Here is a 72089-nt window from a genome sequence, read left to right as displayed (position 1 = left end):
AAGGTCCTAATTTTTATAATGCATTTATTTTACAGTTGTAAAAATTCTAGCGCATGCAGTAACAAACCATATAAGGATCTAGTGTAATAGTACACATATTCTCCAGGCACTCAAATATGCCGTGTTGGCAGCTAAAAAGAACAAAACAACTCCACTCCAACTGCTGCTGCATTAATCTTTGAGTTGGTGTGATACATTATATATTTAGAAGGAGAGACAGAGGATGAATGCACCCAGGGCCTATGCATTCAGTAAAACTTCACAACTTCCATTTTTTTAATGCACAGCTTTAAAATAAAAAAAAGGCCAGTACCACAATTTGTTAGCTTTGATGGTGTAAGCCAGGGAGTAATAAGGAGGTGCAAGATCAGAATGTTGTGCAACAGTTGCAACTTTATCACTATTATTTCAAGGGGTAGGAAAAAGATTCAAGCTAGCCATACATTGATCAATTATGACCCAATATGCCAAGCCAATCAACCCCTGTCTGATTGGAATTTCAACATATTTCAGAAGAAATCTATCGAGAATTGGCTGATCTTCTGGCTTTTTACTGCTTGATGCAGTGCAATGCTATGGACCATCGATTGCCCACTGCTCATGCCCCACCCCCCTTAACGCAGAGTCCTCCCATCATGTCTAATTAGACTTCCCATTTATAAAGAGATCAAAATCAATGAAAAGTGAACAAATCAGAAGCTGAATGCAATAGATGATTGGGAGATTTGGCCAAATGGATCAAATCAGTCAGAAATCAATCAGAAAAATGAATCCATGTATCTCCAGATTTAGTAATTGATTTGGGGTAGTGTTAGGCAGACAAAGATGGTAAATTCAGAGTTGACTGTAGGCTACTAGCAAAGTGTAAGGGTAATGAGAGTCAGTGGTCAGGTCAAGCTAGGTTTTGGGTCAATATTTTGGGTATTGGGGCAACATGTAACCATTGTTGCTATAATTAAATAGAGATGGCTCGAACCTCCGATTTTTGGTTCGCGAACTACGAATGTGAACTTCCGCAAAAAGTTTGGTTTGTGCGAACTTTTCAAACCACAATAGACTTCAATGGGGAGGCGAACTTTGAAAACTACAAACATTTATGCTGGTCACAAAAGTGATGGAAAAGATGTTTCAAGGGGTCTAACATCTGAGTTTTGCATGGCAGAGTGGGATACACGCCAAAAGTCCCTGGGAAAAATCCTGATTTGATGCACAGCAGTATTTTAAGGGCAGAAATCACATTGCATGCTAAATTGGAGGCCTAAAGTGCTTTAAAACATCTTGCATGTGTACACATCACTCAGGTAGTATAATTAATTTGTCTGCTTCACACTGACAGACCAAACTCACTGTGTAACGCACCACAAACAGCTGTTTGTGTAGTGACGGCCGTGCTGGACAGGTGCGCACCATGGCCAGAGTGCAGGCGATAGCGGTTTTCAAGCCCATATGGTCGCCAAGCTGAGGTAGCTCAATGACAGAACAACAGTGACAGTCCAGCTGATCGAATTTGGACTGTCCACAATGAAGCAACGACCTTATTATGTTGGGTGTGCTCCCCCCCCCCCCCCCCCGAGACACTCATATAGCCGGATGTCATTGCTTCATTGTGATAAGCAAGCCCCTTCACCGTGGTAAGGTAACGATCACGAAGGGGAATTGACACATGTACATGCCTTTTGTTTTGGGCAGGCATGTACACGCACCAGAAAAATTATTATAGCGGCCACTGCTTCGCCTGGATTCCTGGACCCTGTTGGTGGTGGCCGAGAAGGCAGAGATGCTGTGTGGGGATGCTATGTAGGGAGCGACTTAGTCTTGGGGCAGGCAGTCACACGGCATGCAGACAGAGATGCTGTGTGTGGGGACTGACTTAGTCCTCGGCGGGCAGTAGCCCTCCGGGATCCATGCCTCATTCATTTTGATAAAGGTGAGTGTAACGATCGGTGTCAGCTCGCAGAGAGAATATGATTATTGGTGATCTGCAGTATCACCAAGAATACAGATCTATACCTGATTATGGATGATCTGCAGAATCACCAATAATACAGATATAGTGCTAACCTCTGGACACCTCTAAATATATATATATTGAGTGTTTGGTGTAACAGTATGACTGAGTAACCCACCTAAAGAGAAGGTGGCCCTAGGCAGTACAGGAAGTACTGCTATGGAGGGTATAGAAACCTTCCAGCAGCCTGAGACTCTCCAAGGGGTGGAGTCAGGCTGAAGGTAGGAAGGACCAGAAAGTGAGTGACACCTGAAGGTGGATGTCACTGACTGATCTTGGAGACTATCTCTTAAGTGGAGAGAGATAGCTCTCGAGGTCGGGCAAGCCAGGTCGGCAACACACAGACAGATAAAGTACTAAGACAGAAGACTGATTCGGTATCCAAGTCAGGCAGGGTTTGGCAACGAGATAACAGATATGCGTGGTACCGAATCAGAAAGCAGAGGGATAGTCAGGAAAGCAACAGGTCATAACAAATAACAAACAATGCCTAGTCTTGGGTGTGAGGTCCGTGGTCTCTACACCCTGGAACTAGTCTGAAGTATAACTGAATGATAATGCAAGTTCCCTAGTCTTGGGTGTGAGGTCCGTGGTCTCTACACTAGTGTTGGGCGAACATCCAGAAGTTCGGGTTCGGGGTGGTTCGGCCGAACATGCCCCCGATACTCTGCATGTTCGGGCCGAACCCCGAACCCAACCCGAACATGTCCCTTTGGGGCCCCCTATAGGGTCCCAGCATAAAGGGAGAGCATGCCCTGAGCGCGGGGGGGTTGGGGTCGGAAATGCCCCCCACCCCTCCCCGCTAAGCTCTCCCTTCTGCTGGACCCTATAAAATTAAATCTAAGTCCCCCGAAGGTACCTTGCAGGCTGGCAGGAGGAGGGCAGGAAGCGGGCAGCCGGAGAGCATAGGCGCTAGTACCATCTGATACTTCCGCCCTCTCTCTGACGCACTTCCTGTTTACATTTGTAAGTCACGTCAAGAGAGAGCAGAAGTACCGCGATGACGCGTACGAGGGTACGCGTCATCTACATGATGACACGTACCCTCGTACGCGTCATCGCGGTACTTCTGCTCTCTCATGAGAGTGTGAACTAACAGGCTCAGCCACACTAGCTGCACGCTGCTGCGTGCAAACCGCCGCGCTGGCCGCGGAAACAGCCGGCAGCCGCCTTGCTGTCGTTACATGCGGCGGCTTTTCCGCGTTCTGCCATGTCACTAGATGCACGCTTCCGTGCGCAGACCGCCGCGTTGGACGTGGAATCAGCCGCCTTGCTGTCAGTACACGTGGCGGCTTTTCTGCGTTTTCTCACAGTACCCCCCCCCCCTGAGGAGTGGACTCCGAACATCTCCTACCCGGCTTCCCAGGATGTAAGTTATGGAATTCCTTTTTCAACTCCTATGCGTGCATACGACAGTCTGGCACCCAAGTTCTTTCCTCTATGCCATACCCCTTCCAGTGAACCAAATACTGCACGGAGTTCTGCACAAGCCGTGGGTCCAGAATCTTCTCAATTTCATACTCAGGTTGGTCATCAATCAACACAGGGAGGGGGTAGCGGAATCCACGTGCACTGCCGGCTTGAGCAAGGACACATGAAATGATCTCACACCTCGCATGCTGGTAGGGAGATCAATGGCATAAGTGACAGTATTGATTTTCCTGGTTACTGGAAAAGGACCCACAAATCTAGGACCTAACTTGGGTGACAGTTGCTTTAGAGCCAAATGTCGAGTGGACATCCAGATCAAGTCTCCTGGAAAAAATTCCCATTCAATGGAATGTCTCTTGTCAGCCTGTTTTTTCTGGTTCTGAAAAGCCCTCCTCAGATTTCTTTCAACCATTCCCCAAATCTGTTTTAAAGACTTCTGCCAGCTCTCCAGTGCTGGAAACGGGGTAGAAGCCACTGGCAATGGGGTGAACTTAGGTAACCTTCCCGTCACCACCTGAAATGGGTAAAATCCTGAGGAGGAACTCTTCAGATTGTTGTGTGCAAATTCTGAAAACGGCAAAAATTTTACCCAGTCGGTTTGTGCATCTGCAACATAACACCTCAGAAATTGTTCCAGAGACTGGTTCGTTCTTTCGGTCTGGCCATTGGTCTGTGGGTGGTAGCCTGATGAGAAAGAAAGCTCCATGTCTAACTGATGGCAGAATGCCCTCCAAAACTTAGAAACAAATTGGACTCCCCGATCTGACACTATATTTTCCGGAATGCCATGCAGCCGGAAAACATGCTGGATGAAGAGATCAGCCAATTCCTGGGCCGAGGGGAGTCCTTTCAGGGGGACAAAATGGGCCATCTTACTGAATCGATCGACTACCACCCAAATGACCGTCATGCGCATGCCCTCAGACCTGAGGAGCTCGCCCACAAAATCCATGGACAAGTGGGTCCATGGTTCACTCGGGACTGGCAGAGGCTGCTATGTTCCAACAGGTGCCTGACGGGAGGGTTTGCTCCTAGCACAGACTGCACATTCCCTCACATACTCCTTGCAGTCAGTTGCCAATGACGGCCACCAAGCACATCTAGCAATGAGATCTTGAGTTCTGGTGGCCCCAGGATGCCCAGCATTCTTGTGGGAATGGAACAGCTGCAATATTTGTAAGCGAAAAGGTAATGGCACAAACATGACCCCCTCAGGCTTCCCCTCTGGTACATATTGTTGGAACGGACCCAGCATGACTGACCAGTCTTTCCAGGTCTCAGTGGCTGCCAGAACCATCGTTTGAGGAACAATGGTTTCTGGGTCTGCGGGCTGTGCTGTCTCGGGCTCAAAACATCTGGACAAGGCATCAGCCTTGATGTTCTTACTACCAGGGGTATACGTGATTACAAATCTGAATCTAGAGAAAATTAATGACCACCGAGCCTGTCGGGGGCTAAGTCTCTTAGCGCCTTCAATGTACTCCAAATTCTTGTGGTCAGTGTAAACCGTAATGGTATGTTCTGCCCCTTCTAGCCAATGTCGCCATTCCTCAAAGGCCAATTTGATGGCTAGAAGTTCCCTATTGCCTATATTGTAGTTTTTCTCTGCGGGTGAAAATCTACGGGAGAAATAGGCACAAGGATGCAGTTTTCCCTGCAACCCGGAACGCTGAGACAGCACAGCCCCTACCCCTACCTCTGAGGCATCCACCTCCACGATACAGGGGAATGAGATGTCAACATGTCTCAGTATGGGTGCAGAACAAAACAGTTTCTTCAGGGTGGAGAAAGCAGCATGGGCCTCAGGGGACCAGTGGTGAGTGTCTGCCCCTTTTTTGGTGAGACTGGTGAGAGGTGAAATCACCATAGAGTACCCCTTTATGAACCTCCTATAGTAGTTGGCGAACCCCAGGAATCTCTGGAGAGCTTTCAGCCCTACAGGTTGGGGCCACTCCAAGACAGCTGAAACTTTCCCAGGGTCCATAGAGAGGCCAGAGGTTGAAATTATGTACCCCAGAAAGGCGACAGAGGTCACTTCGAAAATGCACTTCTCCAATTTAGCATACAGTATATTTTGTCTTAATTTTCGCAACACAAAATTAACATGCTTTCTGTGTTCTGAGAGGTTGGACGAGAAAATTAGTATGTCGTCTAAATACACCAAGACGAATTTGCCCAATACCTCTCTGAACACCTCATTAATCAACTCTTGGAAGACGGCCGGGGTGTTACACAACCAGAAGGGCATCACTGGGTACTTGTAATGCCCATCGGGCGTGTTAAAGGCCGTCTTCCATTCATCACCGTCCCTGATACGCACAAGATTGTATGCACCCCTTAAATCCAGTTTCGAGAAAATCTTAGCACTGGTGACCTGGGTAAACAAATCGTCTGTCAAGGGCAGGGGATAACGGTTCTTTACTGTAATTTTATTTAAGCCCCAATAATCAATGCATGGATGGAGGCCTCCATCCTTCTTTTTCACAAAAAAGAACCCGGCCCCTGCTGGAGACCGAGAAGGACAAATAAAACCCTTAGCTAGATTTTCTCGGATGTATTCTTGCATGGCTAATTTCTCTGGCCCAGACAGATTATAGAGATGACCTCTAGGGGGCATACAACCAGACCTGAGATCAATGGGGCAATCAAAAGGACGGTGGGGAGGAAGTTTGTCGGCTGACTTAGGACAAAACACGTCCGCAAATTCTGAATACTGATCTGGCAATCGCTCCATGTGAATCTTGGTTTCACCCAAGGTTACCTTCTCTAGACAATGATGATAACAATGGGTAGACCAGCTCGTTAGCTGACCTGTAGCCCAAATGATCTGAGGCGAGTGAAGTTGTAACCATGGCATACCAAGAATGATCGTGGTTGCAAATTCTCTTTATGTAACACCCCTACCGTAACCCTTAACTCAGGGGTTTGAGAAAGAGGGTAGTTATTCTGCAGGGGGGGATCGTCCACTGCAGTGACCAAAATCGGTTGCTTCAATGGGGAAATTGGAATTCCCAATTTCTTAGCAAATTCATAATCCATAAAGTTGGCTGCTGAGCCAGAGTCAATGAAGGCTTCAGTGGTTTCTGTCTTATCTTCCAAGATATTGTACAAGGGAGGAGCAAACGTTTATCATCTAGAGGAAACGACTGCGCGCCTAGGGTATTACCTCCGACTACACCTAGGCGGCAGCGTTTCCCGACTTCTTGGGACAATTCTGCACTTTATGACCCCCCTCTGCACAGTATAGACAGAGCTGCTCTGTTTCTCTGCGCCTCCGTTCCACCCGAGACAATCTCGACCGACCAATCTGCATTGGTTCTGGTGGAGGCGAAGCGGGTGGAGACGAAACAGATGGAGGTGCAACGTAGGACACATATCTCACATTGTTCCTACCCCGAGTCTGCCTTTGGTAACGTAAGCGACGATCAACCCTGATGGCCAAAGATATGGCCCATCGACAGATTTCGGCTCAGGATGACTTAGCATTAGTTCTGAGACCGCATCCGACAGTCCGGATAGAAAACAGTCTAGGAGCGCAAATGAGCCCCATCTAGCTGAAACTGCCCATTTTCTAAACTCAGCTGCGTAAACTTCCACCGGATCCCTGCCCTGCCGCAAAGTCTTGAGCTTCCGCTCAGCGGTAGAGGCAATGTTCGGATCATCATAAATTATAGCCATGGCTTTAAAAAATGCCTCAACCGAGGCTAGAGCCTCATTCCCTGGCTGGAGATTATATGCCCAGGTCTGGGAATCCCCTGACAATAGAGTCTTAATAAACGTAATTCTTTGTGCTACCGTTCCTGAAGAATTAGGCCTTAACTCAAAGTATGACAACACTCTATTTCTGAAGTTCTGAAAGTCAGATTTATGGCCAGAAAACCTTTCAGGTACAGACATGCGTATGTCTGTGCTAAGAGGAGATCGCACTGTATCCACAGCTGTCTGTAAGGTTTGTGCAGACCCAGACAAGGCATTGATCTGGATCTGATGATCGTCCAGCACTCGGATGAAATTTTCCACTGAAGAAGTGAGTGCATCCAGATGGCTATTGAGTGCGTCCATTTGGGTTGGGTCTGCCATTCTGTAATGATAGGTGTCAGCTCGCAGAGAGAATCTGATTATTGGTGATCTGCAGTATCACCAAGAATACAGATCTATACCTGATTATGGATGATCTGCAGAATCACCAATAATACAGATATAGTGCTAACCTCCGGACACCACTAAATATATATATATTGAGTGTTTGGTGTAACAGTATGACTTTGAGTAACCCACCTGAAGAGCAGGTGGCCCTAGGCAGTACAGGAAGTACTGCTATGGAGGGTATAGAAACCTTCCAGCAGCCTGAGACTCTCCAAGGGGTGGAGTCAGGCTGAAGGTAGGAAGGACCAGAAAGTGAGTGACACCTGAAGGTGGATGTCACTGACTGATCTTGGAGACTATCTCTTAAGTGGAGAGAGATAGCTCTCGAGGTCGGGCAAGCCAGGTCGGCAACACACAGACAGATAAAGTACAAAGACAGAAGACTGATTCGGTATCCAAGTTAGGCAGGGTTTGGCAACGAGATAACAGATATGCATGGTACCGAATCAGAAAGCAGAGGGATAGTCAGGAAAGCAACAGGTCATAACAAATAACAAACAATGCCTAGTCTTGGGTGTGAGGTCCATGGTCTCTACACCCTGGAACTAGTCTGAAGTATAACAGAATGATAATGCAAGTTCCCTAGTCTTGGGTGTGAGGTCCGTGGTCTCTACACCCTGGAACTAGTCTGAAGTATAACAGAATGATAACACAAGTAATCTGGCTCAGTGTGAATTCCCAGGTCCTCCTGGTTCAAACACACTGTTGGATCTGACTAGTGTTGGGCGAACATCTAGATGTTCGGGTTCGGGCCGAACAGGCCGAACATGGCCGCGATGTTCGGGTGTTCGACCCGAACTCCGAACATAATGGAAGTCAATGGGGACCCGAACTTTTGTGGTTTGTAAAGCCTCCTTACATGCTACATACCCCAAATTTGCAGGGTATGTGCACCTTGGGAGTGGGTACAAGAGGAAAAAAAAATTAGCAAAAAGAGCTTATAGTTTTTGAGAAAATCGATTTTAAAGTTTCAAAGGGAAAACTGTCTTTTAAATGCGGGAAATGTCTGTTTTCTTTGCACAGGTAACATGTTTTTTGTCGGCATGCAGTCATAAATGTAATACATATAAGAGGTTCCAGGAAAAGGGACCGGTAACGCTAACCCAGCAGCAGCACACGTGATGGAACAGGAGGAGGGTGGCGCAGGAGGAGAAGAAGGCCACGCTTTGTGAGACACAACAACCCCGGCCTTGCATGAGGGCAAGAAGCGTGCGGATAGCAGGCTTTGTACCGCCATGCAGTCATAAATGTAATAAAGATAAGTGGTTCAATAAACAGGGACCACGCGGCAACGCTAACCCAGCAGCAGCAGACGTGATGGAACAGGAGCAGGCGCAGGAGGAGAAGGCCACGCTTTGTGAGACACAACAACCCAGGCCTTGCATGAGGGCAAGAAGCGTGCGGATAGCAGGCTTTGTACCGCCATGCAGTCATAAATGTAATAAAGATAAGTGGTTCAATAAACAGGGACCACGCGGCAACGCTAACCCAGCAGCAGCAGACGTGATGGAACAGGAGCAGGCGCAGGAGGAGAAGGCCACGCTTTGTGAGACACAACAACCCAGGCCTTGCATGAGGGCAAGAAGCGTGCGGATAGCAGGCTTTGTACGGCCATGCAGTCATAAATGTAATAAAGATAAGTGGTTCAATAAACAGGGACCACGCGGCAACGCTAACCCAGCAGCAGCAGACGTGATGGAACAGGAGGAGGCGCAGGAGGAGAAGGCCACGCTTTGTGAGACACAACAACCCAGGCCTTGCATGAGGGCAAGAAGCGTGCGGATAGCATGCTTTGTACCGCCATGCAGTCATAAATGTAATAAAGATAAGTGGTTCAATAAACAGGGACCACGCGGCAACGCTAACCCAGCAGCAGCAGACGTGATGGAACAGGAGCAGGCGCAGGAGGAGAAGGCCACGCTTTGTGAGACACAACAACCCAGGCCTTGCATGTGGACAAAAAGCGTGCGGATATAGCAGCAATGCTTTTTGCCGCCATGCAGTCATAAATGTAATACAGATGAGAGGTTCAATAAACAGGGCCCGGAAACGCAACACCATCCCAGATGTTCATTGGTCATGTTACTTGGTTGGGGTCCTGGAGTGTTGCGTAGTCATTTCCAATCCAGGATTGATTCATTTTAATTTGAGTCAGACGGTCTGCATTGTCTGTAGAGAGGCGGATACGCCGATCTGTGACGATGCCTCCGGCAGCACTGAAACAGCGTTCCGACATAACGCTGGCTGCCGGGCAAGCCAGCACCTCTATTGCGTACATTGCCAGTTCGTGCCAGGTGTCTAGCTTCGATACCCAATAGTTGAAGGGTGCAGATGGATGGTTCGACACAGCTACGCCATCTGACATGTAGTCCTTGACCATCTTCTCCAGGCGATCGGTGTTGGAGGTGGATCTGCACGCTTGCTGTTCAGTGGGCTGCGGCTGCATGGGTGTCAGAAAATTTTCCCACTCCAAGGACACTGCCGATACCATTCCCTTTTGGGTACTAGCTGCGGCTTGCGTTGTTTGCTGCCCTCCTGGTCGTCCTGGGTTTGCGGAAGTCAGTCTGTCTGCGTACAACTGGCTAGAGGAGGGGGAGGATGTCAATCTCCTCTCTAAAGTCTCCACAAGGGCCTGCTGGTATTCTTCCATTTTGACCTGTCTGACTCTTTCTTCAAGCAGTTTTGGAACATTGTGTTTGTACCGTGGATCCAGAAGGGTATAAACCCAGTAATTGGTGTTGTCCAGAATGCGCACAATGCGTGGGTCACGTTCAATGCAGTCTAGCATGAATTGAGCCATGTGTGCCAGAGTCCTACCAGAATCCTCATCATCCTCTTGTGAGCGTTGTGATAGTTGTTGTGATGCATCATAGTCGTCACCTTCCTCCTGGTCTGCTTCTGCTGACCATTCGCGTTGAATTGTGGAAGTCCAACGTGCACCGCTCTGGCCCTCATCAGTGGTGGCATGAAATTCCTGCTCCAACTCCAGCTGTTCCTCCTCCTCTTCTTCGTCATAGCTGCTGGGGCCAGCGTTCCCTGAGGCGGATGGCCTGATGTTGGTACCATCACGCTGATCGTTTTCTCCTTCAGATTCCCCCAGTTGCATCATGACAGCTGTTTCCTTGATTTTTAACATCGACCTCTTCAGTAAACACAGCAGTGGTATGGTAATGCTGACTGAAGAGTTGTCACTGCTCACAAGCAACGTGGATTGCTCAAAATTTTGGAGGACTTGGCAGAGGTCCAACATGTTGGCCCAATCGGATCCACAGAAGCTTGGCAGCTGGCCGGATGCGCCTCGGTACTGCGCCGTCATGTACTGGACCACTGCACTCTTCTGCTCGCAAAAGCGGGCTAGCATGTGCAGCGTAGAATTCCAGCGCGTAGGGACATCACACAGCAAGCGATGGTGGGGGAGATTGAAGCGCTCCTGCATCTTGGCGAGTGCCCCCGAAGCAGTACTGGAATTTCTACAATGTTTGGACACTCGACGCACCTTCAACAGCAGATCGGGCACGCCTGGGTATGTCCTCAGGAACCGCTGAACTACTAGGTTCATCACGTGCGCCAGGCAAGGGATGTGTGTCAGCTTAGCCAACCTTAAAGCGCGAATGAGATTACTCCCATTATCACACACAACCATGCCCGGTTTCAGGTCCAGCGGTGCCAGCCACAAATCCGTCTGTTCCTTTATTCCCCTCCAAATTTCCTCCCCTGTGTGCTGCTTATCCCCAAGGCAGATTAGCTTCAGCAACGCTTGCTGACGCATGCCAACAGCTGTGCTGCACTGCTTCCACGATCCTACTGCTGCTGGGTTAGCGTTTCCGGATGAGGTACAGCTTTGAGATGCGTTGGAGGAGAAGGAGTCAGAGAGGTAGGTGCTGCTGTTATCCAGTGGGAGGGACGGCGGTGCAGCTGTTTGTGGCGTGGGCAACACCCGTGCCGTAGCAGGTGAGGAATCGCTGCCAGGCTCCACAAGGTTCACCCAGTGCGCGGTAAGGGAGATGTATCGACCCTGGCCGAACGCACTCGTCCAGGTGTCAGTGGTGAGGTGAACCTTGCAGGCAACGGCATTCTTCAAGCTTCGGGTTATTTTGCTGACCACGTGCTCATGCAACTCAGGCACTGCAGAGCGTGCAAAGTGGTAGCGGCTGGGAACCACGTAACGTGGGATGGCCACTGACATCATGCCCTTGAAGCTGTTTGTCTCCACCAATCGATATGGCAGCATTTCGCAGGCCAGAAGCTTGGCTATGCTGGCTGTTACTGCCACGGCCCGGGGGTCATTTGCTGGCAATTTCCTCTTGCGCTCAAACATCTCCGACACAGACAACTGAACCGTAGCGCTGCACACGGAAGGGCTGTTGGTTGTTGTGTTTGATGAACACTGGGAGACCTCAAGAGCACTACTCCGGAAAGTGACAGTGTCAGCGTCGTCTGATGTTTGTGAATGTTGTGAACCACGCAATGGCTGGGCTACTGCTGCTGCTGAGGCGGGTCTGGTGAACCCAAGGGAGGCAGTGTTGTTTCTGGTACCCTGTCCTGACGCGTTTGCCCAAAGAGTGGGATGTTTGGATAGCATGTGACGGCTCATGCTGGTGGTGGAGAGGTTGTTAATATTTTTCCCCCTGCTCAGGCGGGTCTTGCACACCTTGCAAATCGCCATGGTAACATCCTCAGTGCAGTCTTCAAAGAAAGCCCAGACTTTGGAGCACCTGCCTCCTTGCTGGCGATTTCTGTTTGCTCCTCTTTTGCCTCTCACTTGAACTTCCACGCTTGTGGTGCCTGAAATTGCGCGCCGCCTACCTTGTGGCACAAGGCGAACTCGTGCAGCAGTGTGTTCTTCAACAGACTCATCTGTGCTGCTGCTACGACGGCGATGTTCTCGTTCACAAACAAAATCTGGGTCTCTGTCCACATTGTCCATACCCTCCTCTTCCATCTCCTCAAACTCGTCATATGTCATTGTGGGCCACCGCCGTGGAGTAGAGCTCCCCACAACAACCTCTGCGCAGCACACTCCAACGTCGTCTTCCAGATCTTGTCGGCCGACCTCCTGCAATTGCAACCCCTCCTGCCCAAATTGCTCTGGGATTTGGGTTTCCGAGTCCTCTTCGGACTCGCCTCGTATTTCAGTGCGCGGTACATTTCCCACAGTTAACGGTTGTGAATCCAGGCACAACATTTCTGGCTGTTCCTCCATTGACCTTTCAAAGGTGGAAGTTTGTTGGGCTGGGAATAGCTCCTGCGAATACCCCATTGTGTCCTGAGGTAATTCATCGGACTGGTTATCTGGCAGTTGTGTGCGTGGTGTCGCTGCCGGTTGTGTCAGCTTTGTGCCCACTGGCTCCTTGTAACTGGCTGAGGACTCGGACCTCGTGCGTGATGTGCTGGTGCTGCTTAACCCACTGCTGGACGCTTGAGAGGTCATCCAAGTAATTATCTGGTCCTGTTCTTTTGGATTTGTGAGGGTTGTTGTCCTGGACAACATGGGTGGTATTGAGTGGGTTTTCTTGGGTGCTCCCCTGTGGCCTGTACGTGAACCGTCAGGGGAAACACCTCTTCCCTTGCCCCTCCCTCTTTCACCGGATTTCTTCCTCATTTCACTTATCCTTACAGTACACGCTGACTGGCAGCAGTACAGTGGCAGTACAGAAATGCTATACAGTACCACTATTCCCAGCAGCGACACAGAGCACAATGCTATACAGTGACGGGTGAGCGGTGTACCACTATTCCCAGCAGACACAGAACAGTGAACAGAATGCTATATAGTGTGGCTGAGCGAGCGGTGTACCACTATTCCCAGCAGACACAGAACAGTGAACAGAATGCTATATAGTGTGGCTGAACGAGCGGTGTACTACTGTTCCCAGCAGACACAGAACAGTACACAGAATGCTATATAGTGTGGCTGAACGAGCGGTGTACTACTGTTCCCAGCAGACACAGAACAGTACACAGAATGCTATATAGTGTGGCTGAACGAGCGGTGTACTACTGTTCCCAGCAGACACAGAACAGTGAACAGAATGCTATATAGTGTGGCTGAGCGAGCGGTGTACCACTATTCCCAGCAGACACAGAACAGTGAACAGAATGCTATATAGTGTGGCTGAGCGAGCGGTGTACCACTATTCCCAGCAGACACAGAACAGTAAACAGAATGCTATATAGTGTGGCTGAGCGAGCGGTGTACCACTATTCCCAGCAGACACAGAACAGTGAACAGAATGCTATATAGTGTGGCTGAGCGAGCGGTGTACCACTATTCCCAGCAGACACAGAACAGTGAACAGAATGCTATATAGTGTGGCTGAGCGAGCGGTGTACCACTATTCCCAGCAGACACAGAACAGTGAACAGAATGCTATATAGTGTGGCTGAGCGAGCGGTGTACCACTATTCCCAGCAGACACAGAACAGTGAACAGAATGCTATATAGTGTGGCTGAGCGAGCGGTGTACTACTGTTCCCAGCAGACACAGAACAGTACACAGAATGCTATATAGTGTGGCTGAACGAGCGGTGTACTACTGTTCCCAGCAGACACAGAACAGTACACAGAATGCTATATAGTGTGGCTGAACGAGCGGTGTACCACTATTCCAAGCAGACACAGAACAGTGAACAGAATGCTATATAGTGTGGCTGAGCGAGCGGTGTACCACTATTCCCAGCAGACACAGAGTGGCAGTAAACAGAATGCTATATAGTGTGGCTGAGCGAGGTACACAGAGTGGCAGTAAACAGAATGCTATATAGTGTGGCTGTGCAAGCGGTGTACTACTATTCCCAGCAGACACAGAGTGGCAGTAAACAGAATGCTATATAGTGTGGCTGAGCGAGGTACACAGAGTGGCAGTAAACAGAATGCTGAGCGAGCGGTGTACTACTATTCCCAGCAGCGACACACAATGACTGGGGGGGACCCTGGCTAGCGTGGCTGGAGCGCGAACTACCCTGCCTGCCTACCCAAAGCTAAACCCACAGACAAATGGCGGAGATATGACGTGGTTCGGGTATTTATTTACCCGAACCACGTGACAGTTCGGCCAATCAGAGCGCGTTCGGGTCCGAACCACGTGACCCGTTCGGCCAATCACAGCGCTAGCCGAACGTTCGGGGAACGTTCGGCCATGCGCTCTTAGTTCGGCCATATGGCCGAACGGTTTGGCCGAGCACCGTCAGGTGTTCGGCCGAACTCGAACATCACCCGAACAGGGTGATGTTCTGCAGAACCCGAACAGTGGCGAACACTGTTCGCCCAACACTAGATCTGACTAAGGTCTGAGTGCTTCCACGTAGTGATCGCAACGGCAGACAACTTGAGAGTGGCCAGCAGTAACATACATAGTGTATTGCTCTCTGGCGCCACCCTGAAGTGATCAACCAATGGCTACCAGCTCTGAGGTCAGCTGACCGGCCTGGTCAGCTGATCCCTCCTTGGCCACCATAAAAGTTCTGCCTTTCAGCGCGCACGTATTCCTAAACCTGTGTGAACTAACAGGCTCAGCCACACTAGCTGCACGCTGCTGCGTGCAAACCGCCGCGCTGGACGTGGAACCAGCCGCCTTGCTGTCGTCACATGGCAGCTTTTCCGCGTTCTGCCATGTCACTAGATGCATGCTTCCGCGTGCAGACCGCCGCGTTGGACGCAGAATCCGCCGCCTTGCTGTCAGTACATGCAGCGGCTTTTCCGCGTTTTCTCACAGTGAGGTACTGAACACTTGTGTGACCTAGGCGACTTCTCTTCTCAGGGACAATGCCTCCATCTGCGCTGAAGGTCCTTTCTGACAGGACGCTTGAGGCAAGGCAAGACAGAAGTTGGATGGCAAATTCTGACAGCTCTGGCCACAGGTTAAGCCTGCGCACCCAGTAGTCCAGGGGTTCATCGCTGCTCACAGTGTCTACATCCTCACTTACGGTCAGGTAGTCGGCTACCTGCCGGTCCAGGTGTTGGTGGAGGGTGGATCCGGAAGGGCTAAGTCAAGATGTTGGACTAAAGAATGTCCGCATGTACGACATCACCATGAGATCGCTAGAGCGTTCTGTCCTTGCCTGCGTGGACATGGGAGGAGGAGGATTACTGGCAGTGGCACCTTTATTCCGTTGTGCTGTGACTTCACCCTTAAACGCACTGTAAAGCATAGTTGCCAGCTTGTTCTGCAAGTGCTGCATCCTTTCTGTCTTCTGGTGATTTTGAAACATCTCCGCCACTTTGTTCCTATACCGTGGGATTAGTAGCGGGGCCACCCAGTACAGCTCATTCCCCATGAGTTTTTTTATACGGGGGTCCCTCAACAGGCAGGACAGCATGAAAGACGCCTTCTGCACAAATTTGGATGCAGACGTACTATCCATCTCCTCTTGCTCTTCCTCAGTAATGTCAGGTAAGTTCTCCTCCTCCTCCCAGCCACGACCAATACCACGGGATGGTTGAGCAGCACAAGCCCCTGCGACTCGTGCTGCGGTTGTTCTTCCGTCTCCTCCTCACAAAAAAAACCTTCCTCATCCTCTGACTCCTCTTCCCCACACGACTCTTCCTCCGCCTCCTCCTCCTTCTCCCCCCTCCTCTGTACTGCTGCAGGTGTTGAGGAAACATCAGGTTCTGAGAATTGATCCCACAACTCTTCCTCCTGTTCCTGTTCCTGTTCACGCTCCTCCACAGCTTGATTCGCCACTCTACGCACGGCACACTCCAGGAAGAAAGCATATGGGATCAAGTCGCTGATGGCGCCTTCACTGCGACTCACCAGGTTTGTCACCTTCTCAAACGGCCGCTTGAGCCTGCAGGCTTTTCGCATGAGTGTCCAGTTCTTGGGCCAGAACATCCCCATCTCCCCGAGTGTGTCCTTCTACTGTAGTTGTAGAGATACCAGTTGACAGCTTTCTCCTGTTGTAGCAGGCAGTTAAACATAAGGAGGGTTAAATTCCAGCGAGTCGGGCTATCGCAAATCAAGCGTCTCACCAGCAAGTTCTTTCTCCGCTGAATATCGGCCAAGAGTGTCATGGCCGTGTAAGACCACCTGAAATGCCCACACAACTTCCTGGACTGCTTCAGGATGTCTTGTAAGCCTGGGTACTTACACACAAATATCTGAATTATCAGATTCAGCCCATGTGCCATGCAGATTGCAAATTCAAAGCCGAAATGAGATTGCTGCCGTTGTCACACACCCGTTGCTGATCTCCAGTGGGTACGGGGTCAGCCACTGATCCACCTGTTTGTTAAGAGCAGCCAGGAGAGCTTCTCCAGTGTGACTCTCCGCTTTGAGGCAAGACATGTCTAAGATGGCATGACACCGTCATACCTGGCATGCAGCATAGGCCCTGGGGAGCTAGGGCTGTGTAGCTGGAGAGGAGATCGCAGCACCAGTAGAGTTGCACTGCCACTCAGCCAAGGAGGAGGAGGAGGAGGACGATGACAGCGAACAGGATGTAGCAGGAGGAGTAGGAGGAGAAGGAAAGGAGGTGGCAGCAGGCCTGCCTACAAGCCGTGGAGGTGTCACAACTAGGGCTGCTGCACACCCACGTACTCCCTGCTTGCCAGCGGTCACCAGGTTGACCCAATGGGCTGTGTAAGTAATGTACCTGCCCTGACCATGCTTGGCAGACCAGGCATCTGTGGTCAGATGGATCCTTGACCCAACGCTGTATGCCAGAGATGACACCACTTGCCTTTCAACTTCACGGTACAGTTTGGATATCACCTTTTTTGAGAAATTATTGCGGCCTGGTATTTTCCACTGCCGTGTCCCAATGGCCACAAATTTTCAGAAGGTCTCAGAGTCCACCAGCTGGTATGGTAACAGCTGTTGAGCTAACAGTTCCGCCAAGCCAGCTGTCAGACCCCAGGCAAGGGGGTGACTGGCAGACATTGGCTTCTTCCACTCAAAGATTTCCCTCACGGACACCTGGCTGTTGCTGTGGACAGAGGGGCAGGAACCGCTCAAGGTGAGAGGCAGAGTGGAGAAGGGTGGCTGTGATTGTGAAGGTGACAGGGAGAAAGCGGCTGAAGATGATGCACCTGAAGGAGGAAGAGGAGAAGTAGGGTGGCTTGGTTTTTGTGCTGCTTTTCCTCCATGTGCCTTTATAAGGCAGTTGTCCCTACGTGGGTGTTGGCCTTTCCACAGCTCAATTTTTGTCGGCAGAGAGAACAGATTGCATTGCTCCGATCTGAGGCAGACACACAAAAAAATTTCCACACCGCTGAGCCCAGGGGTGTGGGCACTATGATGGCGTTAGCAGCTGACGTTGAAGGGCATGTTGGCTGGCTGTCCATAGGTGGCGATGCATGGTGCCAGACATTGCCACTAGCTGTATCTGATGACAAGCTCCCCCTGCTTATTTCAGCAACTCGTCTCCTCCTACTCCTCTCTGACTCCCCCTCTGAACTGTCCCCTTGGTCATCTTGTCTATTAGGATCCCACATGGCATCCATGGCAGTATCATCATCATCATCATCATAATCATCCTCCCCAGCTTTGCTTGCATCAGACACCTCCAAAACTGCACCAACAGCAGGTACTTCATCATCCTCCTCCTCACACCTTACGTCCATAGTTTTGCCTAACTCAGACATATGAGGTGGTGTAACTTTCTTAGTTCCCCTTATCTTGATGTAACAATAATGGCTGTGAATCAGTGAATTCATTACAAAATAACTCCTGTGAAGTGTCAAATGCAGCGGATGTGGTGCTTGTAGTAGCACTGGTGGCTGGGGAAGATGAGGTGGTCTGTGTTAAATAGTCAACCACGTCCTGAAAATCTTGGGAGTTGATGAGATGTGCCTTCTTCTGAGCTCTATACTTTTATCCAGGGCCACACGAAATCACGTCAGCACGACCTCAAACACACCTGCCAGGTGGCCTGCCTCTGGGTCTGCCTCTGGCTCTGCCTCTGCCTGTTGTTTTGTCCATATCGGGGGAGATGAAGTGAAAGGTATGCACTGACTTGACTAAAACAATGTGCAGTTACACAGATGCAGTGAAAGGTATGCAGCACCTGGTATTACAATACAATGTGCAGCTGTCACACAGGTGCAGTTAACAGGTATGCATGGACTGGCATATTACACAGCGTGTGGTCACACAGGTACTGTGAACAATTATGCAATGGCTAGTATTACAAATGTGCAGCTGTCACACACACAGGTACCGTGAACAGGTGCAGTGACTGGTGGTATATAACACTGTGTGCGCTCACGTAGGTAGGTGCACTGAACAGGTAGGTATGCAGTGATTTGTATTACAAATGTGCAGCTGTCACACACACAGGTACCGTAAACAGGTGCAGTGACTGGTATATAATATAACACTGCGTGTGCTCGCGTAGGTAGGTGCACTAAACAGGTAGGTATGCAGTGATTGGTATTACAAATGTGCAGCTGTCACACATGCAGGTACCGTGAACAGGTGCAGTGACTGGTATATAATATAACACTGCTTGTGCTCGCGTAGGTAGGTGCACTAAACAGGTAGGTATGCAGTGATTGGTATTACAAATGTGCAGCTGTCACACACACAGGTACCGTGAACAGGTGCAGTGACTGGTATATAATATAACACTACGTGTGCTCGCATAGGTAGGTGCACTGAACAGGTAGGTATGCAGTGATTGGGATTACAAATGTGCAGCTCTCACACACACAGGTACCATGAACAGGTGCAGTGACTGGTATATAATATAACACTGCATGCACTCATGTAGGTAAGTGCACTGAACAGGTGGGTATGCAGTGATTTATATTACAAATGTGCAGCTTTCACACACACAGGTACTATGAACAGGTGCAGAGACTGGTGGTATATAACACTGCGTGCGCTCACGTAGGTAGGTGCACTGAAAAGGTAGGTATGCAGTGATTGGTGTTACAAATGTGCAGCTGTTACACACACAGGTAGTCACTGAATGTGCTGGGCCTGGCAGTGGCACAGTAGGAATTACCAAGGGGCCAGGGGCCAGCTACAACTGACGGACAGGGCTGTATATGCAACACAAGTGTCTGTGGGACACACACACAAAAAAAATAGATCACAAGAACAACATTAGCTCTCAAAAGAGCTGTTGAGGGGTGCTTTTTAGCAATAAGTATCAGCAAGGAGCATGCTAACAAGCCTAACACAAGAGTCTAACTAAGCTTTCCCTATAAGTACAGCAGGTTCTCTCCCTTCTCTAATTACTGCAGCCACATGAGTGAGTGAAAAGGCTGACGCTGCCTGCCTTTTTAAGGGGGGGGGGGGGGGCTCCAGGAGGGAGTGTAGCCTGATTGGCTACCCTGTGTCTGCTGACTGTAATGTAGAGGGTCAAAGTTTACCCTAATGATGTAGTATAGGGGGCTGGTCGACTCGCATATATTTCGCGGTTCACCGCGAAGGCGAACCACCGAAGTTCGCGCAAATCGGTTCGCGGTCGAACCGTTCAGGCAATTTCTATATTTAAAATGAAATTAAAACAGAGGGCCACAGCAGGTTTGCTTTATAGTAGTTTTATTAATACTAGTTAACTCTATTAAACACAATTCTGGTGTGCAGCCTCAATGATTTTAAACAATATTGTGATGTTTGGATTCTAGTGTGCTTGGGGAACATGTTTGTAAACATAATATGTAAGTTCCTACAGGTAGATTTCTGCACAGGCTCAAAAATCTACCTGCATGCCAGGCATCAATAATTCTTCATTATCTTTCAACTTAAAATCTTGTAATTTCCATTCACAATTATAGCTGTTTGGCCCTCAAGAGGGCTCTCAGGCTCATAGCAGCCTGTACAGCAAGCTTGAAATGGGCAGAGATATTACCAGAGTTTAAAAAGCATTTTCTACCTACTGAGAAAATCTAATATACACTTTTTCCAACTATAATATTAAAACACTTAAAGGACAACTGAGGTGACATGTGACATGATGAGATAGACATGTGTATGTACTGTGCCAAGCACACAAATTACTATACTGTAATATTTCTTCTTTCTCTTTCTGAAAAAGTTAAACATCAGGTATGCAAGTGACAGTTTCTGCCTGGGTCGGACTATAGCATAACCCTCACTTATAATTAATAACAGCCATAAAACACTTTCCTGTCAGTAAATGGCTTCTGAGAGCAGGAAAGTGATAAAAAGGGGCAATAGTTCATAGATTTGAGCTCTGACTTCAGTGAAGATATCATTGAGCAGAGACAATGAAACAGAAAAAAACTTAAAAACTAGATTTAAATATAAAATAAAACTGTGGGATATCTAAAAAAAAGTCATTTTAGGAAAAGGAGAATAGATACTATTGTTTATCTCATCATTTTATGTTCAGCTCGGATGTCCTTTAACCACTTGAGGACCCACCCTTTACCCCCCCTTAAGGACCAGCGCTGGTTTGAGTGATCTGTGCTGGGTGGGCTCTGCAGCCCCCAGCACAGATCAGGGTGCAGGCAGGGAGATCAGATTGCCCCCCTTTTTTCCCCCCTATGGGGATGATGTGCTGGGGGGGTCTGATCTCTCCTGCCTGCTGTGGGTGGCGGGGGGGGGCACCTCAAAGCCCCCCTCCGCGGCGAAATCCTCCCCCTCCCTCTCCTACCTGGCCCCCTCCTGGAGATCCGGCTGCACAGGACGCTATCCGTCCTGTGCAGCCAGTGACAGGCTGTCTCCTGTCACATGGCGGCGATCCCCGGCCGCTGATTGGCCGGCTATCACCGATCTGCCTTACGGCGCTGCTGCGCAGCAGCGCCGTACAAATGTAAACAAAGCGGATTGTTTCCGCTTGTGTTTACATCTAGCCTGCGAGCCGCCATCGGCGGCCCGCAGGCTATTCACGGAGCCCCCCGCCGTGATTTGACAGGAAGCAGCCGCTCGTACGAGCGGCTGCTTCCTGATTAATTAGGCTGCAGCTGGCGACGCAGTACTGCGTCGCTGGTCCTGCAGCTGCCACTTTGCCGACGCACGTTATGAGTGTGCGGTCGGCAAGTGGTTAACCAGCACTATGTCACTTTAACCTGGTAAGGTTTCCACAGGATTCCCTTATATTTCACAGTAGAAGCCCTGACATAGGTAACACTAGTGTTGGCTGAAATGGGTAGTTTCATTTCTGTGAATTTTCGCATCGTTTTGTGTAATTTTTGCAAGTTATACAAATTGATGTGTACAGAATCAACTAACTTAAGTTATGCCTAACTTGCAAAAGTACATTAACAGTAATTGTGCAGTGTGTCTACTGAGCAGTGATGAGCAAATATGGGAATTTTCATTTTGCCATAATTTTAGTGAAAATGTCACATTTTTGTACAGATGAGAATGTTTACAAAAATATATAGGTATGAGAAAACACATTTTTTGCCAAATGCACTGAAGTCAATGGGCATGAGAAAACTCATGTTCACGAAAAATCTCATTTTTGCTAAAATGTGAATTAACGAATCATTGCAAAATTATACATCATAACTACAATTACATGCAAAATTAATTTTACAGTGGTTTGGAAGTTTGCATTACAATTTCTATTATGTGAAATGTAAGCTCATGACTACCATAGTGGCTAGATAGTGTACTGGTTCAGTAAGCTGCACCTATTCAGTAAGGAGTTTCTTGGGCAAGACTGCTACTTCCTACTGAGTGAGCTCTAGTGGCTGCCTCCCAAGTACTTTGAGTCTGACAGAAGAAAAGCACTATACAAATATAGCAATAATTACTAGGGACTGCCAAAAAATGCAACAATGATAAATAAATCTTAAAATACTGGTTATCTTCTAAATGCGGGGTTGTTTGAATGTATAGACCTATGAAAGGTTGGTCTTTTTTAATCTACAAATTAATTTCTTAACACATATACAGTTTAATATATTAGCCACATCTTTCATTTTTTTATGTCAATTCTGTATTTTACCTGTTGGTGAAGATCCATGTAAGCATCATGGAATATAATTTTATTTTCAAAGTTTATTCTGTAGCATGCTTGCTGATGATATAAACAGGTCCAAGCCACAATAAATGTTTATTTTATATAGTGAAAGAATCAATCTGCTGAACTTACCAGTGAATGCCTGCTGTGTGCAGGTCTGAAGTTAGTCCTTAAGTCATGTTTTGGAGACAGCTGAATATCTGTTATAAATAATTCAGCATTACCAAATGACATAATTTATGTGTGACATATGCATGTGTTAATTTATGCACATAATTAGGTGCTAAATTATAGCAAAACTTTCCTCCTGAATGTTGAATGTAAATGTATCATTAGGTAATGTGAAGTCAGCAAAAAAAAAAAACACTGAACAGATTTGGTACATCAAGTCGATTATTGCTAGACTATAAATAATAACTTTTAAAATAAAGCTTTACAATGTCACCATTAGAGATTATCAAAACTGGTATTACCTTACTGTAAATAAATACACAAATAAGTAAAAAAATACACTTACATATAAACGTGTAAGTAATGTTGTCAAAGTTAGCAACTGTATTTTTTGACAGAGCTTTAATTTAGTTATCCATAATTGAATCATTTTTTTTAAATGAAAACATAAAAACCATTAAATGTGTATATACATTGAATACTGTACGTTTCCTTACAAACAGAATTATATTACAGGTCAGTTTATGCTGAAACCCCAATCAGCACTCCTTCATGTGGATTTACACAATTTACCAGTTCCCATAAGATTTGTGATTTCACATAAACGGCGCTGCCAGAAACCTTATAGCATCACACTGGGGCATAAATACCCCACCCTCCAACTCACATCTTAGACATACTGTGAAATATAATTTAGCTATGTAGTCTACACTCAAGCCCCTGACAATCCATACTTTGATCCTGCCACACATTCAGAAAGAGTGGCTGGATATAACTTAACTTACTCCTGTCCTAATTTATCATTTGCCCCCGTAGAGCCTCATGCTAGAACCTGAAGTTACCCCATACCTACAGTGTGCATTCCTTGTACCCATGGGTGTGCTTTTTTCCTATTACCGCTACCGTTTAAACCTCCTTACCACTGGCATTGATACATGAGTACGTAGCACCAGACTACCTGGCCAGATTATAGTATTGTTACTAGTTGATTTAGATCCTGATATGATTCAAAGTTAATTTACACTATAAACAAGAAGAAGACTTATGCAATCGTCCTCTGCACCGTGTGGCGACAGCGGGGCAGCGGTGGAGAGTGAAGGTGACAGCGTGGGACTGTCGGCTGCAAGGGGCTGGAGAAAGCTCCAGGTGAGTAAAGCAGATTTTTGTAAAATTGCCTGATGATTGCTTTAAGAAGAAAAGGTTAGTGCATACAATGCAATAAAATACAAAACAACATGTATGGTTATCAATGTTATCAATGTTATGGTTATATGTTATCAATGTTATATTGTTAACTTCTTGCAAAGATTTTTTTTTTATAAATTCAAGTTCGCATAGTTGAGTACCAAGCATTACAATAGTGCATCAATAAATAGCCTGCTGCACATTTTGCAGCCCCAAACACTGCTTCCTCAGAGGCCTGTGATGACAACTGCATTTTCAAGTGAATTTCCATACTTATTTACAACCATCATAGGAATAACAAATCCCTAAAGTGTAGCATTTCAGTCCAGGTTGAGCAGGCAAAATGTGTGTAGTATATCAGAAAGGATTCTACAGATCAGTTAAAGAGGAACGCCAGTGAAAATAACATAATCAGAAAAGTTCTTAATTTTTACAGTAGTATGTATAAATGATTTAGTCAGTGTTTGCCCATTGTAAAATATTTTAAATCCCTGATCTATATTCTGACATTTATCACATGGTGACATTTTTACTGCTGGCAAGTGATGTAGCTGCTGCTTGCCGTTTTGGCAGTTAGAAACAGCTGTAAACAGCTATTTCCCACAATGCAACAGGGTTCACAGACAGGAAACTGCCAAGAGTACATACTCAGAATTTCTTTGTGGGAGGGGTTTCCCCACAAAATCAGCCATACAGCGTCCCCTGATGGTCTGTTTGTGAAAAAGAATATATTTCTCATGTAAAAGGGGGTATCAGCTACTGATTGGTATAAAGTTCACTTCTTGGTCAGAGTTTCTCTTTAAGTTTGAGTATCAGTACTAAAACTTAACTTTTTTTTTTTTTAAAGAATTTTTTATTGGCATGGGTTCAACAAGAATATAACAATATAAAACAAGAATTAATCCAAATCTTGTGACATGGAAACATTAATATACAGTAATAATTGGCATATACAGTAAAGAGTATTTGTATGTAGAACAGAGGAGCCAGCAGGATAAAAGTCAATAAAATTCTTAAAAATTGCTTGGAGGAAGTGGTGGGCTTGCCTCCCAAAAGCAGACACGAGATCCTGTCTTCATATAAATCAATACATTTATTATATGGTACCCCAAAAACAGTGCAATGCGTTTCGCAGGCCCCGCTTCATCAGGCAATAAAAGTGGAGACAAAACAGAATTTTGGCAATAGCAGGTGTAGCGCCTCAGTGTGGTAAGGTCAGTAAATGTATTGATTTATATGAAGACAGGATCTCGTGTCTGCTGATGAGTAACATTCTAATAATACTAGAGTCCACAGTTTAAATATGTGTTGTAATATTTCAACATTTCATATAACAGAGAATAAAAAGGATAAAGTAAAATGCTCCCTATAATTTAATTAGATGCACATATAAATAAAGTACGGTAGTAATTATGGATGAGTTTATGAATGCAAAACACCATTCTGAATGTGTCAGAACAGAAAGAGAGCCTTTATACATGTGGGCTGTGGCAGGGGGGTTAACTCACCCTTGTCGCCACATCTGCCACTGCACTTCATGTTGTGTTTATCTCTCCAATAGGTCCTTCTTCCAGCTGTGAAAGAGAAAGTATTAGAGTTTAGTGATGGCCTAACAACACAATTTTCTGTTTGCAAATGCGAATTTAACCCCAAAAAGTGGCAAACCGAGCTTCGTAGACTTTAATGGGCATATGAACTTCTAAAACTTTTATAGCACCTCTGCAGCCGCTCCTTTCCTCTAGAGCCCGCGATACCATGGACCACACAAGCTGGTATAGCTGAGGGCGCAAAGCCCCACGCGGCCGGGGCTCCACATTTTGGCTATTCCAGCCTGCATGGGGGGCAGGGGGTTAAAGAGGCTCAGAAGGGGGTACCCCACATCATTTTTTTTATTTCCCACACTCTGAACAAAACATTTTTAATTGTCTAAAAATAGGTACATTTGCCAGGGATCCTTATACAGCCATATTGTGTAGCGATCCCTGTCCAAACCATTGTCACATTTCCAGGGGGTTTCTAGGTAACTAGTACTCACTGTGTACTGACCACCTGGAAACCCCGTCATGACATTCACTGCTCTTTCTTTTCATACATGTAAATTTATACTACCGATAGGTTGATACATTATCTGTCATGTAACCACATTAAATATATACTTTTTTCCTAGTAACTGTGGTAGTATTAGTAGTGTAACTATTAATTATTTTAAATTAACCATGCCTACTTAAAATATTTGAGAAAACAAAAGTGAAAAAGTAAATAGATATGAAATTTAAAAAAATATATATAAATCCTAGCTGATATCTTCATGAACAACCTAAAAAGAGTATAAGTATTAGATTCTAATATGTTTAGACATTGTTTTCAAATATTGGAAAACAGCCCAAATCGAGTTCCGTTAGGACATGCATGTAAGCACTAAGCAAGGACTGATAAATACTAGCAGGAAGCAGTGAATGACATATAGAGGAATAAATAACCCATCGGGTTTATAATAAGCAGCTTCTAGGTTCAACTCCGCTGGGAAATCATTAACTAAATATATTGTGGTTGCCTTTCTCCTTAGTAGAAAAGATGAATATTTCAGATTCTAGCAAGGGAATTGATCTTATAAATAATACCATTGGAAGTCAGGAAACTATTACACAAAGCATGTAATACACGTAATTTCAAGGCTAAAGAATTGGCAACTTGACAAGCTTTAGATTTTAATGATAAAGATGATAAAACATAACAAGCAGCATTTATTGGAAAAATAAAAAATGGAGAATACTTTTGGAGCAGGTGTAACGAAATAGAATGACTGCACTTGCTGTAGAAATGAATGGAAAATCTATTATTAATTCTAAATGTTTATATTTATAGTTATGTCTTGTCATCTGACAACCAAGGTAGTAACATTATTCTAAAATGCCCCATAAACTAACCTTGTTCTAATTAGTGGTTTACAAATAAACAGAAGATGATAGTTGGAGATGAGTGACATCATTTTTTGGTGTTACAAAGTACCCAGTGAAGTGAAGTTGGAAAACTAGTTCCATTAGGGTTAGTAGTAAAGAGGAACCAATAGAACTTAAATGACCTCTAATTAAAATGCATCGTAAAACACAATATTTCCTTTCAAACAGGAAATTGGTAAATTTAACACCCACATAAGCAAAACCCATAATGCATACATGCATTTCATGTCACACTATTAGGTTTCTAATTTTTATTGCCAATTGTTTTGGTGTCAATAATATTTCTCTACAGTAAGCACTAGGGATGAGTGTGCAAAATTTGAGCAGTCAGATTCACAGCCATGACTGATTTATCTAAGGGGAATTATTTGTGAATCCTAGTCAAAAATCTGCAATGATGCTCTTTTATTTTGGATGGAGTTGCCTGCTTCTTTTTCTACATTTTTCTCCCTGGTTTTCTCCCAGGAGATAAGTTTCAACTGCTTTTTAAAATAACTTTTCAGCACTCTGAAAAAGTACCAAAGTACCAAAAATCAGGTGAAAAGGTACTATCAAAATTATTTTGAGTAGTTTCTTGTTTGCTGGTGGTTTAACTCCCTAACAACCGCATCACGCCGATGGGTGTGAATGCGGCGGCAATCCCAGGATCACCTAACGCCACTTGGCATGAAGTCCTGATGCCTATGAAAGCCGATTGCTGTAATAGGCTGGCGACGGGAGGGAGGGTTAGAAAATTAATAAAAAATAGGTTTATTTATTTCAAAATAAATACAATAAATATTTATAAAAAAATAAACATCCTGGGAGCAATCATAGCCCACCAACAGAAAGCTCTGTTGGTGGGCAGAAAGGGGGAGATCACTTGTGTGCTGAGTTGTACGGCCCTACAGCAAGACCCTAAAGCTGCAGTGGCCTAATTGCTAAAAAAAAAAAAAATAGCCTGGTCACTAGGGGGGTGTAAGCCTATGGTCCTCAAGTGGTTAAAATGCATTTTAGTGACAAGGTGTGAAAAGATCACTTTGAGAAAGCACAGGAGAAAAAAGGGAATTGCATGTAGACCAGAGATACAAGGGGAGTTGTACTCCATTGAAAAAGCCAGTAAGTGTATAGAGACAGTAGTAGTGATTTGTCACTGCCATTACTGATAAATCACTGTGTATATTTTATTTTTATCTTTTTTGTGTGTGTTTTTTTCTTCTTTATATTGTGCACACTTGAACATATTTCTACATTAGAACTGTTACCTCAAAAGGTAATTGTGTGCACATTTGCACATATTTTTGAGATTGTACTGTTTTTTTAAATGGTAACATTGTGCACATTTGTATGTGACCATGCATTATTCCAGATATTATAAAGTTTAATACTGTACACACCTGATAGTATGTTATTTCAGCTACCCCATTCCTTGCAACACTTTGCAAATGAATAAGACCAGAACCACTCACAAAGACCTCTGCAGAGGTATAGAGCCATAGTAGAACTGGCTCAAACTGTAGCTTGATCCAGTGCTGGCAGGAGTGGTTGGACTGTAACGCCTACTGACTGGCAGAAGGGTGTCATACATTAAAGGTATGATTTCAAAGTTAGAAATGTAATGAGGTAATAACAAAAGGAAGGATACAAATTGTGCTAAAATATACACAAAAGGGAATGTATTTCTGGGATTTGCAAAAAAACTGTAAATATGCTGCCAAAAAATACCCTAAGTAGTTCCAGGGGTGACGGCGTACTATATCAGTTGCTTCATTATTACCTGCTACTCTAATCATATAGTTTACATGTTAAGATGTCTATACTGTACATTGGGAAAATCAAATCAAAGGGCAGCATGTGGTTGAACATATGAGAAAGATAATAAAAGTAGACGAAAGAAGACCTGTATGGCAGTTTATTGTGCCATGCACCATAATAAGAAAAAAGTTATGGCTTATTTTGTAAAGGTAAAGAAGCCCTTTGGCTGTTCATTTTTGGCCTGCACTGGAAAAAAAATGTAAGGCTTATTTTGGCAGGGTATTGTTGAACTCCATAAAACAGGAAGAGGAGCAACCATGATAAAATCTTACAAAGGCTTGAATATATATCTATTTAATTTGGTTCGAGGAGGTCTACATTTGGATCTGAAACAAATTCTAAATTTGTGTGGCAAGGTGGCATAGTGGATTACACTCATGTTTTGCTGTGCTGAGTCCCTGGTGCAAATCTGGGCCAATACACTATCTCCAGCGTTTACATGTTCTCCCTTTGCTTGCATGGGTTTTCTCCAGATACTCCAGTTTCCTCCCACATTCCAAAGACATACAGATAGGTTGCTTTGTTCAATTCAAAATTGGCCTAAAAATAGCTATACACATATAGATTTCCAGTAGTGTCGGCCATTACATACAGTAGATTACTGTCAGATGCCTGTAAGATCAAATCTGACAGGAATCTATCTGATGTGTGCCACACACTAAGAACAGATTTTCAAAAAGATTTCAGAATGGAAAAATGTATAGAACTGCAGTGTTGCACTGTTCGATCCAATGCAGCATTATAGGACATTGATCTGCCACCTGCAGATGATCGACCTAGATTTTCCGTCTGGACGGATCAAGCTATTTGACTGATTTCAATTGGAAATCTATCAGTCAATTGATTTTGGCACCTGCTGCATGGATTTCTAGCCGATTCAATGCGAGCAATCGAACTGTCCATATATTGATGGGAGAAACCAATGAGTGTATGACCACCTTTCGACTACAGTAGGAACATGAGCCAATGACTTACCATGGTAGGGATTCTCATAAATTGTGGCTACAATGATTTCTCTGCATTCTGTGGTTAAAGTTAGGCACTAGCATGTGGGAATTGGGGGGGGGGGGGTTAGGTGCCAGGAGAGGCTTTAAGGTTACGCACTATCTTGGGGGGTTAAGGTTAGATGCCAGGGGGAGTTGAGGGTTAGGCACGATCATTGGGGGTTAAGGTTAGACCTGGGGACATCTGCCTCAGTTGTTCAGTGCTTGGTGTGCTGCAACCCTTGGACTGCCTTCTTTAAAGCCATCAGTCTTGACTACCTTTTCCTTTTTTAACTGTTATTTGGCCAAACTTCTCCAATCTAAATGACACCCCAAAATGTGCATATGATAACTTTAAAACTTCATTACAGGTGGGACCCCTGATGAGTCACTGACGAAACCAGTTGGGTGGAGCTTGGACAGACAAGCAGTGGAGACGCTGGATACATGTATAATAAAGTTTTAAAGTTATGATATGCACATGTTTTAAGGAAGACGTGAGTGCAATTCTTTTAAACATTTTTATATAGTAAATGTCTCTATAGAAGTTCTCTTTGGTGTTTTTAAAGGGTCAGATGGAAAAGAGAAGAACCTAGAGAAGAAACAAATCTGCACATCCCCAGAGGGAACCGACTGTGGGTTGCTGGTCGCAAGATGTTCAGCCATAAAAGGCAGTGTTAAATCTGTATTACTCTGTGTGGTTTCTGTCTCTCTATATATTACTTCTGAGGTTGCCAGGAGTTAAGAAATTGGATGATTAACATTGGGGATTGTAAAAGAATGCGAGCTGAGCCGTCTGTAACTGGTTAGCCTTTAATTCTGGCGAGCACAATCTATTTACCCTATGGTGGTTTGGTTTGGACACAGTCAAGGGCACAGAGGAGTGGTACTGGTAAGACATAATGAAGTGTATATATTTGAACTGAAATTGCAGTACTTCACTATGTTGTGTTTTTTTTCTGCTTGTTTTGGGGGGCTATGAGAGAACAGCAAGAAGAATAGAGTAAAATGACAAAGTGTAGTCTGGCTTTACACTCAAAGATGAAATTTTCAGAAAAATAGCAGTAGGGGGAAAAAATAAATCAATACATTACAACATGAGAAGTTAGAAAATAGAAGAGAAAACAAGAAATAATTGATATTCACCATGTAATTCGTTCATGTTGTTTGATCCACAAAAAACCTACATGCCATCATCTTTACTACTGGCAGACAAGAAAAAAAAAAACTAGACATCAACTGCTGCCATTATCTATAACCCCACCCACTAACAATATAGGGTAAAAGGTTTTTTTTCATAGATACACATATGCACGGAGGGAGATACTGGTTGCATGGCAGTTGTAAACAGCCGTTATTTCCCACAATGCAACAAGGTTCGCAAAAAGGAAACTGTCATCATGACCATGGTCATGACATCACACTCTGGAAGGGGTTTTATCGCAATATCAGGCACACAGACCCCCCTGGGGATCTGTTTGAGAAAAGGTAAATATTTCACATGAGGAAAGGGGTATCAGCCACTGATTGGGTGAAGTTCAATCCTTGTTTATAGTTCCTCTTTAAGGATTTTTTCTAAACAAAACATACATTTTCCTTCTTAAAACAGAAGATATTTCTGACTATTCAGTTTGGAGTGTGCTTCTATGGTGTCCCACAGTGCATCACTGCTGAACATGCATTCAGTAGCAATATCCCTCGGACAGGCGCCCCTTCACATACAAAAAAATAAGCAGCCGTGTTGCTCCAAATACTAAAATTAAGCATCTATTGTGGACCCAGTTGGCCATGACAGCCCCCCCCCCATCCACCTAATTTGCAGAATAAGGAGTAGCAGAGGGTTGTCATAACAACAGTGTTTGAGCAGTTATTGTGAGTTATGACGATAAAAGAGAGCAGCATAGATAGAATACCAAAAGCCGCAGGATCTCTAACATCATATCTATATGATACAATCTATGCCAGACCAGTTCAACAGTCAATGTCTTCCAGATAATGATTAAACAATCATCCTAATCTATCACATTTCAGCAGGGGATATAAGATTTCAGCAGAAATAATGCAAACACTGCCTGGATATCACTTTCACCCACAACCTTCCCATGAGTGATCAAGAAAATAACAGGCATATCCAGTCAATATTCAATCGATAGTTTTGATTTTTAAATTATTTTTACTGAAAGCGGTTTAAAACTCTGACAAAATTTTCAACAAAAATGTGTTTTCCTACTTTTTATAACCCATACAATTATCATATTTGCTTTTGTGCACAAGTATTAATATTGATTTAGATATTATAACTTCCCAAAGTTCAGTTAATTTACTTTAAAGGGGTTCTTTCGCGAAAAAAGTAGGCAGTTAAAAAATGTGACAGATGACAGGTTTTGGGCCAGTCCATCTTTTTAAGGGGGATTCTCAAGGCTTTCTTTGTTTTCAACAGCATTTCCTGAACAACAGTTTAACTGCCAAAATAGCAAGATACCAGCCGGCCTCCCTAATCACTTGCACACTATTAGGTCAGTTAGATTTTGCAACTGTTGTTCAGGAAATGCTGTTGAAAACAAAGAAAGCCCTGAGAATCCCCCTTAAAAAGATGGACTGGCCCAAAACCTGTCATTTGTCACATTTTTTAACTGCCTACTTTTTTCGCGAAAGAACTCCTTTAAAAGCTGCTGGTGCATTTTATTTATAACTGTTGTCATTCTGTTGTAAATGCAGCCATCAGTTATTTCTGATCTGTTTTTCACTTCAGCACTCATCAGCTGAAGTCCTGCACAGCCAGAGAATGTTTACATAAATGTATCAAGTAAAGAATGTGTACACAAGATAAGATTATAAGCAGTTTGGATGCGGATTCTCCCTACAGAAGAAAGAGTCAGCCCTGTGATGTAACCCTTTGAATGCTGTTTTACCAACAAAAAAAAACATTGGCCTCAATTCACTAAGCTTAACTCCTGTTTTTAATAACTTTTCTGAGCTGTTTTACAGTTATCACCATGGTGATATAATTGTGACAACTGTAAAACAGCTCAGAAGAGTTATTAAAGACAGGAGTTAAGCTTAGTGAATTGAGGCCAATGTGTTAGTATAGTATATGCTGTAAATAATCTTTTAGAGCAAAGAAGAAATTATGGGTTATATTCCGCTTTAAAGTGAACCCGAGGTGAAAATAAACTGATGAGATAAACAATTATACTTATCATCCTCCTCCCAAAAATTACTTTTTTAAGTATCCCATGGTTTTTGTTTATATTTAAATATTTACAAAGTAGATTGAATGTTTTACTGTATCTAATCAGTGGCAGCCTACTAAGTGTGCCAGACTTAAAATACATGAACTATGGACCTTTTTATATTTTTCCCCTGAGCTCAGAAGTTGTATTCTTCCAGCAAAACTTTTATGGCTGTAATTTGTAAACATCAGTGATGTTTATTATATTCCCGATGAGGTACCAACAAGACAGAAGCTGTCATTTCCATGCCTAGAAATTAACTCTTTCAGGTAGCAAAATAAAGCAAGTAAAACAGCCTGGTTATTAATATGTTTTGCACTGTATATTCAGTACATACAGTATATTTATCTCATCATGTCACATGTCACCTCGGGTACACTTTAATCATTTAAGGACAACACTAGTTGAAATGTACGCCCTGTTTTAATGCTGTTGTGGCTGCCAGGGCATAGATTTCAACTCCCGGCCGCAGCACTTACCCGTCGCTCCCGATGATCAGATCGCTATCTTCCCGCTGCAGATCACTTGCCCTGCTGTCTATATGATGGCGGAGCCCTGTGAATGGGTCAGGAGCTGATTCTATTGGCTCCTGACCCTGTCTATCAATATAAGCAAATCCCATTGGCTTACATTGATAGGCACACAGAGTTCGGCTGTTTTCAGACAACTAAAATTAGCTGCCACAGAGCAGTAATAACGGTGAAAGATCACAGATGCAAGAGCTAAAATCTGTGTCTTGCCAGAGACTGATGTGTGAACAAGCATGCCATAGATTTCACCTCATGCAGTCCCAGATAAAGAGGAACTATACTGAAAACAAAATAATGAATACAATTGCTTACTTTATTTTCGGTATTGCATAATAAATTATTTAGTCAGTGTTTATCACAGGTGGCAACATTTTTAGTATTGTCAGGCGCATATCTGCATAATGTTTGTTCACTCTGTGTTCAGAAGCCAGTAGAAAAAATACCTGGTCTCCCAGAATGCTCTGGGAGGGGAATTCCACATAGATAAAACAGCCTAGCATAATCATCACTTGGAGGGAAGAGCTACATATCAATGTATAGCAATATATAGATATAGAAAGTGTTTTTGATACTGAAACCAGGATAATTAACCTAAAACTGGTATCCTAACTAATTACTACAGTCTAATATATGTCACTATGGTACCTCTTAAATGTAAAGTTATTAATGAATCTATCAAATATTGTGTAAAGAAGAACCTGACAAGGGAAACATCAAATCTAAAGCCAGCTTGAGAAACTATGATCTTCCATAGCAAGTGAGTGAGAGCTGTTACTGTTTCTTATAAGTTATTACGTTCAGTGGTTACGAAGGATTACATTATGTGGAAGAGTATATTTTTCTTGGATCTAGTCTTGCATCAGTCACAGTGTACTTACAACATGCTAATCAGGGAAAGAGTTGAATATGAATTTGTCAGCTTCCTCTCAAACACCAAGGAGTTTGATGTATGGAATGTAGCATAGGCAGGGATAAAAGGATTCCAAATGCCCAAGATCTCCTTTGGGTGGGATTTCTTTTAAAGCTTCTAAATATCCCATTTTATTCTTTGTAAAGCTCAAGCATTTCATATGTCCAGTCTTCCCTGAGTAAACCGATGAACATGATAGATGTGAATTCAATGTAAAGCTTTTATCCTGTGTTTAGAGTTTGGGTATTTTTAGTGACTTAGTGCAAGAACTTTTTCTTGAAAACATAAAAAAATCAAATTCCCAAAATCTCCGGTATGCATCAAAACAGTGCTGTAGACAGTGATGTGTTTTTCAACATTTGTGACACATAATTTTGGCATTATATAGCTCTCATAATAAGGTTATGAAAATGTTATGAAAATGTCCCTAGCAGCAAAACACTGCTCTCAGTTTGACAATGTGGCTGTTTTGATTAGTCTGGTTATACTGGCAGATCAATATGGCAGATATGTGTCAGACAAACAGAATTTGCCAATAGATCAAGTGATCACTCAGTAATTGCTCTATGAAATACAGTGTTTTACAGAGATACATTTAACTCATTAGCAGCCAAATAAAGTGAAACATTATTTGGCTGCAGGGACAATTTTTTTCTGCCACTGGGGAAGTGGGCCTTCTCCAGGCTGGCAGACTCAGTGGGGTATGTGGTAGCAGGGTAGGGGTGGCGTTATGGATAGCTGATACTTACCTGCCTAATTGGATTCTTCTTCCTCCACTGTGGCGGCGACGACATACTCCCGGTAAGTCTACTTGGTTCCAATCGCATGACATGACATATGATCGGGTCCAGGAGACAGTGTCAGCATTACAGTGCCACCCGTGGTAGAAGAGGGGTGATGCAGAAGAGTCTCTTCCATCACCACTCTTCCACCACCAGGTGGCATTGCACTGTTACGGTCTTCTGAATCCTGATCACGTCATATCATGTAATCGGAAGTGATCGGAGCCCAAAAGGCCTGCCAAGACTACAGAGCCGCCGGTGGAGGGAGTAAAGAAGCCGTCCAGAGCAGGCAAATATAGCTTTTTACTCCCATGCAATTCACTAGGCAGCCAAATGACTATCCTGTTAAAGGTTTACAATGCACAAGTGGCTTCAACGAAGATAAAAGGTTAAAATATTATATTTTTGTTCACCACTATAGATTATCAACACATTGTAATGTTTTCCATCTTGATGCAAATTTTGTTATAATATGTATGCAGTTTGAAATTGGATTAACTAAATGCAGCCTACTGTTTTACCTACCTTCTGTTTTCAAAAGGCAAATTTATATCGAGATCAACACAGTAAAGCTTTGTCACACTTTTGCAACAGCTTAACACCTCAATGTGTCAATTGTTGGTACATTTGTCTAATATAAGAAAACAAACCTTCCTTGTCCATCTGCCAACACGTGGTCAGCATTAGATAGGTGTGACTGTAACATAATGAGCAATTCATGATTCTGGAATACTAGAAAAACTGCATTTTAGGTTGCCAACAGTTTTAAATTGCTACTTGCTGCTCAGCTATTATTTCTATTTCCATAGCAAAGACAACTTCCACAGCACTTAACATAGTGTGTTTAGTCATGTCCCTAACTGCCCATCAGAGAAATTCACAATTCAGTTTCTACCATAGTGAGTTTTGTCAAGGGACACTAGTACTGCAAAGCAAGAGCACTACTACCTTCTGGTGACCCTTAATATCATTTAATAGGACACTGTTGAAGGTAACATAGCATAAACACTTAATAGCAGACAGTTTTTAATGCATTTGTATGCTCAATAAGATATAAATAATTGTGAATTAGAGTGGCAAATTTTTAAACCTACAGGGACTGTTTCTGGTCACAAAAGTGATGGAAAAGTTGTTTCAAGGGGTCTAACACCTGGACTGTGGCATGCCAGAGGGGGGTCCATGCCAAAAGTCCCACCAAAAATTACAGAGTTGACGCAGAGTCTGGTTTTAAACCCTAAAGGGCAGAAATCACTGTACATTCCTGCAAATAATACAATGGACTCGTACTGTGCCTGCAACTTAATGTGGCCACAGCAGCAGTAGTGTGCACAGCTATGGTTGTCAATGGGCTGTGGAGTGTCGCACACAGAGAAATGCAATAGTTCTATTGGAATACAGTGAAAAAAAAACACTGGAGTTGTTCTGTGCCTGCAACTTAATGTGGCCACAATAGCAGTAGTGTGCACAGCTATGGATGTCAGTGGACTGTGAGTGGACCAATGTACTTGCCCTCAGAAAGGCTATTTTGGGTGCTTTCAGGAAGTAGTCAGTGAGGGACAAGACTTTTGCACAAATAGAGCAATAAGGAATAGTGAAATGTGACAGGTTCACGCTATGTACGCTGTTGTCTTCTTTTGAGGTACACTTCAAGACGAACTGTTACTAATATGGAATCCTTTTGATTGAATCACTGGAGGAGAGATATCTATACGAATATTTGCTGGTCTGTAATAGGACAGCAAAACCATCTGGTGAGCAGGCATTTTTTCTATACAATTCGGTGGAGGTCCTAGCACAGACACACGCAGTGGGGAGCACTTATGTTGTGGAGGTGCACTCACTGTGGCATGTAAAAGAAAACCAGGAATTCAAAGTTACAGTTTTACGCTATGTTTTGCCATATATGTTTTCTCTGAGGGAAAGTGGAGCTAAGAGCGTGGTGCTGGGAGGAAGGGAGTTAAACTCTGGAGTTCAACAGAAATACGCATCTAGCTGGTCTGTGGCAAATCAGCCTTTGAACGCTGGTGAGAGTACTTATTTCCACTAAAGACTGGATGGCGTTGCAGTTATTGGGATTTCTGTGGATTATGCAATTTATGTATGACTGTGAGAAGTGAGCGCTGTATAGACTTTTTCTTCAACATCCTATAGGGGAAGTGCTATCCCCAGTGTATAGTGATCCTCCTAACAACCTTAGACACGTAGTCCGGAGTGGCTCTGTGACATTGAGGAGCGCCCAAACCACTTTTTCCTTACAACTTAAAGGGAAGGTTCAGGGTGGCTCTTAAAAAAATAAAAATGCCCATCCACTTACCTGGGGCTTCCTCCAGCCATGGGCAGCCAGGACGTGCCCTCGGCGCTGCTCCGCAGGCTCCCGGTCCCCTCCGGAAGCCGACCCGACCTGGCCAGGCCGGCTGCCAGGTCGGGCTCTTCTGCATTTCAAAATGCGCCTCACGGGGGCGCGCTGACGTCATCGGACGTCCTCCGGGCTGTACTGCGCAGGCGCAGTAGTTCTGCGCCTGCGCAGTACAGCCCGGAGGACGTCCGATGACGTCAGCGCGCCCCCGTGAGGCGCATTTTGAAACGCAGAAGAGCCCGACCTAGCAGCCGGCCTGGCCAGGTCGGGTTGGCCACCGGAGGGGACCGGGAGCCTGCGGAGCGGCGCCGAGGGCACGTCCTGGCTGCCCACGGCTGGAGGAAGCCTCAGGTAAGTGGATGGGCATTTTTATTTTTTTAAGAGCCACCCTGAACCTTCCCTTTAACATAGTGTGTTTAGTCGTCCCTAACTGCCCATCAGAGAAGTTCACAATTCAGTTTCTACCATAGTGAGTTTTGTCAAGGGACCCTAGTACTGCAAAGCAAGAGCACTACTACCTTCTGGTGACCCTTAATATTATTTAATAGGACACTGTTGAAGGTAACATAGCATAAACACTTAATAGCAGACAGTTTTTAATGCATTTGTATGCTCAATAAGATATAAATAATTCTGAATTAGAGTGGCACATTTTTAAACCTACAGGGACTGTTTCTGGCCACAAAAGTGATGGAAAAGTTGTTTCAAGGGGTCTAACACCTGGACTGTGGCATGCCAGAGGGGGGTCCATGCCAAAAGTCCCACCAAAAATACAGAGTTGACGCAGAGTCTGGTTTTAAACCCTAAAGGGCAGAAATCACTGTACATTCCTGCAAATAATACAATGGACTCGTACTGTGCCTGCAACTTAATGTGGCCACAGTAGCAGTAGTGTGCACAGCTATGGTTGTCAATGGGCTGTGGAGTGTCGTACACAGAGAAATGCAATAGTTCTATTGCAATACAGTGAAAAAAAGCACTGGAGTGGTTCTGTGCCTGCAACTTAATGTGGCCACAATAGCAGTAGTGTGCACAGCTATGGGTGTCAGTGGACTGTGAGTGGACCGATGTACTAGCCCTCAGAAAGGCTATTTTGGGTGCTTTCAGCAAGTAGTCAGTGAGGGCCAAGAACACAGGCCTAGCTAATGCTTTCCCTACCTATCTGCAGCAAGTCTGACCCTGTTCTCACTAACAGCAGCCAGCGGAGAATGAATCCAATATGGCCACCGCAACTGCTTTTTAATAGGGCAGTTGGGGGTCCACAAATGGGTGCTGGCTGATTGGTTGCCATGTGTTTTCTGGCTGTGAGGTAAGGGGTCAAAGTTTGGCTTCATGATGATGTATAGGGGGCGGGTCAAACATGCCAAATGTTTGCAGTTCGCCTAGAATGCAAACAGTGGAAATTCGCTGGGAGCTGTCATCTGGCGAACAGTTTGGGCCATCTCTATTCTGAATTAATAAATATTTTATGTTATTTTTTATGCAAATGGATGTACCTTGAAAATGGATCAGTGGAAAGAAGACACTGCAGCATTTGATTGTTTCACTTTCAAGCTGCATACATGCTTAAAATCAGCATCATTTCAGATTTACTTATATCTCATTGACTATTACTGTTTATGTATCATACGTAATAGTAGGGCAATGTGTATTGAATTATTACTTTATATAATACTATTGCTACTACTACTAACAATAACAGTAATGACAATTAATAATGTTATTCAGCGCTTGTGTACATTTGTAGGGAAACATTCATGTACATACTGCTAGCTGTAGATGTGAGACATTCTGCATAAAATTTAGTAGTTAAACATGCTCAACGTGGTATTTGAATTGCCTGATGCAAATGCAGATGTGTATTTCATGAGATGCCATTTTGTGAATGGTAAAAGCAAAGCATGTTTATATAATTGACTGGCTCTTCAGATCGAAAAAAGTCAGGGTAGACCTTGCCTATCTTTTAGTAAATTGACCTATTAAGAATAAAGAAATGTAAACTAGAGAAGGGGTTAGATCCATAAACTTAACACAAATGGATATTTTCTTCACTCTGCATTCATTTGAATTTCTACACACGAAGGACTGGAACATCAAGAAATTTGCTACAAAATATATGTGCATTTTTCAACTATTTTTCTGCCAGCTCTTTGACACATGATTTGTGCTTTATTTGATTTTTCTTGTTAGAAGCAGCAAATTGAACATTTCCATTTCAGCCGTATCAAGAAACTTGAGTTACTATAGGGAAATCTGGCATGTTGCAAATTTTACCCTACATTAATATATTTTTTTTTTTCAAAAAAAGTGTGTAAACAAGATTATGCAAAGTGTTTCTAAAGATCAATATGAAATTGAGTCAAGGAACTAATAAATCTATTTTGATCAATATTCCATATTTTGTATTTTATTTTTCAAACTTGATACATTTTATAAATCAAAGCTTCAGATGGAGCACATGGTTGCCAATAAATCGGCAGTTGGATAGTATACTGGTTTAAGGCAATACCTTTGGTATAGAAGACCATGGACAGTACCTATTCAGTAAGTAGTCCTTGGAAAAATCTTGCTAATGCTCCAGGGTAACCCACTGAGCTGCAGCTAAAGCTAATAAAATTGTGGGATGCATTAAAAAGGGTAATAAAAACTTGAGATCAGTGGCGTAGCTACAAAACTCAGGGCCCCGATGCAGAATTTGGACCTGCTACATTAAATAGCCAGGTATAGGTACCTAGGGTATAGATAGCCAGGTATAGGTGTTCCAGTGTAGGTAACCCAGGAATAGGTGCTCCCAGTATAGGTAGCCAGGTAGGGATTAGATTGTGAGCTCCTCTGAGGGACAGTTAGTGACAAGACTCTGTACAGTGCTGGGGAAGATGTTGGCATTATATAAATACTAAATAATAATAATAATAATAATAATAGGTGCTCCCAGTACAGATAGCCAGGAATAGGTGCCCCAGTATAGGTAGTCAGGAATAGGTGCCTAAGTATAGGTAGCCAAGAATAGGTACCTCAGTATAGATAGACAGAGAGAGAAACAGGGACACAGGGAGAGAGACAGGGACACAGGAGAGACACAGGGTAAGCGACAGGGACACAGGGAGAGAGACGAGGACAGGGAGAGAGACAGGGACAGAGGGAGAGAGACAGGGACAGAGGGAGAGAGACAGGGACACAGGGAGAGAGACAGGGAGAGAGACAGGGACACAGGGAGAGAGACAGGGATACGGAGAGAGACAGGAAGAGAGACAGGGACACAGGAAGAGAGACAGGGACACAGGGAGAGAGACAGCCACAGGGAGAGAGACCGGGATACAGGGAGAGAGACAGCCACAGAGAGAGGGACATGGAGAGAGAGCCACAGGGAGAGACAGGGACAAAGAGAGAGACACGGGGACACAAGGAAAGAGACAGCCACAGGGAGAGACATAGGGACACGGAGAGAGACAGCCAGGGAGAGAGCCTGGGACACAGGGAGAGAGACAGCCACAGGGAGAGGCACAGGGACACAGATAGGGAGACAGCCACAGGGAGAGAGAAAGGGACACAGGGAGAGAGACTGGGACAAAGGGAGAGACACGAGGACACAAGGAGAGAGACAGCCACAGGGAGAGACACAGACACAGGTAGAGAGACACACGGAGAGAGTCAGGGACACAGGGAGAGAGACGAGGATACAAGCAGAGAGACAGCCACAGGGACACAGGTAGGGAGACAGCCACAGGGAGAGACACAGACACAAGGAGAGATACAGCCACAAGGAGAGACACAGGGACACAGGTAGGGAGACAGCCAGGAAGAGACACAGGGAGAGAGACAGGGACACAGGGAGAGAGACAGGGACAAAGGGAGAGATACAGGGACACGTGTGTGTGTGTGGGGGGGGGGTGACAGCCAGGGAGAGAGACAGCCATAGGGAGAGACAGGGACACGGGGGAGACAGCCATAGGGAGAGACAGGGACACAGGGGGGAGACAGCCATAGGGAGAGACAGGGACAAAGGGGGGGGGAGACAGCCATAGGGAGAGACAGGGACACAGGGGGGGAGGGGGGGGAGACAGCCATAGGGAGAGACAGGGACACAGGGGGGGAGGGGGGGGGACAGCCATAGGGAGAGACAGGGACACAGAGAGAGACAGGGAGAGAGACAGGGACACAGGGAGAGAGACAGGGACACAGGGAGAGAGACAGCCACAGGGAGAGAGACAGGGATACAGGGAGAGAGACAGCCACAGAGAGAGAGACAGGGACATGGAGAGAGAGCCACAGGGAGAGACAGGGACAAAGGGAAAGACACAGGGACACAAGGAAAGAGACAGCCACAGGGAGAGACATAGGGACACGGAGAGAGACAGCCAGGGCGAGAGACCGGGACACAGGGAGAGAGACAGCCACAGGGAGAGGCACAGGGACACAGATAGGTAGACAGCCACAGGGAGAGAGAAAGGGACACAGGGAGAGAGACAGGGACAAAGGGAGAGACACGTGGACACAAGGAGAGAGACAGCCACAGGGAGAGACACAGGGACACAGGTAGGGAGACAGCCACAGGGAGAGACACAGACAAAGGTAGAGAGACACACGAAGAGAGACAGGGACACAGGGAGAGAGACGAGGATACAAGCAGAGAGACAGCCACAGGGACACAGGTAGGGAGACAGCCACAGGGAGAGACACAGACACAGGGAGAGAGAAAGCCACAAGGAGAGACACAGAGACACAGGTAGGGAGACAGCCAGGGAGAGACACAGGGATAGAGACAGGGACACAGGGAGAGAGACAGGGACAAAGGGAGAGATACAGGGACAAGTGTGTGTGTGTGGGGGGGTGACAGCCAGGGAGAGAGACAGCCATAGGAAGAGACAGGGCCACATGGTCCCTGTCTCTCTCCCTGTGTCCCTGTCTCTCTCCCTGTCTCTCTCTGTGCCCCTGTCTCTCCCTATGGCTGTCTCCCCCCCCCCCCCCCTCCTGTGTCCCTGTCCCAGCATGATATTTTTTTTTCAATGACAGTAATGGCAGTTTTCATAATTCTCAGAAAAGGTCCACTTTAAGATACTTGAAAGGGGATCTACATTTATCACAACCTTGGCCTTATTTATGCAGCCTTTGTACACATGCAAGAATATTGATAAGGGCATATCAATCAAATATCAAGGATTTTTTCTTATAGGAGGAGCCTAAACTGGGGTGTAATTTAACAAAACAGTACTATACTGTATATGACTTTTTCTGTGGCCAGGAAAAAAAAAACTTTATTCCAACACTTAACTTTGGCAGTGTGCAAAAAGGATGCTATAGCAGTTGAGAAAGGATCTTGTAGGGGTGGTATCACTAACAGAAATTACACTGATTTCAGAGAGAAGAGGCACAATTTTTTTCCCTGAAATTTGAAAAATACAGGCCTCTGATGAGAGAAAAAACGCCCTTGGAAGAGTTATCTTCAGAAAAAAATTAGGTATAAAGCAGGATATTATTGAGGTGGTCTTTCTAAAAACGTTACCCTTGCCTAGAGGTGTATAGTCTTTGAGTAGTTTGGCACATTATCTTTATTAATGACCCATGTAAGCAGGATAAACATACAAAATGCATTGTCCATGTTTTGTGCAAAAAAGAATTAAATAAAAAATACAATATCCACCATAAATGACTGGTGTGTATCTTTGAGAGAAGTAAGCCAACAATGCCTCTCCTTTTACACTGTTTTTGAATTATTTTATATATTTTGGGTGCCTCAATCCAATAGATATTTTTTTATTCTGCAGTAGGCTAAGGGCCCGTTTCCACTAGCGCGAATCTGCATGCGTTTTCTGCATGCAGTTTCTCATAACCAATATAAATCAATGGGCCTGTTTCCACTTGTCAGAAATTCTGTGCGGTGGACTGTGCAGAAAAAATCTGCACAGCAGAGCCATCAGATTTCGCACACCGCAAGGCTAGTGTGCGATACGCCTGTAATGTATTTAATAGGAATTTCGCCTGCATTTTCGTTATGGAACTTTTTCATGCAAATTTGCGTACTTTTTCGCTTAAAATCAATGTAAAGGCGCACAGGCAGTGACATGGTTAAATTTGCATACTTACAAACAGATGCATAATTGTTAATGCGTTTTCGTGTTTAAATTTGCATACAAAAGCATACGAATTCGCATCCATTCATTTTTGCATTTTCCGCAACGAAACCACACCGCACTAGTGGAAACGGGCCGTTACATAGTTACATAGTTATTTGGGTTGGAAAAAGACATATGTCCATTGAGTACAACCAAAGAACAAAGTACAACACCAGCCTGCACTCTCACATACCCCTGTATGTGCTAGTGCTAGTTTCCAATGTTCTCATATGCTAGTTTCCAATGTTCTCATATGGAGTTGTATGGCAGCCTCTATGTGTTTTATACCCTGCAATTCATGTCATGCTTTTAGGACACTAGACTGGGGACTGTGGTTGAACCAGGACACTTGTAAAGCCACCATGTCTTAATGTGTATTTTTAAACATGAAAAATGAATGCTATTTATTAAATGTAAGTCTTTTAAAATTAATTTTACATTCAATTTAAATAAATGTAACTCTTTTATGTTTTTCACGGAATAAGAAGTAAAGCAGAGGGTAATACATAACATGTGTTTAAGAAAGTAATATGTAAGACAAATAGCAAACTATTTCAGATGAAATTTGCTGTATCAATTTGCCAGTAGAAGAAAAATATGTTTACAGTTACATTAACATGACATGCAGAGAGTAAGGTTGACTATAACTTGATCCCAATAATGTTCATGTTACCTAGTCTGGAATAATGTTATAGTTTCCCAGTAGAATATCTTATCTAAAGATTATCATGGAATTATTATATTAACTCTGTAGAAGAACTTCAGGTTCCTAAAAAAATATCTTTTTTAGTTTTTGGATGGATTAGAAACTAAACTGCTTATTGTTTTAGGAATTTATTTAGACTTCCATTCGTAATGGCTTGTTGGTCTTGTAGAGAGGGCATTATAGATGTTTTCCAATTGCCTACTTGGAAAATGAGAAAATATAAATCTGTTTTTAAAGGGTAATGTATCACGCTATAGTGCTAACTGTGGAGTTGGAGTGTATGGGTCATAGGCATTGATGAACATTCACAAATTCACCCTCATGGCATCTATGCAGCCAGAATTTCTTCTAACAAGGTGAACAAAGTGCACAACAACCTGAACAGTGGCATAGCAAACTACCAAAAGTAAGTATTTTAGGCAGAGGCTTTATTTCAGATGACAAAAATCGCATATAGTTTCAAGCTTTATTAAACAGAGGTGGATGCTATGTGTACCTATCTACAAATTGTTACAGTATGTGCAGCCAGTGTCTGTGATGCCTGAAAAATGTAGCATTTATCTGCCTAAATGTTTTAAATTGCAGCCACAGTTTGTGAGGCCTGAACAATTAGGCAATTACCTTCTTAAAACAGTGTTCTTGCAGCCATACTGAAGGACTACAAAATGTGGCAGTTACCTGCCAAACAAATATATATATTTTTTTAGGGGGGGGGGGTACAACCAAGCAACATAGTGTGCTGTGTTGGTGGTGGTTCAGGATAGCTGTGCCTCTGGCCATGGCAAACTTGAGGCTAGAAGTAACAGGTATGCACCAGGGTAATAATATATTTTTTGGGAGGATCAAGCAATGGAAGTAGGACCAAGTGAGATACCGATTTCTATGCCGGTGGTGGTGCCGAATAGCCATGGTCATGGCAGACATGGCCAAGGTAATATTTTTATTTTTTTGAACTACTGCCAGCCGAAGTAGGACCAAATGAAATACTGTGTGCCATACTAGTGGTGGTGCAGGATAGCTATGCCTGTAGCCTTGGGGGACATGAATCCAGAAGTAACATGCATGTGCCAGAGTAATAATAATTCTTTGGGGGGTACAGCCAATCAATGTAGGACCAAATTAGATACTAGGTTCTGTGCTGGTGGTGGTGCTGGATAGCTGTGCCTGTGGCCATGGTGGACACAAGGCCATAAGTAACGTGGAATGTACCAGGTTAATAATTATTTTTTTGTTTGGGTACAGCCCATCAAAATAGGACCAAATGAGATGCTGGAAGCCATGCTGGTGGTGTGCAGGATAGCTGTGCCTGTGGCCATGGCAGATGTGAGGCCTGGAGTAACTGGCATGTGTCAGGGTAATAATAATATTTTTTTTTTGTTTGGGTACAGCCATCAAAGTAGGACCAGATGAGACACTGGGAGCTGTGTTGGTGGTGGTGAAGGATAGCTGTGCCTGTAGCCAGGGCAGACATAAATCTTGGCGTAGCTGGCATGCGCAATGGTAATAATGCCTAACAATTGTATTACACATTGGTGCTGTAAACCTCTGAGATCCACACCTTGTTCATTTTGATACATTTTAAGAAATCTATACTGCTGTGTGCTGGGACACTTCGCTTGTCTGTCATGATCCCTCCAGCTGCACTGAACTTCTGTTCGGATAGGACACTAACCCAAGGTAGTCGTATACATTCAGAAGCAACCTGTTGAGGCATTGTACAGAAGAAGGAGCTCATATCAGACATGATTAGAACTTGTGCAGAAGTTTGTCCTCACCCTCTGCAGCATCCTCCTCCTCTGACTCCTCTTTAGACTCCTCCCTCTGCCCACGTTCACCCAATGACATTGCCCCCTTTCCAAAAAGTGAATACATAAACTCTCCCTCTTTTTCATACTCCTGCTCATCCATGGCCTGCTCAAGGATCAGGATGTCACTGATGCTGCCTTTATTGCAACTGACCAGATTAGGGGTCTCCTCAAAAGGACCCACCGCGTATGAGCACTCATTGCCTCAGGTAAAAATACCCCATCTCCCCAGGGACTGTCCTTCTAGCAGTTGCACAGAGGTACTCATTTATTGCATGTTGCTGCTGGCACATCCAATCTAACATAAACAATGTTGAATTCCATCTGGTGGGGCTGTTACAAATGAGGCATCTCACAGGCATTTTCTATTGCTGTAGTAGCTCTAAAGATCAAAGTGGTAGGTGTGGCACATCCCATTCAGTGAGTGAGGAACACAAACAATACCCTCACAGTCCAGCAGGTCTGCACTAGCTACACTTGAATCCACTGACACTGGACGTGTGCTCCGCCAGCACCAAGAAGAAACAGTTCAAGTAATAATTGAAAGAAAACAAAGGCGTGCACCTTCCGTCCAGGGTTTTAATCTCATGTAGTGACAGTGGTACAGGTCAAAAAGTACATCTCAGCGTGTCAGCGTGCAAAATCCAACATGAGGGTTGAACATTGATGTGAAGCTTACGTGTCCATCCAAATGGCTGGTCTGTGGAAAGGAGGTGGGTGAGAGGCACAGAGGTGGCGAGCGACGGCCGTTTCGCGTCTCCTGACGCTTGGTCACGCTACGTGGCACGTAGCGTGACCAAGCGTCAGGAGACGCGAAACGGCCGTCGCTCGCCACCTCTGTGCCTCTCACCCACCTCCTTTCCACAGACCAGCCATTTGGATGGACACGTAAGCTTCACATCAATGTTCAACCCTCATGTTGGATTTTGCACGCTGACACGCTGAGATGTACTTTTTGACCTGTACCACTGTCACTACATGAGATTAAAACCCTGGACGGAAGGTGCACGCCTTTGTTTTCTTTCAATTATTTTCTATTGCTGCTGAATCTCAGCAAGGTGAGCCACGGCCAGGGGCAAACCCAGGATTTTCAAGGGGGGATTCTTGAAAGGTCTCCCTCAGCCATGCACAATACAGTATAATAATATGGTAGGACATTATGCTGGGTACACATAATGCAATTTCCCATCCGACTGAAAGGATCTGACAATTATTTCCTAAATGTCCAATCTGCTCCCGATCGACAACAGGATAGATCAGGAGCAGTTTGGATACAGATAATAATAAGCCGACATTGGTAATGAAGGGGAAAGTGAAGCATTCACACAGCAGGGCACAGGGTTGTGCTCATACCTGACTCTGTTAAGTTCTCCAGAGCTGTTCCATGCTCTTTACACACATTGCTGCTCCATCCAAAGTCAACTGTAGCAGGGAAAGAAAGGGGGAATGGAGGCAGTGCTGTGAGCTACAGGATACCTGCAGATCTTCTGGTGTCTCAACTTGTGCCTGTTCCCAGACACTGCAGTGGCCCTGGTCGGAGTGGGAATTCTGGGCAGCTGTAATCCTCCCTGAGTTTGCCTATGATGGCTGTAACGTAACGACTGTGGAATTCTCTCCGTGATCAGCGCACAAGACGTGCGCTGACACTGTGGAAATCCTCCACAAGCGTGTAATTTGAGGGAACCCAGCAAAAGGTGCAATGCACCTGTAGAGGGAAATTCCTGTCGACAGGTGGAGCTGTGGAGTGCAGAGGAACAGCTCCTCTGCCCTGCCACAGACGCCAGACAGGAATTGTACGAAGGGAAGAAACGCAGGGCAAGATAGCCCTGAAGGAGAGAGAGCACAGGGACAGATTGTATGTGTGTGCACCAAACTAGTCGCCAACCCGCGACGGTGCATACACAACAGCAGATATGAAGTAGGAACGCAATCGCGAGAGAGGCGACTGCCAGAGGTGACACAAGGCTACAGCAAGGCAGAGCACGAGAGTAGCAAAGGCACAGCAAATCATACAATGAGAAGATAAGGAAAATAACAAACGCTAGCTAAACGCGAACACCGCACTCATTCGCAACAGTGCACGCGTTTATGCGCGGTCTCTGCGTGTTAAGCACAACAGAGACGAGTACGCCTAACTAACCACCGACAGACAAACATGAAACAGAGGACGCGAGCGCTTGCTTAAAGGTTACCTCACCGAGCCTCCAGCAAGCGTTCGTAGCAGACAAGACAGATACACGAAAACAGGAATAAGTGAGAGATAGGATCCACAGCACTAGCGCAAGAGGCTAGTGCGATCCAGGAAGACAGAACAGAAAGATCCACAGCACTAACGCAAGGCGAGTGAGATCCAGGCAAGACAGATCAGAAGGATCCACAGCACTAGCGCAAGGCGAGTGCGATCCAAGCAAGACAGGCAGATGAGATAGCTGGTAGCAACCGCTGCTCCAGCTATACTCCAAGAACAACAGATCAGAACGACTTCCTGTCGATCACCGCTGGGACAGGACAATCGCAACAGACAAACAAAACAGATATGCAATCCTAACTGCACTAGGGAACCTGCCTAGTGCAGTCCCAGGAATTACTCTATGCTAATCTTTAAACAAAGAGCAAGGCTGACACTCCAGGAGAGTTACACAGGACTAACCCTTATGACCAGCCAAGGACTCTGGGAAACATTTCAGCAGCGCGTATAGTATGCGATCAGCAAGAACATCAGAAGTGCATAGAGAGGACGTCTGATGTTCATACTATGCACGCTGTGCAACAGTGCAATGTGCTATCGCACTGCTAAATGCATTTTTGCAAAGGCGCATCGCTGATCCCATTCACTGCAATGAATGGGATTAGCAGCGCAATGCATGGCAACGCATATAGCTTGTGATTGGGTGCGCTTGTGTCCCGAATGCTCAGCCATACGTGTTGCCTAATGTAAACGAGGCCTTAATGACGTTTACACATTGATTTAAGCTTGTTGTCAAGGTGATGTGTGCTGTGGGAGGGACAGCAGGGAGGGGAAAATAAAACACTGGCTGGGTTGAAAAAGATAAGAAGAAAAGGGCAGAAGTGATGTCACTTTTGTCGTCACAGAGAAGCAGTCAAGATGGAAAACAGCATCAAAATGTTTCTTTTTTCATATTACTTTTTTACTTACTGTAATACCGCCAGTGAACACTAAAATCAATGGGAAAGTTAGGCCGTACAAGTTATTTCCTATTGAATGATATTTTATTATTTTTTTTTACTTAATATGGACTTCCAACCCACTTTAAGTTACATACTCACCTACCGATCACCTAGCCAGGTCTGCTGGATCTCTATTACCCAAGGAATTGGGTACTGATCTCTACAGGTGGACAGTGTTGCCTAATGTAAACGAGGCCTTAATGACGTTTACACATTGATTTAAGCTTGTTGTCAAGGTGATGTGTGCTGTGGGAGGGACAGCAGGGAGGGGAAAATAAAACACTGGCTGGGTTGAAAAAGATAAAAAGAAAAGGGCAGAAGTGATGTCACTTTTGTCGTCACAGAGAAGCAGTCAAGATGGAAAACAGCATCAAAATGTTTCTTTTTTCATATTACTTTTTTACTTACTGTAATACCGCCAGTGAACACTAAAATCAATGGGAAAGTTAGGCCGTACAAGTTATTTCCTATTGAATGATATTTTATTATTTTTTTTTACTTAATATGGACTTCCAACCCACTTTAAGTTACATACTCACCTACCGATCACCTAGCCAGGTCTGCTGGATCTCTATCACCCAAGGAATTGGGTACTGATCTCTACAGGTGGACAGTGCACACGCGAGGCTGTACAAACATGTCATCAGTCTGTGGCTGATAAAGCATATGTTGTGTACAGGACTCCAGGGATAGGTCCTGGATAGCAGATATATACCTCCTTATTTCTTGCAATGTCACCCTGGTAGGAACTAGGAAGGAGCCCCGGGGTAGTTTGGCAACTAACAGTTTCTATGTTTTGATTTTTAGGGCCTGGAGCTCTGAAACAGGGAAGGAAGGTGGGCCTCTTTGTTCCACCCCAGTCCATACCTGGTTTTGAAAGCAGCCAGACAGCAGTTATCTGGAGCTCTGAGCAGAGGGTGGGCTAATTAAGAATGCAGCAGGTGTGCTGCAATGTGGATATGCGTTGGCCTCCTGAGCTGTGATTACAGAGTGGACAGCTTGTTGGATTTATCCGTTATTTTTTCAAGGTTGGACTGTTTTCTGAACTCTAAGATTGCTCTGACAACAAAGCTGTAGTAAACTGTTTTAATTTACCCGCGTTACTGCCTTTTGCTGGAGAAAAGTCTATTTCTGTTTTGTCTTGGCCTAATTAAACCAGACTTTCTGATACATCAATGAACACCTGTGTGCTATTGGTAGTTCCCGTGAACCCCTAAACTTAACAGTTGCTATTGTGGGGAGGGGGGTGTGAAGGGCCAATGAGCACATGAAACGTTGCTTAGGTGATCTGACCTGCCGGAACGTTAATCGTTGTGTGGCCGCTGTACCCACGCTGGTCTTAACGGACAGATTTTCAGCCATGGCAGTCATTATCAACTGCCACGGTACAGTTCAGACCTGCATGAGTATGGGCCTTTAGTGAATATACTAGTAGATAATGCATTTATCTAAAAGGACAATAAGACCAGCTTCACACTGTGCAATGGCTTTTTTATTGCGGGTTGATGCCTGGATCGCATTGCACTCCAACACCAAAATACAACCTTTGGGGATTTCCGCATTAATACACAAGAATCCACGTCTGGCAGCCGGGCAAGCAGGAAGTGAGCCTCTCTAGCTCTCACTTCCTGTGGCAGAAGAGACAAATTGCGTAGAAGTGTATTGGCAAGATATGCTAACGCACATGTGTGGAGCAATTACATGCGACAAAAGGTTTTAAATTTGTGCGGTACCATAGAGTTACATGACTTCCGGTTCAACACACATCGCCATGCAAGATTCCCGTCAATGCAGTGATGCACTCATGGTGGCCAAGCATCAAAAATGTAACTTCCATCATGGCACATTGCATCGCACAGGTATGAAAGGCCCTATAGACTGTCTTGGCATAGCGTTAGCCTGCAGCAAAACAGACCAACACACCGGGCCAATGTGAAAGGGCCCTATGGAGTCAGAGAAGGATAGGAAGCCAGGAGATCATAGGTCACCGGTCAGCTATAGATACATTTAATAAAGAAAAGACATAGTGAATGGTGTATTATTTATTACTTTATCCTCTGTACACTTCTAAAATCCAATTATTAATCCTTATTAATAGAAAAAAACTTATGTGTGATAACATTGCAACACAGTATGTTCAACTAGTAAATTTGGCAAACTAGACAATTAGTCATTAAGCTGTATTACTTTGTTAGAAATCACAGGTTCTCGTTGTTAACAGTGGTTTCAGATACAACAGATAGAATAATTTGTTTTAAATTTCACCTTGCAAGCACTTCACAATTAGCTTTTATGAATATTTGTGAATGACCCTCATGTTATCTAAAATTGGATTTTAAGTTCTAAATGTCCAATTATACCCCAACAATGTCCAATAGAATATAAACTGGGAAGTCCATCTTATTTCACATATGCTACTGAATGCTTGTCAGGCCATGATAAATGTGCTCCGTTCCTAGCATATGCGGATTAAAATATGTGACCTTGCAATAAGGCAGAACATGTAAAATTCACCAAAAATACAGTATACTTATGTATGAACTTGTTTATTAAAAGAGAAATTATGTTATTTTCTATTGAAACTATACAAATGAAGAAAAAAGGCTATATAATATGAAAAATAATGCTAAGTAGAGTATGTACCGTAAATGCTATTATTATAAATATATAGAGTAAAGTGTACACCGGCAATGAACAATTCGTTGGTAATGAAAGGCAATTACTACTTTGAAACATAAGGTAGATTTTTTTGTTATTCCTTTAAACTGAGTATACAATACTGCTGGATACACATGAGATGTTAAAACTGGAGTAATATGTTTCGTAGACTGAGGCTGGGAGCACAATAGTTTGAATGGCCAGCGTTTTAGCGCATAGCAGAAAACACGCACAAAATCACACTTGATGAAGGTCTACTGTCTGCATTGCAAATTAAAGTTCTCTGCAATTTGCAATGTACCATTTTAAAATTACTGAACATGTTGGATCCTACTGCTTAGTGTATGCAAATTGCATGTGTTATTTTTCTATCACATAAATATGATACTGTATTTATCCCCATTAAAAAAGACAGATTAAAAAAAAAATGCGGAACACAAATACATGAAAAATGCATGAAAAACACAAATGGAAAATGCAACCACAAATGCATGCAAAACACAAAACCAAAAATTCAAGACACACATGGCAGAAATGTCCCACACTTTATGACAGTACTGTATGTTTCATTGTATTTGATGCAATGTGCAGATAACATTCAGCAGTGTTTTCCTGTTTCATTGTGTTCACAGAACAACTCCCACTGTGAACCTAACACTTTGGGCCATATGCAATTCACTTTTTCCCCTGAGTTTTCTCCTAGGTGATATTTTCAAAACATGTAAATAAAATGCCATTTACACCACCAGCAAACAAAAAAATACTCAAAATAATTTGGTCAGTACTTTTTCACCTACTTTGTGGTACTTTTTCCATTGCAAAGTTCAAAAAAATTAATCTAACTCGAAGAAGAAAAATTATCTCCCAGGAAAAAACTCAGGAGAAAAAGTGAATTGCATTTGGCCCTATGTCTGTTGAGATGCAGTGTGTGACTTAAGTTACAGCATACACACATGAGATAAAAGTATTTTACAGTGAAGAATGATCAATGACTGATTGGCTGGTAATTTGTGTAAAAAAGTTACTAAACTACTGAAAAAGATAACAACTAAAGATGTTTGACTCTCAGTCTGTCAAATTCATCCTGATTTCATCAGACGTTTTATGATAACAATTGTCCTTTTCACAATGTGAGGTTGTCAGATATCTCTAAGGGCTAGTTCACAGTGCTCAGTTGCATTGCAGAATAAAGGTGCCCAATGCCATAAATCAGGTGATGTATGAGCAGATTGATGAAGAGACAGATCTCTCTCTGAACAAATTTGATTGGAGAGACATGTGTTGTCTGCCCATACACCACAGGCCGATTCACAAACAAAATGAAGCATGAAATCTCTCAGGAATCAGCCTATTGACGCTGCATCCACCACCTTGCTGCCCCCACGCTGTTGCCCCTTAATGTAAAATGTGCCCCCTGCAGTATACTTTACCTGTTGGTGTCTGCTGCTGGCTCTGTGCTCCATCCACATGCCCCACATGGTTGCCGGGCGTAATATGTGTGTGTTATGTCACACACACTCCAAATATAGGTCAGCAACCACGTGGTAGTGTGTATACGGATGGAGCACAGAGCCAGAGACAGACAGGAAAAGTATACTACATGGGACACCGGGAGGGGCGCATTTTACACTGTGGGGGCAGCGCTGGGGATTCCCAAAATTCCCCAAATTGGTTGTATCGTTGATCGGACATGCTCTTGACAGCACCCATTTTTATCCAATCCAATTATAATCATAGAATAATCATACAAATAAATACCATCAATTTATTAGGTTCACAGTACAATATCAGCAAGAGGCAAGAGGTAAGGTCAAAGGCATAGAGCAAGAGTCCGCAACAGAAGTCAAAACAGATCAGGAACCAGGATCATGATCAAGAGCTGTTTAGACAGTCAAATTGGTAGAGCAATCAGGTCAGGTGATCCATTATCATGAACTCCGGATACCACCCACAAGTGGATCAAGGAGCTATGACCATGCGAAGATCAGAAAGGGCCACCTGCTGGAAGGCCGCGAAAGTCCATGGCAGTTTTCACAAATGATGCCACCAGAAAATAAACTGTAGCTGTGTCCATGACATAATACCCCCTTCCCTCTTAGGAGTGGGCTCCAGATGCTTCAACTTTACATTGTTTTGCAAAGATGTCTAATGGCAAAATGGACTCACAAAGCCAAGGCTGGGTGGCAGGGGTGGGAGACATTTGATGAGACTAGGTACCTGGAGTCTGTGGTAGGCAGCTTACAGTACTTGAAGAGGCTGGAGACTGTAGAAGCTGGTGTGCAGGTTGGACTATCTGCTGGTGCAAATTCAACTAGAACTGGTGGTGAGGCTGGCAGGGCAAACAGTGCCATTTGGGTAAAAATGGTGCAATTGTCCAAGAGCCCCTGACCCCCCCCCCCCCCAAAGTGTTTTCTAACCACTGCTCCCCAGGGCCTTTTCACATTTAACAGTGGTCTGCCCCCACTGTTCCATGTGGCCCTTGCATATGTAGATGTTGTCTTTCCCCATTTCTCGCTGGGGCCACTGTCCCGGTGCATAACTTGTTCTGGATGGAGAAGAGGCAGGCATCGTGGCTGGAGACAGCATGGATGGAGTAGCACCAGGACAGGTATCACTCATGCACAGTGGAGCACAACTGTGTATGACTGGGAATTTATTGCTGCTGACTGCAGGACAATGGAGTGCCCCAGGAGGACAGCGAGGGAGCCCATGTCCTACAGGGGGATGGAGGAAACCCCAGGTAAGTATAAATGTTTATCTTTGTTTTATCTTAGGTACACATTAGGTAAATAAACTCTAGCATTTTATTATTATTATTATTTAGTATTTATATAGCGCCAACATATTACGCAGCGCTGTACAGTGTATATATATATATATATATATATATATATATATATATATATATATATATATATATATATATATATATATATATATATATATATATATATTGTCTTGTCACTAACTGTCCCTCAAAGGAGCTCACAATCTAATCCCTACCATTGCCATATGTCTATATTATGTAGTGTAAGTACTGTAGTCTAGGGCCAATTTTTAGGGAGAGCCAATTAACTTATCTGTATGTTTTTGAAATGTGGGAGGAAACCGGAGTGCCCGGAGGAAACCCACACAGACACGGAGAGAACATACAAACTCTTTGCAGATAGTGCCCTGGCTGGGATTCGAACCAGGGACCCAGCGCTGCAAGGCGAGAGAGCTAACCACTACGCCACCGTGCTGCCCACATGCATGTGAAAGCTTGCTTTTTAAAAAAAAAAGAAAGAAAAGAAAGAAAGAAAATAATACCAGAAAAATGATGGTGAGCGTTGTATAATGTTTTAAATTGTAAAGCACTTCCATGTTAGTCATATTTTCCCAAAAATCTTTAAGTAGATAGAAAACAGGTATCACAGGAAAGTGATAACATCTCAGACTACAAAACTTGTTTGAAGCATATATCCAGAAGTATTTAAAACATAGCAAGCAGCATTGTTACAAAGAGCCAACTAAGACTTTGTATTAGGTTTGAAAATTTTTGGGCAGACAAAAGACCCAAAGACAAAAGTTTCACCATCCAGTATTCTTCTTTTCAATGCATGCAATGCAATGTATTCTTCTATTCAATGCATTACTGTGCACCCATGCTATGCATCTGAGTGCCTAATCTCCATGCTCCCCTCCAGTGACTAAGCATTACCTTGTATTCATACTGTGCTGTGTGATCTGGTTTTTGTTGTATTCCTGTATTGTCATATTGCTGTATGTCACAACTAAATATTGCCTGTAACCTAAATCAATGTCCAGCGCTGCCTAATATGTTGGCGCTTTATAAATACAAAAAATAAATAAATAATAAATGAATGCCGTTTCTGCTTCTAGTAGTATTTCACAGACTGGAGTTAGTTACTTATTTTTTGTTATATTCTTTAACATTGCATGGCAATGACGTGCATATACTGTTGCGTGAATGTCTGTGTGAACTGTCATGCTTGAAAAATTACATATAGACAACAGAGAACCACAGTTAGGCTGGATATCTTAGGGAAAACCCATCAATTTCACAAAAGTGTATATTAAAATGAAATCATTAACCCTATAAAACCATTGGCAAAGCATGCCATTCATTTTAGTATGAAACCTATTAAATGGATAAAAGCATTAGGTAGACTAGATAATATGTATGCTTTGTTGTGAAATTTTTGCATTTTTTACCTCTTCCTTTTATTTTTGTAGACACAATGGTGTGTTGTTATGTAGTCATCAATTGACATTCTGAATGTTAATTGAAGCAGCATTTGTTAAATTGTATATAAAGTACGTTATTCAAATTACGCTCATAGGATACCAGAATAGACTGCTTGTTACTGTACACAAAATGAATATCAGTGGAGTTAGGAAGAAGATGTGTTCCAAAAGAAAATTAGTAGTAGGTTAAATAGTAACTGATGATTGGAGCATATTATGACCAAATTTTATTGTAGCACATAAATGTGCTTATTATATCAAGTTCATATATGGGTATATACAGCATTGTGCAGTTTAGGAACACAGGCAACTGTGTTTTTCATAATTTGTATGATTCTGAACATCTCTGACAAACCTGCATTCAGGTAAATCAGAAGATTTGCAATTTACCAATTTGTCTTTGTTTTTAAATTGATTTGATCATTCCTAATTCCCATCATACCTAATCACACCAAAGCTATGCTCTTTTCTTCAGTGCTTTGTAAATAAATGTTGCAATTTATGAGAACAAAAACATTGTACATCATTAGTTATTTAATGCAATTTAGGCTAATTCAAATGGGAAATTAGTGTAGAAAATATGAACATAAAATGTCCCATGTGCAATCTAGGCCCAATGAACTGAGGGCTAATCAACAATGAATTATGTAATAATATCATTTAGGTCTTTGTATCTTAATAAGTGTCCACCCACCTAAAGAAAAAAACAGTGGGCACTTACAGACTGTACAAAACTATAAGGTATTCACATCAAGTTAACCTGAAAGCATTGCAAAAAACAGTGATAAAAACTGACGTATAATAAACTATAGCAGCTCATCAAAATAGCTGCTTAATTGAGGTTATTGCAATAACGTCAAGGTTATACACAGTGCTTTTGTAATGCGAACACTAGCATTGGTATTTGCACTTCATATGAAATAAGTACAGAGGTAAAGTTAGTTAGTATATCAAAAGGAAAGTTTTTGCGTTTACAATCAATTTGGTTTTGAAGGATAATAATTGAATTTGACTATAAACATTGCACCCAACACAGGAGGGCACCACTACATTTATATTAGAGTTTCGGGTCTTCCCTTTTCTACGCCACTCTTGGGCATTTTTCATAGCATAATAAATAAAATAATGAGATTTATAGTGTGTTTTTGCAACTTCCACTGAAATAGTTATGTACTATGTTATTTGTTAAATAATGTAAATGTCTGTATGTAACACGTATAATTTATCAAAGCTGAAGCAAAATCCCATGGTATCATGGGTTCTATAGGTTGGCTGAGAACAGGATTAATGAAGTAGCCACTATATCACGTTTAGTCACTTCTTGTGGGATTGTATAGGGCATTCTAATGCCATGGGATTATATAGTGGCTTTGATGGATTTTACGTTTTTTTTTATTGTTTGTTTCTTTAAAAAAAAAAAAAAAAAAGCAGCGGCCATTATAAATAAGATATATAATTTTTTACTGACATTTTCAGAATCTGCTAACACATTGTCGATTCCGGTAACTGAGATCTAGATAGATTTTATCACTGTTTGCATCTTATGATGAGAAGGTTTCCTATGGATTAGAACAAGTTGTAAAGTTTTATAGTTATTACGTTTTTTCTTTATTAACAAACTAGAATAGTCCCCCAAAAATAACTTGATTACACTCAAAGAATTTACAGACTCTCACGGGAATATTTTCTAAATTTAATAATGATTCCAGAAGTAATTACAGAACATTATTGAGTTGCAGGTTTCTCAAACTGGCAAATTATAGCTAAGACTTTCACAATGTTGCTGAATCTGTAGGCAGAACTGATTTGCTCAATCATATTTCTTCAAGTTGCTTTAATTTTCTGTTTTCCAGTTATATAGCTGCAGTAATCTCAACTATATAAAAGTGTCAGGCCTTTTTACTACTGCTGCAAACCTTCCTGTTCATGCGCTGCTAGGTTCAGCATATGCAAAGAAAAAGAATCAGTTGGAAGAGACTTTCAAGAGTGCTGGAATAACTCTTTCAGTGAACTGAGGAAGATATCATATGTACGGTTATTTACTTCCTGATTCATTCTGCTGAGACAGTAACAACACTATAACAAACATGCATGGTTTGTACAAGTGAAAAAAACAAGCTTTTTTTTAAACTGTATTTTTTTACAAAAGAGGCTACATTAACTACATACTGATTTTTACATGTGGAAACAATTAGACCATGAATTCAGATAGTTCACAACTTGGCCCTGTTCAATTAACATTTTCTCCTAAGCTTTCTGCTAGGAGATAATGTTTCATCTTCCCTTTAAAATAACTTTCCAGCACTTAAAAAAAAGTACCAAAAAGTAGATAAAAAGGTACTATCAAAATTATCCTGAGAATTTTCTAGCTCACTGGTGGCTTAAAAGCCATTTAATTAATAAATTAGGAAAATGGGGTGTGGAGATATATTGAGGTGCTGATGATATTAAGGATAACAGGAACATATTCTTTCATTTTTTTCTGCCAGAAGGGAGCAGGTTACCTTGAGTTGCTTGGGGCAAGGAAATGGGTGATTGTCTTGACCATATGAGGTGCTTTGAGTCTGTATGCAGTTCCTCTGAGAGTGCTAATGGGATTATCTGCCTGGCTTTTGAACTCAGGAGACGGCCCATTGTCTCAATACACAAAGCAAGAGGACCAGAGCCTGGAGACTAACACAGGAACGTTTGAAATGTACATGGCAGGCTATTAGAAATGGGTGAAGTCCTGTTGATACCATTTTTTACCTGTGGAAATTAAATCATTAGTGGAGGTGCAAAACTATACCCTGTAAATGACATCTAATAAAACGGAGACAGGAAAAAGCCTTAATCAAGTTTTCACCTGGAGTTAAAAGACTCACTTCACAATCTTTGATGTATAGACTTTTACCTGGAAATGGAATATGTCTAAGATTTAATTAAAACCTAGTTCCTCCCCTCCCCAAGGAAGTTGCAGCCTCCAGGCGTAGCTCAGAGTATAAAAAGCAGAGGCAAATGCCTAGTGACCATCTGCTCTGGGAGTTAGCGCATAGCTAGAGTCGATCTCGACTTCCGGTCGAATAAGCGGCATGCTCCTGCCGACAACGTTGAGACCTTCAAGTTGGTAACGTTTTTTTTAATCCCCATTTTTATTTTACGCAAATATCCGTGTGTGTTATCTTTGTAACTTTTATCTTGTAACTATTTTTACTTTGTTTTTTGTAATCTTTTTGTATATATTAAGTTCTGCATTGTTCTATGTTTTTCTAGAATATTAAATTATTATTTAATAAGTTTGACTTCTGCCGTACTAAACTAACACTCATAGCCTAGAAGAGACTGAAGTTTAACCGTGTATAAGTTCATGCCTAATTGTACGCTTGAGCAACACTACCGTATGAAATTGTAATTGCATTGTGTGTGGGGGCGTTTGTCATACGTTGGCCTAAGCGTGCAGCTGACCCAACGTACGAACAACGCCAGTGCGAGTAGCGACAGCAGAGTGGCTAACAGTATCGTTCGGAACGACTGTTAGTAGGTCTTTGCTTCACGACAGTGTAAGATTGCAACTGTGTGTGTGTGGGTGCGTGGCGTTCCCGTATTTGGCCTAAGCGCAAAGCTGACCCAAATACGAAAACGCGGAGTGCGCGCTGAGGACTCGACAGCAGAGTGGAAGTGTCTAGCGAACCGCTAGTGGTGGCAGTGAGAGGTGTTCTGAGGGGTCCCAGCCTTGTTTTAGCTTGACTAAGGCTGCTTCCCCTCTCAATCTGGTCAAACCCGCAGTCGGGAACCGTATACGCAGGCGTGCCGCGGGCCGGTTCCTGACATAATTGGCTGGCAGTGGTGGCATCGTTTAGTACATTAGTACGCAGTTTAGCTCGCTATTCTGAGTACTAAAGGCTGGAAGCTTGCTAGAAGCAACTAGCCTACAGAAGTCTACTCAGTGCAGAATCTATATACGTTTTTTTTTGGTTCAAAGATACACACTTGGTGTTTGCTTTCCCTCCCCCCTTTTTTCTTTTTATTTTGTGCAACACGATGGCTCAGAAAGCATCCAGCTATGCAAGGCAAAACAAAGAGATACTACTCAACCTGCGTGAGCACAAAGGCATCAAGACGGTGAGCGGCCAGACTAAGGAGCAGTTAGTTCGTGCGCTCGAGGAGTATGATGAGGCAGAGCAAGCCTGTGCTTCAACGTCAGTGGATGCAGCTCATGACACGCCAGAGGAGGAATCGCTCCCGCTACAGGATGCGAGTGGAGACGATGTCCTGGATGATCCACCGAACACTAAGATGACATCTCTGGAAGCTGATCTACAGCTACTGAACTCGGCTGATCCTGAACTGCGCCTAAAGCTGATCCTACTGCACCGACAGGCAGAGAAGGAACAAGCGGCACAGCGACTCCAGGCCGAGAGGGAACAAGCTGCACAGCGACTCCAGGCCGAGAGGGACAGACTCCAGGCCGAGAGGGAACAAGCTGCACAGCGACACCAGGCCGAGAGGGAAAGTGCTGAACGGCAACACCAGCTGGAGCTGGCTAAACTTCAGCAGCAGAACCGGTCTGCTGGACCCGCAGAACGCGAAGGTGAGCGAGTCCACAGAATCCCCCTGGATAAGTTCCCCGCTATGGACAAGGACTCTGACATAGACACTTTCCTACAGGGGTTTGAAAGGACTTGTCGGCAGTATGGGGTGCCCCGTGAGCAGTGGGCAAGATACCTCACACCAGGGCTGAGAGGCAAGGCCCTGGAGGCGTTTGTGAGTCTCCCCCAGGAGGAAGAAACAGACTTTGAGGCAATTAAGAAAGCCATCATTGCGCGATACCACCTCACGCCAGCGGTGTATCGAAAACGTTTCAGGACAGTGCAGCGAGGTCCTAATGACAGCTACCTGGATCATGCTTGCAACCTGCGCACTGCCTTCCAGCAGTGGCTAAAAGGACTGTCAGTTAAAACCTTGGATGCCCTGCAGGAGCTGATGATAAAAGACCAGTTCTTACACAACTGTCCTGTTGAGGTCCGGCTGTTTGTGCTGGATCGAGAACCAAAGACAGTGGATGAGGCTGCGGAAATGGCCGATGCCTACACCGCCCATAGAGCACCTGAGTCCCGGAGGACTACTACGCCCAGCTGGAGAGGAGAACAGATTGCTAAACCTGTTTCACCCAGCACCCAGAGGAGGCAAGCACCGCTGTCTCCTGGATTCAAGCAACCTGACACTCGGAAATGCTTTGTATGTGACAGGGTGGGTCATATCAGCACGACTTGCCCAGAGAGGAAGAGGGAGGCCCCAAAATCCAGTGAGGCCTCAAACGCCAGTGAAGTCCCAACGGCTTTGTGTGCTACCAGGAATGCCACTGGCTATGCAGAGAATCTGCAGCTTGTCACGGTTGGGGGTACAGTTGCCACTGGGCTGAGAGACACTGGAGCAGAAGTGACTCTCATACATCCCCAGCTTGTGAACCCGGAGCAGTACATACCTGGGAAAATGATTGCTGTCAGAGGAATTGGGGGTGTCACCCCAGCCATACCCACCGCCTTGGTCCACCTGAATTGGGGGGCCGGCAGCGGATTGAAAGAAGTTGGGGTAACCGACAAAATCCCCACCAACGTTTTGCTGGGTACTGACCTGGGACGGTTAGTGGCCCGGTATGAGCCTACTCCAAACCCTGTGGGGCCTGCATCCCCAGCAGAAGTTCAGGACTCTTGCAAGGTACTGTTTGATAATGCTGTGCAAATGGGGAGTGCTGGCGAGGCCCCAGGGGCTATGGACTGTTTGCTAGGAGCCAGCCCTAGTGATTCTCCAGTGCCTAGGCCTGGAGTGGGACATGTTGATCCGGAGAATGCAGAAACTGATGATGTCCTTTATGACGCATGGACTATCGAGGCGATCGATGCAAGAACTAGTGATGCTACTTGTGAAGTGCTGGGTAGCACTGGGTATAATGCAGCAGATAATGTTGATGTGGAATGTAATGTTCTAAATGTCAATATGTGTAAGATGGATAATGCTGATGTCATATGTGTTGTGCTACATAATGCTGTGTGTCAGGTGGACACTCCTTCGGCTGCAGGAGTAACCAGCCGGGCTCGCTGGGCTGCAGCAGATGGATTGCCCACTGAAGGGGCAGACGGCACCAGGCCAGATCTTTCCCCTTCAGATGTTTTTAAGACCAAATGTGATGTGATTCATGATGTGTATAATGTGGGCACTCCCTCAGCTGCAGTGGTAACCCGCAGCGCTAGCGGGTCTACAGCAGAGGGACTGTCCACCGAAGTGGCAAATGTTGCTGGGTCAGCCACATCCAATTCGGAACCTGGCCCGGAGGGCCCAGGAGCCTCTCCGTCTGCAGCCTTCCTGGAATGTGTGACAGGCAGCACTGAGCTCTCTGGGGCTGTTCGATTTGACAGCAGCCTGGAAGAGCTCAGGGGGCTAGCCAGCAGGTCACCAGCTGGGAGGGGCGGGCTGAGAGGGTCCTGGGAAGTTATTCCCTCTGAGCTGTCCGAGGTCGGAGGAGGCAGACCGGCAGATAATCGTTCCCCAAAGGGACAGAGAGATAGCTCCTGCCACTATAGAGGAAGTGCGTGTAGCGACGGTTGGAACCCTTCCCCAGCTGCAGCACTGTCTCTATGGTCGCCAATTCACGGTTGTCACTGACTCACATTCCCCTGGTTGGTTACGTCAGGTTGCCAAGGGTAGTGATGCTCAAATACCCCTTTTTAAAATTCAAGTTTGGTCGAATTCGAATAGTAAATTATTCGAGGTCAGTCGAATATTCGAGTCGAATAATTTTTACTATTCGATTCGACCTCGGACTTCGAGCTCACTATTCGAGTCGGTATTCGAGCTCACTATTCGAGCTGACTATTCGAATTGGCCTTAAATAGCTTCCAACACTTGTTTTGAGGGTGAATGAAACATCTTTTTTTTCCAAGTAACAACAGCAAGTGATTATGTGGGGATGTTCCTTTAAAAAAAAATGTGGAAAGAGAAGTTGTGTCCTTAATTTTGTTCAGTAGTGTTACTGTATATACTTGTTCTTCTTCTTCTTTATCTTTCTTCTTCTTCTTCTAGATCTTCTTCTTCTATATCTTCTTCTTCTTCTTCTATATTGTCTTCTTCTTCTTCTTCTTCTTCATCATCTTCTTCTTCTTCTTCATCATCTTCTTCTTCTTCTTCATCATCTTCTTCTTCTTCTTCATCATCTTCTTCTTCATCTTCTTCATCTTCTTCTTCTTCTTCATCTTCATCTTCTTCTTCTTCTTCATCTTCATCTTCTTCATCTTCTTCTTCTTCATCTTCTTCTTTTTCTTCATCTTCTTCTTCTTCTTCTTCTTCATCTTCTTCTTCTTCTTCTTCATCTTCTTCTTCTTCTTCTTCTTCTTCTTCTTCATCTTCTTCATCATCTTCTTCATCTTCTTCTTCTTCTTCTTCATCTTCTTCTTCTTCATCTTCTTCTTCTTCATCTTCTTCATCTTCTTCATCTTCTTCTTCTTTTTCATCTTCTTCTTCATCATCTTCTTCATCTTCTTCTTCATCTTCTTCTTCATCTTCTCCTTCTCCTTCTTTTTCAATATCGTCTTCTTCTTCTTCTTCACATATTTCTCTTTTCAATTTTTTTTTTAAAGAAATGCAGCTATTTTTGAGCGTAACAAATAGCTGGTGGGCGCACGCATGTTGGAAGCGCCATTGTATGTGCTCCCTGGCAGTGGAAACACACAGACAGCAGGAGGTAAATTCAGCAGCAGGAGGAGGAGGATGAGTGTGTGGCAGCAGGCAGTCAATGAGGCAGGCAGCTCGCCGTGACATAATAGCCCTGGTACCTAGCGGTGATACCAGGTCTGTAAATAAACACAACAGGAGGTCCCAGACAGCGGTCGTGCAGCCCACATTGTGTCCAATACACAACTGGGACAACACAGTTTTCAACCCGGGCACCTCAGAAAAATTAAACCTTTTTTTTTTTTAATGGTTTGTTTGGTTTTGGTTTTGCAACCAATATAGCTATTGTTTGACGTAATAGCTGGTGGCAGAGTGGCAGCAGAAGGTAATTCTGTGTACCCTGGCAGTGGGAAACACAGACAGACAGCAATAGCAGCAGGAGGAATGGAGGAGTAATGTGAGCAGCTATTGTTTGACGTAATAGCTGGTGGCAGAGTGGCAGCAGAAGGTAAATCATCTGTGTAGTGTACCCTGGCAGTGGGAAACACAGACAGACAGCAGCAGCAGCAGCAGGAGGAGGTGTGGAGGAGCAGTGTGAGTGTGGCAGCAGGTAGGCAGCGTGACATAATAGCCCTGGTACCTAGCGGTGATACCAGGTCTGTAAATAAACACAACAGGAGGTCCCAGACAGCGGTCGTGCAGCCCACATTGTGTCCAATACACAACTGGGACAACACAGTTTTCAACCCGGGCACCTCAGAAAAATTAAACCTTTTTTTTTTTTTAATGGTTTGTTTGGTTTTGGTTTTGCAACCAATATAGCTATTGTTTGACGTAATAGCTGGTGGCAGAGTGGCAGCAGAAGGTAATTCTGTGTACCCTGGCAGTGGGAAACACAGACAGACAGCAACAGCAGCAGGAGGAATGGAGGAGTAATGTGAGCAGCTATTGTTTGACGTAATAGCTGGTGGCAGAGTGGCAGCAGAAGGTAAATCATCTGTGTAGTGTACCCTGGCAGTGGGAAACACAGACAGACAGCAGCAGCAGCAGCAGGAGGAGGTGTGGAGGAGCAGTGTGAGTGTGGCAGCAGGTAGGCAGCGTAACATAATAGCCCTGGTACCTAGCGGTGATACCAGGTCTGTAAATAAACACAACAGGAGGTCCCAGACAGCGGTCGTGCAGCCCACATTGTGTCCAATACACAACTGGGACAACACAGTTTTCAACCCGGGCACCTCAGAAAAATTAAACCTTTTTTTTTTTTTAATGGTTTGTTTGGTTTTGGTTTTGCAACCAATATAGCTATTGTTTGACGTAATAGCTGGTGGCAGAGTGGCAGCAGAAGGTAATTCTGTGTACCCTGGCAGTGGGAAACACAGACAGACAGCAACAGCAGCAGGAGGAATGGAGGAGTAATGTTAGCAGCTATTGTTTGACGTAATAGCTGGTGGCAGAGTGGCAGCAGAAGGTAAATCATCTGTGTAGTGTACCCTGGCAGTGGGAAACACAGACAGACAGCAGCAGCAGCAGCAGCAGGAGGAGGTGTGGAGGAGCAGTGTGAGTGTGGCAGCAGGTAGGCAGCGTGACATAATAGCCCTGGTACCTAGCGGTGATACCAGGTCTGTAAATAAACACAACAGGAGGTCCCAGACAGCGGTCGTGCAGCCCACATTGTGTCCAATACACAACTGGGACAACACAGTTTTCAACCCGGGCACCTCAGAAAAATTAAACCTTTTTTTTTTTTTTAATGGTTTGTTTGGTTTTGGTTTTGCAACCAATATAGCTATTGTTTGACGTAATAGCTGGTGGCAGAGTGGCAGCAGAAGGTAATTCTGTGTACCCTGGCAGTGGGAAACACAGACAGACAGCAACAGCAGCAGGAGGAATGGAGGAGTAATGTGAGCAGCTATTGTTTGACGTAATAGCTGGTGGCAGAGTGGCAGCAGAAGGTAAATCATCTGTGTAGTGTACCCTGGCAGTGGGAAACACAGACAGACAGCAGCAGCAGCAGGAGGAGGTGTGGAGGAGCAGTGTGAGTGTGGCAGCAGGTAGGCAGCGTGACATAATAGCCCTGGTACCTAGCGGTGATACCAGGTCTGTAAATAAACACAACAGGAGGTCCCAGACAGCGGTCGTGCAGCCCACATTGTGTCCAATACACAACTGGGACAACACAGTTTTCAACCCGGGCACCTCAGAAAAATTAAACCTTTTTTTTTTTTTTTATGGTTTGTTTGGTTTTGGTTTTGCAACCAATATAGCTATTGTTTGACGTAATAGCTGGTGGCAGAGTGGCAGCAGAAGGTAATTCTGTGTACCCTGGCAGTGGGAAACACAGACAGACAGCAACAGCAGCAGGAGGAATGGAGGAGTAATGTGAGCAGCTATTGTTTGACGTAATAGCTGGTGGCAGAGTGGCAGCAGAAGGTAAATCATCTGTGTAGTGTACCCTGGCAGTGGGAAACACAGACAGACAGCAGCAGCAGCAGCAGGAGGAGGTATGGAGGAGCAGTGTGAGTGTGGCAGCAGGTAGGCAGCGTGACATAATAGCCCTGGTACCTAGCGGTGATACCAGGGCTGTAAATAAACACAACAGGAGGTCCCAGACAGCGGTCGTGCAGCCCACATTGTGTCCAATACACAACTGGGACAACACAGTTTTCAACCTGGGCACCTCAGAAAAATTAAACCTTTTTTTTTTTTTTATGGTTTTTTGGTTTTTGGTTTTACAACCAATATAGCTATTGTTTGACGTAATAGCTGGTGGCAGAGTGGCAGCAGAAGGTAAATCATCTGTGTACCCTGGCAGTGGGAAACACAGACAGACAGCAACAGCAGCAGGAGGAATGGAGGAGTAATGTGAGCAGCTATTGTTTGACGTAATAGCTGGTGGCAGAGTGGCAGCAGAAGGTAAATCATCTGTGTACCCTGGCAGTGGGAAACACAGACAGACAGCAGCAGCAGCAGCAGGAGGAGGTATGGAGGAGCAGTGTGAGTGTGGCAGCAGGTAGGCAGCGTGACATAATAGCCCTGGTACCTAGCGGTGATACCAGGGCTGTAAATAAACACAACAGGAGGTCCCAGACAGCGGTCGTGCAGCCCACATTGTGTCCAATACACAACTGGGACAACACAGTTTTCAACCTGGGCACCTCAGAAAAATTAAACCTTTTTTTTTTTTTTATGGTTTTTTGGTTTTTGGTTTTACAACCAATATAGCTATTGTTTGACGTAATAGCTGGTGGCAGAGTGGCAGCAGAAGGTAAATCATCTGTGTACCCTGGCAGTGGGAAACACAGACAGACAGCAGCAGCAGGAGGAGGAATGGAGGAGTAAGCGAGCAGCTATTGTTTGACGTAATAGCTGGTGGCAGAGTGGCAGCAGAAGGTAAATCATCTGTGTACCCTGGCAGTGGGAAACACAGACAGACAGCAGCAGCAGGAGGAGGAATGGAGGAGTAGGCGAGCAGCTATTGTTTGACGTAATAGCTGGTGGCAGAGTGGCAGCAGAAGAAGGTAATTCTGTGTACCCTGGCAGTGGGAAACACAGACAGACAGCAGAAGGGCAGTACACAGCAGCCCACTGTAGGTGTAAAATGTGTGGCTGCAGGCGACGTAATAGTCAAAGTGAACCAGGCTGGCTTAGTGAGCAGGAGCCAGGAGGTGGTAAAGGGTGGTAAGGCACATTAACGATGGTTCCGGCAGCTAGTTCATGTCCCCCTCTCGCTGACAACAGGGGCCAGGAACTCGCCTTCCACCCACGCCTGGTTCATCTTGAGAAACGTCAGTCTGTCCACAGACTTGTGAGACAGACGTGAGCGTTTCTCGGTGACCACGCCACCAGCTGCACTGAAGCAGCGCTCGGACAGCACGCTGGAAGGGGGGCAGGACAGCACTTCCAGGGCGTACTGCGCCAGCTCGCTCCAGATCTCCATGCGCTTGACCCAATACTCCATGGGATCAACAGGGGCATCGCTGTCAAGCCCGCTGTACGACCCCATGTAGTCAGCCACCATGCGGGTCAGGCGCTGGCTGTGACCGGAGGAGGATGCTGCTGCATGCATCTCCTCTCTAGTCACTGCTGCCGGAGCCTCTACAGTCCTGTAGAGCTCGTGGCTGAGAGACAGCAGGTCTGTGGGGCGCTTGCTGCTGCTGGATGCAGGCACCTGCTGCTGCCTCTGTGCTGGCTGCTGGACAGTGGGGGTGGAAGGCTGGGGGAAGGCTTCCTCCAAGCGCTCAACAAGGGCCAGCTGCAAGCTCCTTATTTGTTGCGCTGGGTCTCCTCCTGCAGGCGGCAGGAACTGGCTCAACTTCCCCTTGAGGCGTGGGTCCAACATCATGCTGATCCAGATGTCCTCCCTCTGCTTCATCTGGATCACCCTGGGGTCCCTGCGCAGGCACGTCAGCATGTGCGCTGCCAATGCCATTGGGAAGAGGCGGGCCACGTCTGCTGGCACATCGACGTCAGTGCTGTCCTCATCCTCCTCCTCTGCCGCCTCATCCTCTCTCCACCCCCGCACCAACTCAGCTGCGCTGTGCTGATCCCCCTCATCAGCAGCCAGGTCAGGGACCTCCACCAAGTCCTCCTCCTCCTCCCCCTCAGAGGTGGACTGCGCAGCTGGTTGCCGCTCCTGCTGGTCCAAGGCTGCCGCTCCCTGTTCCAGCAAAGCATCGAGGGCCCTGTTCAGCAGAGAAACCAGGGGCACCCACTCGCAGACCATAGCATGGTCCCTGCTCACCATGTTTGTGGCCTGCAGGAAGGTAGCCAGCACAAAGCACACCTGCTGCATGTGCCTCCAGTCATCATCGGGGACGATGGACGGGATGTTGCTGGTCTTGTCCCTTCTCTGAGCTGCGGAAACAGTGGCCAGGGCAAGGTACTGTTTGACAGCGTGCCTCTGTTCAACCAGACGCTCCAACATCGCCAGGGTGGAGTTCCAGCGAGTCGGAACGTCAAGGATCAGCCGATGGCGTGGCAGATCTAGCTCCTTTTGCACGTCTTCCAGGCTCGCACAGGCTGCAGCCGAGCGCCGGAAGTGACGCACAACATTCCTTGCCGTTTCCAGCAGTTCGCCCATCCCCTGGTAGGTGCGCAGGAACTTCTGCACCACCAGGTTCAGCACGTGGGCAAGACAGGGGATGTGGGTCAGGTTTCCCCTGTCTATTGCGGCAACCAGATTGGCCCCATTGTCGGCCACCACCTCTCCGACTCTGAGGCCTCTGGGGGTCAGCCAAATCCTCTCCTGCTCCTGGAGTTTGGCCAACACATGGGTTGCCGTCAGCTTGGTCTTCCCAAGGCTGACCAAGTGCAGCAGCGCTTGGCAGTGGCGGGCCTTCACGCTGCTGCTGAGGCGGGGGGTTTGGCCAGGTGTGCCGGAGGATGGCAGAGGATCGGAGGAACCTGCTGCAGTTCCCCTGACCCTGCGGGGTGGCACCACCCACTGTGTTGCTGCTGCTGCTGTGCCCGCTGCTGTTCTCCCATCCTCACCCCCTTCCACCAAGCTGACCCAGTGGACAGTGAAGGACAGGTAGCGGCCTGTCCCGAAGCGGCTGCTCCAGGAGTCCATGGTGACGTGGACCCTTTCACCAACCGCGTGCTCCAGCCCTCGCTCCACATTGGCCATCACAAAGCGGTGCAGTGCAGGAATGGCCTTGCGGGCAAAGAAGTGTCTGCTGGGGAGCTGCCAGTCTGGGGCTGCGCAAGCAAGCAGCGCACGAATGTCGCTCCCCTCCTGCACGAGCGTGTACGGCAGGAGTTGGGAGCACATGGCCCGTGCCAGCAAGCCGTTCAGCTGCCGCACGCGACGGCTGCTGGGAGGCAGAGCCCTAACCACCCCCTGGAAGGACTCGCTCAAAAGGCTCTGGCGTGGCCTTTTGCTGACACGGGAATCAGCAGACACAGCAGAGGAGGCCACTGAGGACTGGCTGCCAGAACAGGCCTCAGTGTCGGCGGCAGGAGTTGCAGAGGGGGGAGGAGCAGTGCGTTTCCGCACTCCTGCTGGTGCTGCTGGAGGAGCAGGAGGGCGGGTGGCTGCTGTTGCTGCTGCTGCTGCTGAAGGCTGTGCAGTGATGGGTGTGGTGCCACTGCCAGCACCAGATGCCTTCAGCCTCTGGAACTCCTCATGCTGGTGGAAATGTTTAGCCGCAAGGTGGTTGATGAGCGAGCTGGTGCTGAACTTTAAGGGGTCTGCACCTCTGCTCAACTTCCGCTGACAGTGGTTGCAAGTGGCGTACTTGCTGTACACAGTGGGCATGGTGAAAAACCGCCAGATTGGTGACAGAAACATCCCCCTACGGCATGGAAGCGCTGCTGCCTGTCTCCCTGTGGTAGTTGGGGGGGGGGCTTGGGTGCGGCTGGTGGTGGTACTGGCTGATGCTGCTGCTGCTGCTGCTGAGCCTGAGACACCAGCAGGCTGTGGGACGCTGCCAATGCTTGCAATGATGCGCCTCCTTGCAAGGCCCACAAGCGCATCCTCCTCCTCCTCCTCAGAGCTGCTGAGGACGACATCCCCTGGAGGTGGTGGCACCCAGTCTCTGTCTGTCACCGGGTCATCATCATCATGCCCCTCCTGAAACATGTCCTGCTGGGATGATGACCCCCCAAACTCCTCTCCTGATGCATGGATGGGACGCTTGACTGTCGCCACAGTCTTGCTGTCCAATCCCTCCTCCCCCAAAGTGCCCATCAGCATCTCCTCCTCAAAATCGCCAACAACAGCAGACAATACCCTGATGGTGCCTGGGGTAAAAAGACTGCTGAGTGACAGGTCGGCGACTGATGGTGAACTGGCCTCCTCCCCAGGCCCTGCTGGGCGGCTGCTGCGAACAGGGGTGGTGGTGGTGGTGGTGGTGGTGGTGGTGAGGGTGGAGGCCTCGGATGCAGAGCTGATGGCGGGCTGCTCATCCTCCGTCATGAGTTGCACCACAGTGTCTGCATCCTTTTCCTCAATGGGACGTTTCCGACCCGGCTGGAGGAAAATGGGAGCAGGTGCTACACGCTGCTGCTGCTGTGTCTCTGCAGCGTGAGTTGCAGATGCTCCTGCTGGGCGGCGCCCAAGGCGTCCACGGCCAGTGGCTATGGGAGGAATGTTAGCCACTGACGCTGCTGCTGCTGCTGCGGAACTGTGCATGGTGGCGCGCCCACGGCCGCGGCTTGCCACAATGCTGCTCCCTCTCCTCCTGATTCCCTTGCTGCCCTTCTCCTTGCCCAAACCGCGCTGGCTGCCACTTCCAGACATCTTCAATGTTTTGGGCGTATAGACAAAAGTTTTTGAAAAGGGCGGGTGAAAAGTGGGGTACTTTAATGGAGTGGGTTGGTTGGTGAGGTGACTGAGTGAGTGTCCCCTAGTACAGTAAGTAAGTAGTAACAGTCAGGAAGTACAACTAGCAGAAACAATAATCAGTAGTAATCACAAGTAAATTTAGTGTGTGTACACTCAGACAGTGAGTGCACGCACGCAGGAGCTAGTAGCCTATGAACACAGTGACTGAGTGTCCTAGACTCCTAGTACAGTAAGAGTAAGTAGTAACAGTAAGTACAACTAACTAATTACGATAATCAATCAGCGATCAGAAGGAAATAGAGTGTGTGTTGTGTGTGTACACTCAGACAGTGAGTGCACGCACGCAGGAGCTAGTAGCCTATGAACACAGTGACTGAGTGTCCTAGACTCCTAGTACAGTAAGAGTAAGTAGTAACAGTAAGTAGAACTAACTAATTACAATAATCAATCAGCGATCAGAAGGAAATGGAGTGTGGGTGGTGTGTGTACACTCAGACAGTGAGTGCACGCACGCAGGAGCTAGTAGCCTATGGACAGTGACTGAGTGTCCTAGACTCCTAGTACAGTAAGAGTAAGTAGTAACAGTAAGTACAACTAACTAATTACGATAATCAATCAGCGATCAGAAGGAAATGGAGTGTGGGTGTGTGTACACTCAGACAGTGAGTGCACGCACGCAGGAGCTAGTAGCCTATGAACACAGTGACTGAGTGTCCTAGACTCCTAGTACAGTAAGAGTAAGTAGTAACAGTAAGTAGAACTAACTAATTACAATAATCAATCAGCGATCAGAAGGAAATGGAGTGTGGGTGTGTGTACACTCAGACAGTGAGTGCACGCACGCAGGAGCTAGTAGCCTATGAACACAGTGACTGAGTGTCCTAGACTCCTAGTACAGTAAGAGTAAGTAGTAACAGTAAGTAGAACTAACTAATTACAATAATCAATCAGCGATCAGAAGGAAATGGAGTGTGGGTGTGTGTACACTCAGACAGTGAGTGCACGCACGCAGGAGCTAGTAGCCTATGAACACAGTGACTGAGTGTCCTAGACTCCTAGTACA

The sequence above is a fragment of the Hyperolius riggenbachi genome, chromosome 7 (assembly GCF_040937935.1).
Source record: "Hyperolius riggenbachi isolate aHypRig1 chromosome 7, aHypRig1.pri, whole genome shotgun sequence".
Classification (NCBI taxonomy): domain Eukaryota; kingdom Metazoa; phylum Chordata; class Amphibia; order Anura; family Hyperoliidae; genus Hyperolius; species Hyperolius riggenbachi.
This window is presented reverse-complemented; position numbering follows the sequence as displayed.